We start from the raw sequence: 72,089 nt of genomic DNA on the forward strand, positions 1-72,089 counted from the left end.
AATCAAGTTAGGTAGAAGGTTGAAGAATACTTGGACCCATTTAGATAGATTGCTTCCAAGGAATATCTTGATGTAAATAGGCTGAAAATGTAGACGTACATTAGTGTCCCTATCCATATCAATACTATAATTCTCCTACTAAAGAAGGACATATAGACTGGTTACAAATCAACGTACGTGGATTCCATGGAGGCTAGAGTCTGCTTCCAACCTGATCTCATTGCACAGTTTGGGGACGTCATCATGTAATACAAAGCTTAGCACTGACATGTGACTGAGATTCTACAAGTCGAAGTTGTTGAGTTGGATTTTCCCCAAACTGAAGCTTGACTTTTGTCTTATTAGGTTGTCTAGTTGGTTCTACCCAATTTTGTCTCATATGGGTGTTAGCTACCTATACCAATAGGTTTCATTTTTCATGATTGGCAGGGGAAGTGCCAATATGATCTACTTTGGTGATGCAAAGATCTCATATTTTTGTGGAAAACACCTATCTGCAGTTGGTTGATGCTGTCCTACTTCTGAATGGGTGATCCAACAGTCTAAGCTGGGTCATGCCATGTTTCAATTGTTTGTTGTAGATTAGAGAAAGAAATCTGTCCAAACTGTTCAATCTTGGTAGATAAGTAGCTAGGTATAGAATGAAGGTTCCCAACTGTTTAATCTGGGGCCTTGGAAGTAATAAGGCTAGCCTTAGATAGAAAATCAAAATAAAAAATCCAAAGGAAAAGAAAAGGCACATAAGGGTTTGCAAGTCTAAGTGCACCCTCCTTGGAGTAACAAAAAATGCTAGGCAATAGAGTGGGTAGGTAGATGGGGTTGCAGAAGCATGGTTTATGACATTTCACTGGCCTAAGCAAAGGAAAAACATGGTGTCAGTGCAGATCTTCCTATTCAGCAGTTTTGTAGCAGCAATATGAAGCATGTCTAACTTCCCAATCATCCCCCATCACATTCCTTGCTAACATCCCAATACCACCTCTGTTCATGAGAGAAGTCAAATTCTTTTGTTGATTCTTGTTTCATAAAGAGCCACATTTCTTGTGTAAAATCTTTTCATTTTGATCTACTCCCTAACTAAGTTTGTTTCCTAATAAAACTTAGTCTTTGCTTCCTCTTCTCCATATCTTCCATCCCATACTAACTAACTAACTCTATCTATGCTTAAATCCCTATGTTCCCCTTTCCCTATTACTATAACACTATGGTGTATAAAACCCCAAAAAATATGTATATTTCCTCCCCTTTGGCATTATAGCCCTATGTTTAAATATTGGATAACCATGCAGAAATAAAGTCTTGTTGTATGTGGTTGTGTAATGTCAGGGATTAAACTAACCCCTGGTTGGTCTAATAGCCTAAGCCCTACCCTTTTTCCCCTTACAACCCCTTTGAAATGCTTTATCCACATTATTTGCATAAACCTTGTAAAAACCCACTGCTGCTGCCTATCCAAGGTTTTGTTATAATGCGCATTGAACACAAAAAACATTGAAAAAACCCATATTTTCTTTGATTTCCAAAGGTCCCGCCAGGCGCGCTTTTCCATAAAAACAATAAATTATTGCTCACCCCACTGCCGTATCGTTCTTTCATTTTTATAACCCGTCGACCGTCGGATCTGGGCTTTCCCATCCGACGGCCCATATCAATTTCGGGCCGCCCCCGATGTCCGGACTATAGCACCCGAAAAGTGTCAGAGGGTGACGTCAGGGCAGTGCCACGCGTCGCTCCCAGGTTATATCGGGAGGACGCCTGCCAATACCACCCCCGTACAAATAGTGGTCTGAAATTACCGCTTACCACTTTGGTTTACCGCCCGCCCACGTCACGCCTATGCCATGCCCACGTCATGCCAACTCAGCGTCACGTCAGCGCCCGGCCCGCCATCGCTCCGACCTGTCCGCCAGCTCATCAGTCCCCGTGGACTACTCATAGGCCGCCACGTCACCCTTCCATACCCGACCCCACCCGATGACGTCATGCTGATGTCATCCAAAAAAAGCGCCAATAGCCCAAAATGTCCATATTTTCACCAAAATTCATGTTTTTTCTCACTTTTTGCCAAAAGAACTATTTGTTCTCTCTGCATGCAATTTATGACCATTTCGCTACCAACCTGCAGAAATCGATTTAAAGACCATGGGCGCCCTCAATTTGCCTGCACTTGCTGCCATTGCCAGAGTTCACCAGGTATTTATCCAAGTTTCCCCTCCGCACCTGGTTTTTTGTATAAATTCACCAAAACAAGTGAGAAAAGAGAGAGAAATCACTGTAATTACCAGCAAATCCCCGGTGACCACCATTTATCTTCAGTTATAAGGTCGAAATTCACCTACAGAAGTCCACATTGAGCCAAGTTTCCATCAATTTACAGTCAGTTTGCGCATTCGTGAACTTAAAACCTTTGCTGCACTAATTCACCGGGAAAACAGCTTTGCTAGTCCCAGCATTTGCTCATTAGACTTTCTTGGGAGCATTTCAATTTGTTCTCACCATAATTCACCCTGCTTCCCCTGCAAATTGCCTTACTTCTGCAAAAAATACCGCTCTGTGTTGCTCTTCCTAGTGAAACAAGTTCTAGTACAATTCAGAGTACTAATTAACCATGGAAACACCAGTAGCACTAAACATTCCACCCTTGAATGCCCCACACAGAGAGCTAGAATGGCAGGCCCTGGGTGATAGAGATTACCAGATGACAGAAACACTCTCAATGCACACCAAATATAATATTCATGTACTCAATGAGCTGAAGGCCAAGCACCTCAATGGAACTGATATTCTAGGGATTTGGGACTCCAATTTGCCCATTTATAAGCTCCCTCAAGTCAATGTCCTTCCAGATTTAATTCACAGATGCAGTGCCAACTATGACCCATGTCAAAGAGCTGTCCTCAATACCTCAGGTTTAGTTTTGTTCCATGTCACCCCTGAGGCTATAAATCAGATGCTGAACTTTCACTCTACAAAGCCATTGACTCCTCTTTCCATGATGGACTTGCTAAAGAAAGGAGGCAAGCTGTCTAGTGCCCAAATCATAAAGGTTAATCAACTATTCATTGAATCAGGCTCTCAAACTGTGAGGACCCCTCCTATAGAGAATGTATACTTCAATGAGTTAGGGAAGTTGCTTGTGGATTTGATCAGTTATGTCCTGGGTTACAGATCAGCTGAGGATGCTGATGAAACCATTCTGGCAATGATGTCTATCTTCTCCCCTGGAATGCCTCCTTCTGTTCACTATGATTATGCTGCATACATTGCCAATAAGATTCATGAGCAATTGATGAATCTAGAGAGGGAAAAGGTGTTTAGATACACTTCATACATCTATCACTTGTTCCTATTTTATCAACCTGATGGCTTCCCTATTTCTCTCAAGAAGTTTGATGCTCAGGGAAACCCAAGATCAGTGGTATTTTGGACTTCAGTCTTTCATCACACATCTTATTCACCATACAGCTACTGTGAGTTCATAGACCTCTTTATCCATCCAGCTATGTCCTTGCTATTGGGTACCCCTCCTCCAAGATTAACAGATGAGATGCAAAGGATTCTCCAGCTCTCAAAGGCCTACAGCATTGGGGATTGGTACTTTTACCAAAACCATACAGTGATTAGAATATATGGCTGTGAATTAGCCCCATATAGGCTGCCAAGATATGTCCCTATGAGACTCTTTGCCTTAGAGTATTTCAGGCAGTTTGGGAATGCAGACATGGTCCATTTCCACAGCAAAAACAAGAAGGTGCAACTCAAAATCAGAAACCAGCTAGGCCCATTTCTTTATAATAAAAGGGAAGAAGGATGGAAAGAAGCAGATAAGATCCTAGAGGGCCTCCGATTGCAAACCAGTTTCCTCTGGTCACCCTATGACCCCAATCACTTCATTAGTCTTAGAAGGGTCAAGTTTAAATTGGCTAGCTATGATCATGTCAGGCTGCCCCACATTGAGAAATATGCCAATTTGTTAAGATGGAAAGAGGGCACATTAGAGGAAGCAAGTCCTAGAGAGGAAATACTACATAAAGAAGCAAAGAATCTTGAGAAAGAAGCTGACTTGGAAACTTGTGGGCAGGTTTCCTCTTCTTATCAAAGGCAACTTGGAGCAGCTGCCTCATCCTCTACAGTCCACCAGCAAGTAGCTAAAACTACTCCTCAGGCAGCCAGCAAGGGTAAAGAAAAGGAGATGGAGCAGGAACAACCACCCCCTACAGTAGAACAACAAAAAGAGCAGCCGAAGCAGCAAGAAGAAACAGCTGAGGCCCCAATATCTACAGAGCAACAGGCTCAAGAGAGTGTGCCTCCTAGGCAAGAAACAGTAGTGGAGGCCTCGGTGCTCCAAACTCCACTGAATGAAGAAAGAAGCAGGAAGAGGGATAGAGAGCAGGAAACTCCCCTCACCACATCCACAAATCAAGGGGAGAAAAGGCAGAGACTAAATCCCCTTTCTGAAGAAGAGATGCCTATTGGGCAATCCTTGGGTATGGGCCCCCCCAGCATGGAGGCATCTGCCAGTTCCTTTCAGCAGGAACAAGAAAGAACCCTTGGAGGAGAGGTCAGTTCCTCCAGCCAGCAGAGGAGAGCTGAATCAGGCATAAAGCAACAATTTATTGACATCAAAAAGAGAAATGAGCCAGTCAGGCTCCAACTCTATAATCACCTGCTTAAAATGGCCCCTACAAACCAGTAGAGGCTTATGTCAGCATATGACATAACAGAGGGGAAAATGACCATGAGTCATTTCATGCCTACTATGCTGCAACCACAGTCAGCTGCAGATTATATAAGGACCAACCTTGAGGTTCTTGCAAAAGACATCCACCCTATGGACCAGATAGAGCTTCATAAGCAAACGGGTGAGATGGTCTATTCAACTCTGGCAGACAAGACCTTCCTGGCACACAAGTTGCAAAATAGCCTTCATAATACAACAACCCAACTTGAATTGGAGAAGGTATCCTCCCAGGCCAAAGACAATAGAATCAGGTCTTTGGAGGATATTATTATAGAGCTTGGGCATGACCCAAAGGATCCCAAAGTTGTACAAGCACTGCTAAAGGAAAGAGATGCAGATATAGCAGCTTTGAGAAAAATGGTAAAGATTCCAGCAACCCTTCACCCTCAAACAGAAGAGGTTGCTCAGCAGAGGAAGGACCAGGATGTGGCAGCCATGCTGCTAACACTACACAAACAGCTGGTCCAAACAGAAGGCAAATTAGTAGAAACAGAGGCTGCATTACAGGCAGCCCTGCAGCAGAAAGAAGGAGGCCAAACATCTCAGCCCCCTCAGCCAGTGATCAACCTTGAGGAGCCCCCTCAAAACATCACTCCTCCCACAGGACAGACAGCTGAAACAGGTCCAACAACATCAGCACCAGCAATAACATCAGAACAGGCTCCAAGCCTTGACATGCAGAAGATGATGAAAGAGATTCAGGTTCTAGAGGCCCAGATGGCTGAACTAAATGAGGCCAAGGAAAAATTAGCTACTCTTAATGAAAAATATGATAAATCCAAGCAAAGTGTAGCTGAAAAAGCAAGAGAGGTGAAGGCTCTTAAGGAGAAGATAAAAGAGCTGGAGAAAGAGCTCTCCCTTGACAAGGTGGTAGCTGAGATCAAGAAAGTCTTGTGGGCCAATATTGGCCAATCAATAACAGATCAATGGCAGTACATAGAGACTATTCATGAGCACATGGAGCTCATAGGCAGGGCACACAAGGAAAGCCAAAGAGCAAGGGCATCTCTAGGCACTATGCCTGAGATAGCCAATAGAATGATCAATGTTCTCAATAACCGCACAGGCCCTCAGCTAGCAGCAATAGGAATCACCAATAGAACTGACACCATATTGCTGATAAAGAGGGTCCTCACTTTGAGAAATCTGGTGCAGACTTTGGATAGAAGGTGCCAGGAGATGCAAACAGAGGTAAATAAGTTCACAGATAAATTTACAACATTGCATAGCAGAGGCCTTCCCAGCCTACTAAACAGTGCAGGTAGGTTGCTGTCACATGAGAATTATGCAAAAAGGGTGAATACATTTTCCGCTAATCAGATCACTGCAGGATCAAGTACCCCAGAGGAAGCAGGGCCTACATCTGGGCAGAGCCTTTATGAGAAAATAGAGAATTTATTTTTTATCATGAATGAAATCAGACATTTGTTTGAAGTGCCTCCTAATTACTTCAAATATACAGAGGCAGATGAAACACTAGGTACAATTTTGAGGCATCAGTTGCCTACACAGGAATGGTGGACCAGCATGATACAGACATTGCTGTAAACACACAGGTCTTCACCAAGTTTTTCATCAGAATATGAGTCATCATGTTCAGAAAAATTAATGCATTCAGTATGACTGGAGAAGAGTGGACAGAGCCAACTCAGCAGACAGATTCGGCCACAAAAGCAACACTGACAGGTACAGATGACAGGGCCGAGAAAGCTACAGCACGACAGAGCCATAAAGACATATCATTCAGAATTAATGCAGAGCGCTCAACCGACTCAGCGGCCTCTAAAAGTCAAAAAGGTTTCTGACAGAACCAAAGGGTATTCATTATGTATTTAAAGTAGCAATAACTTTCTTATCTTCTATTCTGAAAGTTGGTGAACGCAGTTATTGAGCAACTGACTCAGCGTTCAGATATTTTGTAAAAACCGATTGTATATATATCCCCTCGCACAAGCTTGCAGGGGTTGTTGATTTTCTTTTGAAAAGAACCTATGCTGTAAATTTCAGAGTTTTAATACAGGGAGCTGATGGAATTTCCAAAGTTCTGAGTTGTTTGATGTGTTGCGGTGTGATGGCTTACTGCTACAGGATTCCTATGTATTTCATGGCACAATAAGTTTTCTTAAACTCTTTTGTTATGTATTTCATCCTTTCATAATCTGTTCATACTCTATATTTCATAGTTTAATAGCACAAAAAAAGAATAGTTTCAGGATTTGTTCATTAAAAGACCCTGAACTCAATCTATGCTATTGTGAATGTTTTCCTCTAAGTATTAGTTATGAAAGTGTAATTTTTAGCTGCTTCACTTTCAGACTAGAACTTCACAGTGACTATTATTCAGGAATTTGAATCTGCTCCTGGGTGATATATATCCTTCCCACATCACCAGCTTAGTGGAAGACTCTTAATTGCCTTTCACTGGCTATTCATATTTCATCATCACAATCTTAAGTTTGTTTCATGACATATCTAAATGGCCCTGCAGTTTTAAACAATCCTACTCAATACCTTAAACAACCCATAATCACAGACTCCATTGCCCAATGGACTAAAACTGTCTGAAGATATCATCCTAGCTACTGGAAGACATCATTCAACCACAATCTAAATCAAAACCCATACCTCATAACTAGCCTAAAATCCTAAAGAACAAAGTTAAACTAGAAGAGAGAGCCCTCTCTGATTACAGGTTGGCTAGAACCTGTAATCCAAAGCTTGGTTAGTGGTTACCCCGGCCGTATTCCCTCAGGAGTCAAAGGGAACAACCTGGGTGTTAACAATGGGTATGAGTATGTTATTATTTTGTAAGTGAAATTCCAAGTGTAAATTATGGAATGTGAAGAGTCATGACGTAATGATGTTGAGGAGTCATTTTGTAAAGAAGTTGAAGAGACATGAGGGAAGTCCAAAGCTCACAAAGGGAAATGAATAGTCACCCCTTTTGTTATAAGTATACCTTCATAACTCATGTAAATGGATATTTGGGAGCCAAGCTTTTGGCTATGATTTTAGCTTAGAACCACGAGCTTGGGAGTTTGTTGAGAGCCTTAGTTTCTCCGTAGCATAGAATAAGTATCTTTCTTTGGAGGAGGAGGTGTAGACTTCATGTTCCACTATTGGGGCTAGTGGTTCATCAATGGTACATGTATGATTGGAACTTTCACTTTAATAAAAGCTCAGAGTCGGCAATTTTTCATGCATATGTTGTGAATATAATAGGAATATTCTTGTTATGTTTGAAATACATGTTATTTCACTTATGCTAACGCTTATGAACTATTTCTTTTGCATTAGTATGAATATTATTGACTACATGTTGTTGTTTATTTTGATCATGGTTAACATGTGAACTATTTCGCAAGCTAACTCGTGATGTCTTTATTCTTGTGTGCTCTTTTCAAGTTTCGTACTATTACAAGATTCTAAGGTTCTCACTCATTTTCGCCTTGTGTCTTAGAACTTTTCATACACTGTAATTGACCTTCCACAAAGTAATACACTTGTTCACCAAACTCACGATTAGAACACTCTATGTGCTATTACAACCAAGGCACATCATTAAAACCGACTTCTTCCGATACCGATTAGAATTTTGGATGGGGCTACTACACCAAATAGTGTGAGGCCTAATTGGGATGTCACATCAGGGAGATCCCCTGAATTTTTGCGCGTCTAGCACTATCAAAATTTGTAGCACTAGAAGGGGGGCTAGATGACAAGCTCAGCCCATGAAGTCTATTTAAAGTCTCCGTATCTTTAATTTATTCTTCCCATATCTTAACCCACGTCATGATTTTCTAGAACCGAAAATATGAAAGTGCTCATGGGAATAATTAATGGCTTATCGAATTTGAATTTTGATGGCAAGGGTGGAATGACCATTCTATAGCACACTGCTTTCTTTCTTAAATTTTTCGCTAAACGTAATATTCACTACAACGATGTTTCTTGCAGGTTATTCATTCTCACATTCAAAGCGCATATCAAGGAAGGTGTTACAAATTTCCAGTCGCTTCCATACACTCTTTATAACATCTTATCAAAGAGCTCTTATATGCCATTGAAAAGTATGATTACAAATATTTTTTCAAGAAAATCATGCTTTTACGAAAAGCAGCCGATGAATCAATTAACGATTTTCACGATCATTTATTTAATTCTCTTTTGAATTTTCTGAAGATGATATTGATTGGAATTTAATGAGAGATAAGTTTGAATTTATGGTTCATATTTCTATGAATACAAAAGAATATGAATCTTTTGAACGTCTCCCAACATACACCAGTTATGGAGCTCCAAAATTTTCAATGAAGTTGCAGTTCCAAGTGATTCTTCATCTTCCATTCATCAAACAACTGCATTTGCGTAGGTTAAGGTTGGAGAACTTGAGAACCCATCCGTTGATATACCACCATCTTCTCCAGCCACACATATTCATAATTTAAATGGAAGTTTTGACAGTGAGTTTGATTTTTTTGGTGATGTTCTTTCTCATCGCCCTCCATCCATTGGTTCTTTTGGTCCTCCTGGTTATGAGTTGTGTTGATTGGTTTCAATCATTTCTAATGTTCATGAGGATCAAACTTAGGATGGACTTAGTGTTGACCAACCAACATGCGATATCAATTAAGATGTGTACATGTGGGATTCTATCTCTGAACAAGAATCTGCGATACAAGTTGATACTTCTCCTTAGTCACCTCTCCCTCATTATCTTGACATTGTTTGTGATTCTATCATTCCTATTGAATCTATCGCAAAGTCATTTTCTAACAGTGTTAATTTTTATTACACTCAAAACCCGTGAAATGTTAGTTTTACATCTAAACATGGAGAGGAAGAATCTTCTCTTGTTGGTCCCCGCAATCTATCATTTAATCATTCTGGAGAAAGATAGGGTGAAATTTCTTATTTTCAATCTTCCCCTCTCTACAATTCATCAGATCAAGAGCATACTTCTATTTTTTATGATGAACTTTTTGATCATGGATATCATGATCTATTAATCACCTCATCTGGTCATGAATCTGACATCTTTGTCATCGATATTTCCAAGCCATTGATTTTTGATGATTAACCTTCCAATTTATTAGAACTTCTGCAAGTTGTTGAGGCACTTCAGCCAGTTATGATGGTTGTGGCAGGTTCTCACAATCTTGAGGCTAGTTCCAGTTTTGATCAGAATAGTCTTGTATCTCTCAAGGATCATCATCACTCAATTGTGCCAATTGAAAATCCATCTATATCTCAATTTTCATGCCCTCCATTTGTTTTGCATGATTCCCTCTCTCAATCATTAAAGGAATCATACCTAGAAATATTTGTTCTGAAATGTAATTTTTTCTCTTTCTTTATTTTTTCCAAGTTTATAAGTTTGAAAGGTCACTCTTGCATGTCTTGTTGTAAGAATGTGAACACACACCATAATGCATCTGCATAGTGTCTTGCATGTGCTTTCCTTTTCTATTTTTCTGCATGTGCTTTCACTAGTCTAATGTCAAGGTATGTATCATTTTATCTTTATTTTGTACTTTTATTTTTGAATATATTTCTTGATATGGATTCCATTGCCAATATAGTTTAGTCTATGTGTCAGTGGTTACACTAGAAGTTTGATTTTACGTAAGCCTGGCCTATTCTTAGTTAGTTTAGGAGTAGCAGTAGTTTTTTTATTTCTTCTTTGTCTTGTTTTTATTTACTTTCCATCCTGCCACTTTCCTTTACATTTTTGTAGGAAATCTTCAAAATGAGACTGTGTTTCGTTTCTAAATCAAGCATGGTGAAGTTCCGGAGGAAATTATGCTACTATCAATTCCTTGTTATCTGTTTACTACCTCTCTTTACGTGGATCTTGTAACCTATAGTCAATGATACCCTGATGGAAAATATGTTCTTTTCAGAGAAAATCATAGTGGAATCACCATGCTTAATCTATAACCAACACCACCTACTCTAATCATTTTTTTGATTGTGTGGTTTTGTCTTGTCGTCTACGTCTAGTAGAGTAAGGAGGCGAGGAAACTTTAACAAGTGAACTGTATTTTAGAGGTATAAATATCCTTCTCTAAAGGAAAACCTATACTATTCTCAATAAGTCGGAATCACTCCTTTGAATCATTAGATAAATATGTCCCTATGCACAATTCTTTGAACAAAAACAAAAACAAAAAAATAATAAATGCGAAAGAAGAGAAAGCCTTCGTGTCCCTTAAGTGACTTAGTTAGGGTGCTTTCTAGGCCTTCTAGTAGGAGAGCAACACCAGAGATGAAAACCAAGGCTCTGACAATCCTACTTCACTTGTGTATTTATATACTCGCATCCCCAATCAAAACAACTCTGTTTTACTTGTCTTTGTAAGTGCACTGCCGATGAAGAGAATGGTAGGGAATATATCTTTTACTTAAGATAAGTAAATAAGTTATGGTGATAAATGAACTAAAAAATAATTCCTAAAGAGTTAGACATGTTTTACATGAGATAAGATCTATATAGAGAGTTGGAGTTATACCAGTGTGTCGCCAAATGTTGTAGCGTCTACAACCACCCTTCTAATTTTTTTTCATGCTTTAATTTTGGAAACTTCCTTTTATCCACAAGAGCCTATATTTCACTATCATAAATTATTCATGCTATGATAAAGAATTATATTTTCATGATTTTCTTGTGATTCTTTGGTTTGATCCCAATATGAACCATTGTAGTCACAGGCAAGCTTATGACTTGACCTTACAACACTGTTGCGCTTGCCTCCAAAAACTCTGTAATCTTGGAAGGGATGGAAACCTTGATGATTGTAATTATGCAATGCATATTGGTATGTCTTCCTTGATCTCATAAAATATGCAATTCTGGATGGAAGCCTAGCCTTGATCCCAGAAATGGCAGAAGCATCTCTTCAACTCAAAAATTACGCAATACACTGAGTCAAGAAGTTTCTCAGTTCTTGGGAATTGCACAATCTTCCTTGGCAGTGTGAATGACTAGTTTTCCTGAAAAAAAAAAAGAAAAAAACCAAAATAAAAATACATCCCTAGAAAATAGGGAGTGGACAATTACTTTCGTGAAGGATGACACAATTTGCTATTTTTGGAATTCCATCGTTTGCCTCTTTTCCCTCAATTTTAGCCATGAGTGTCATAAACCCTAATTGGTCTAAATATATGTAATGTATACCCCTAGAGCTTAGTTTTCCATTCAGTATTGGAGATCTCTCCTTCCCAAGGAGATCAAGGAGCCTTCGGTGGAGTTTGTGACGCTTTTCTAGGTGAGTTTTTCTTTTGTCGTCTTTTATCACTTTTTTTGTCAGTTTTTAATATTTTGCTTCTATGAGTGTTGTTTTTCATCTATATTTCCATGGTTTTTGGTGTTTTAACTTATATTAGCCTATATAAGTGTTGTTTCAATCTATCATTCACATTTTATAAGATTCACATCTTCTTCTTCTTCTTTTCCCATTAGTGGTCATCGTTTTGACAACTCTCCATGCATGTTTGTTTTTCCTTTTGCATGTTGATCTTCTACACTTGATTTTCACTAATCAACCTATCCTTAGTTAGATATGCAATCTAACTTGCACCTCGTCACTTATATTTTCTAGTTTCCCATACTCTTTCTGAGCAGATATGCCCTTCCCTTGGCCATGACTTTCCTTTTCTAGCTGGGACTTGCACAAGTCAAAGGATCAATCTTGATGTTTGGCCTCTAAGAATAAACAATGCATAGTACATGGCTAAAAAAAATACACATTTCACAGTTCTAGGGCTCAAGCCTATCCGTTTGCCACTGAGACTGGGGATTCACAGTTCTAGGGCTCAAGCCTATCCCTTGGCCACTGATACTATGCAATGCACAGTCTCCACCTAAGTCTTCCCAGGATGAGATTACGCATTGCATAGTATATAGCCTTAATTTTCTCCCCTGGCTACTAATACTATGCAATGCATAGTTCAGGCAACCACTCTCCCCCCTTCACTTCAATAATTGCATAATTTTCCTTGTCAGTCTAGTGGTTGCTGCGGTGATTTTTCTTTGTGATTCAATTTTATTAAGCTAATTCATATTTTCCAAGTGTGCATTTTCCTCCTACTGGTATTGTAATTGTTGTGCACTTCTCTTCATCAGTCACTAAAATTGTGGCACCAAAGAGATATGCTTCAAAGGATACTACTAAAAGCAGCATCGGGGAGGCAGTTAAGAGTATGCCAATGAACCTATCGGTTTACTTAGATACTCAAATTTTCATAGAGAAAGAATCAGATATCACATCCAAGAAAGTGAATGAATAATTCTCATCAAGAAGCTTCAAAGCAAACCTTGAATACTTGCAGGTGTATATCAATGTCCAAAGGCCAAGGTTACATAAGTTTGCATGCAGGTATCTAACTTTCCCATGTGAAGATGTTGTCAGCTAGATAGTTTCTCATATAGATCCAAATATTATGACTCTCAACAATGCCAATAAACAAAGGCCTACTTATTTTCTGGCACCAAATTATCATCTCATATATCATTTTCCGGAGCCAGAATTGCTCATGGATTCTTACTTTTATTCTTCCACGAGCTACTTAAGCACCAAGTATTGTCAAAAGTTGGGTTAAACATCTAGCAAAGTTCCATTAGACACCCACCAACACCTACAAGAAAAAATATCTCAGGAGGGCTTATCAACTCTTGATAGTTCTATGTTGTAGAATCTATAGTTAATAGAGCACTAAGACCTTCCCTAAAGGGAGGGTGCTCTCACGGAACCAGGTTGTGAATGAACGATATCCATTCAACTGGTCAATATTTTTGTCTCAAAAGATGAGGATCCATGTATTTAATTCCCTCAGTCCTCCAAAGGGAAATAAGCTAGATTTTAAATATCTTCCTATCTACTCGATGCAATCTGTGCCCACAATGCATTGCTTGGCATGAGTTGGAATTGGACACCACGAGAGCCTATCATGCACATTTATTGCAAACTTTTTTCTAAGTGTAGCTATAGAGGTGTAATGTAAAATATGACTAATGACTTCCTGATTCCATTGTACAAGTTGATATTTGAGCAAGAGCCACATTGCATGTCACATGGGGCGATGGAAGCGGTGTCAGAGATAGCAGATTGTTTTGCCTCACCAAATGGAACTTTCCTCGGAGTGTTTGGTGGACAGAATTCTCTACATCTTATGTCCAGGTATGCCACCGATAAATTAGTCATGCAATAAGTTGTGTGCCATCACTCCAGAAGGTTTTAAGTAGCTTTCCATAGGTAGAAGAAAGCACCTTGGTCTGCTCTTCCTATGCAAATCGGATTGTATAAATAAAGAATCTAGAAGTTGCAAACACTGAAGGGAATAGATAAATTGACATTTGGTTGTTTGGACTTCAATCTGTATGATCCTCAAAATGTTTGTAAATACCACTATGCGAGGATTCATTTCTAGTGGCTAAGTGAGACCTTTCACAAACCTAACGAGGAAGCATGGAAGAATTTTTATAATGCCTCCAAGTCCTACAAACTAGTTAGCTTCATTGGAACATCATAGGTTACTCCATAGAAAGAAGTCACTCTAGAGGGATGTTATCGAGAAAACTAGTGTCTATGTAGAGCTGCTAGTCCCACTAAAGCTGGTAGCTACGTTAGAAACAAACAAACTAAAAACTACTTTATTTTTCCTTTATGAGAAATAGATAAGAGGGGAATGAGGAGACCAACCTCTGTCTTGCGCTTGGTTCCTTGCTCGATTCCTCTCCCTTCTGATAGATCTTTGCTACTCGCTTCCTTGTTTACCCAGCTTCACAGAGCACCTATAGAATAAAAGCAGCATAACACTATCCAAGAACATAGATCTATTATCATAAACAATATAGGACCAGATAGATATTGACCACACAAATGCATAAAACATCAATCATACAAGAATGTGGAGGAAAACTTGAATGACTTTATTTATAATCAAGAAAGAGCAAAGAGGATTACAACCAATTGTTCTGACCCAGCATCATCCTCTCAGAAAGAAAGCCCTTCTTCACCTCATGAAAATCTTAGATCACCCAACACTATGATATTGCACCAAGAAACCAACAGCACTTCCTTACAAGATACAAAATTCCAACCTCTGGATCTCTGGGATGAGGGATCCATATATAGATGTTTGCAAGGGGTGTGAGTCAGCTTTTGAGATTTGATTAGTGTCCTCTCTCTGATAGTTCTTGATTCCACTTGGAGATTGATGATCTCTTACTCATCCCTGGGCGAATGCAGAGAGGCAAGTGTCACAGGAGAAGTTTCTGGAAGATTCCATGCTCCTCCACCTTGCGGATTGACCCTGCCATTTGTCCACTCTCACCCATCACACCCCATAGAAGTGATTTTCAACATGCATCACAGCTACTGTGTGTATTTAGGTGGGATGCAATGCACTTTGACCATGGAGCAGGTGAAATGGTCCAGTTTTGACCAGTTCTGAGTAGTTTTTCATGGAGAACTTCTGGGAGATGCTGTAATCAGTTGACCTTGTTCTTTTAGGGGTTGCAACAACACCTTTAGGGACTTAGGAGCCCTTGGTTTATGGACATTTATGATTGGGGTTGCAGTGCTCAAAAATTTCTATAACATTTGCCCCCTAAAGCATGAGGTCGTTAATCTTTTGATGTCGGGTGAAATGCTTTATCATGAGGATCCGAAGTTTTTTCAAGCTGGAAGGCAACCTGTAATAAGATACAATACAATACATTATCTTCATAATATTTTCATGATCTAGCTGAGGCGGGCATTCCCATGCTCAACTTTATAAATTCATTTTCATGTACATAGGACAGACAATCGTCTGAGTGTAGATTGATGATTCTGGTAGAGCCATCATCCCTTAGATTGGATGATTAACTGTGCAGCAGTGATGTACATTTGATGTTTTTATTTGCCTGAATATATATCGCAGCCCGGATGGATGAAACTAGATCCGGGGTCTTCAATCTCATTCGATCTTCACTCAAAGTATAAGTCGATCCATGTGAGAGATGTTCTGGAGTCGGACATGGAAAGACATCGCCTGATTACCAGCCAGTGATGTAAGCTGTTAACAGGCACGAGAGGAATCACTGATAATGATGATGACCCTCAAGGTACTACAGTAAAATTCACGTGGTGTGAATAAGGGACTTGGCGTCGAACGCCACACAAAATCTTTCGGTCGAAGGCCATTGATGTAAACCTGTCGCCGGAAGTGAGAAACTTGGCATTGAGGCATGAAAGCTTCAAAGTACTGAAAGGGTTGTTCCTAGATTGACTTCTTGGATAATGAGTTGATGTCGACAAGAAGCGATCCGTCATAGGAGGGCCTTAGTGAATCCCACATCAATGACACAGAACGAAGCAAATGATTTTAATGGAGGTGAAAACGATCAGGTGATATAAGGTTCAGGGTGGCGGTCATGAAAGAATGGAGCGTAAATGTATTGCAGTGGGTGAGACACAGGTCAATTCTCTGAGCGACTTCTCTTGAACATATCGGCAACACTGACATGATGGATTGGTAGCATTAACCCCAAATATGGATGGTGTGATGGAACCATGGTGATGTGACCAGTGAATGGAACAACCCAACCTGACTCAGATGCAGAGCGAAAGTGTCATGTTCAAGAGCGACTTGCTACCAACAAAGTTTCTTCAAGTTTTCTTCCCAAATTTTCCCCAGTCATTGTTGACCAGTACCTCTTTATTTTTGTCAAGCTTGAGGAGGATAACATATGCTTGTTCTATAATTTTCCCTTCTGGCAAACCCATCGCTATGTTTTAACGAGCCTAGCGATAGCGAAACTCATTCTTGTCCGTTATGGACAAGTTTGTCGCTATTCAGTTTTAACGAGTTTAACGACAAAGATAACTCTGTCCTTTTCAATTTTAAAGAGTCTTAAAAGGGACGTAAAGGAAACTCCAAAAATCATTTTTCGTCATCTAATCCCTTAAGTCTGAAAAAGTATAAAATAATACAAAAGGGATGAATTTTCGGTAATTTTAACGAGCCGAACAAAACAAGCACTCGATCTTTTTGTGTAATAATCCCTCAGGTCCAAAAAGATTAAAATCTAAAGGAGGGATAGCACTTCCGGTCACTTTAACGAGCTGGAGAGGCCAATGGCTCGGCAATCTTTTCATATTTTACGAGTCAGTTGAGAAGAGCTTAAAGGAGACTCGTTTTTGAGGAACGAGTGATAGATTCAGGTAGTAGCTGATTCCAGGTAAGGTTTGGAATTTTCCAATCACAGCAGTGTCACAAGGATGTCTAACAAGATCACTCTTCGCAGCTGTTCCTCAAAAGGGGTAAACAATAAAATGGAGGTGAATGATCGGCCAATACAGAATGGAGGTGATGATGAGAACACGACCAAGGCTTCAAGGGCTGATGGTAATACATTCACAATGGATGTTTACCGGGGATTGGTTAATTTTTTAATGAGCTTAAATGTTGGGGGAACACTTGCTCATTGCTTATGTTTATTTTTTAACGAGCTTGAATTCCGCGTTAAAATTGCTCGATCCAGTCGTATAATAAGGATGTCTCATCTAAGATGCCATTTTTATGGACCTTGCACCTTACAAAGCATTGCTTCGGATCCTTTCTTTTTGCAAGTTAGGAAACGACCAATCCTACGAGTTTAAAGGGTTAGAGGACCTATAAATTTAAAAAATAAATGGTTGCTCTTCACTTGCATGCCAAAAGGTTTGCATGCCCCCAGGTATAGAGAAAAATTTCCAGGTTACCAAAGATTGTTCTATCTGTATCACAGACAAAACACTTCCTCAACGATGTCTGCCGAAATAGACAAAGGTGAGTAGCGCAGACGCCTCCACTCACATAACTTTGACGAGGGAATATTATTCCAGCCTAATCCCATTTTCCTAAATGGATGGGTGTGTCAGACCAGTCATATATCCTTTGCGGAAACCTATCGTATACCCAAGGTTTGCCTGCCAAAATAGAGCAGGGTGCATGCCCCCTGGGTTTCAGTCATATCCTCCGAATCACTCGCGCTCATCAGGAGGACAGACTGGGGATTGATGAGACATTCCTTGCATGAAAAGACCATTCAGGGTTGGTATATGACTATTTTCTATGTGTGAACCAGGGAATGAAAGCTGGTCTATGAGCTTGACCACTCTTCCTTCATGCAGAAAACAAATTACTCTAAAGAGTGAGGAGACAATGGCTCCCATGCAATAAATATAGTCTCATCCAAGGAGTAGATTATAATCCAGGGGTCCTTGGACTACCATTACATTCATGTGAATGGTTTTCCTTCTCAATGTTATTGGCACATTGGGAAGGATCCCTAACAGTCGACTGGTTCCTTTGTCAAGGCCTATTAGATTTCTCACCTCAAACAAAAGTGATGGCGAACCAAGCGCTTTCCAAGCAGTTGAGCAAAGGATACTCACAGAAGCCCCTTCATCTATGATGGTACCAGACATGACCATTCTATATATTTGAGCAATGATTCGAAATGGTACACTAGCCAGTAAACGGGATCTGCCTAGTAGAATCCAGTCAAAGGAAACAACCAGGTTGCTTGGGGGTGGTGTTATCGCTCAGGTTGTCCTTCTGGTCGGCATCAAAAGGATACGGCTGAGGTAACCACAGACCAGTCTTTGGACTGTAGGTTGTAGCCCACCTGCAATCAGAGAGGGCTCTCTCTTTCTGATTTAGCTTTGTAGAAGATGATTTTAGGCTAGTTATTGAGTTCAAGGGGTTTTGTTTTGATTTCTGGTGGGAAGGATGATACTTTCAGGTAAAGAGGCAGGGATAGCATGAAAGTTTTAGAACCATTGCGTGTGGAGTCAAGGAGTATGACTCTTGGTGCGTTTTCTTGGCCACAAGAAGGAAAATGGAGCAAGCTAGCTATATATGAAACAATTATTTAAGGTAAAAGATATGGATTAAAGGCTAAGGAATGAGGGGCAATTAAGAATCTCTCATTCAGATTAGCAGAAAGAAGACAAATGAGCCCTATCTAGGAGCAGTTAAGAATTCCTAGATAACAGTCATTCATATGTGAAAAAGATCAAACATGAGCCACAAAGGAATTCATGTTTATGCCTAAATCGAGAAGAAAACATTAAAAAGCCACAGAAACTGAGAAAAGAGTGCAGCTAAGAAAATTCTAAACCAATCCTTCGTTCTGCAACTTGAGCATATATGAAATTGAAATAACAGAGGTAAGAAGCAGTTATTGATTCATACTGCAGCACAAGAATTCCACATTCAATTCTTCAGACCATTAGACACAGAGCAGACAGTCATTTCTCCAAAGCTTTTCAGCAATCTTTGATTAAGTAAAACATCTCAGATATCCAGTGCGAGTCTCTCATGAATATTATCAACCAACCCCCCCAAAACAATATAGAGGGTGGTATAAATAGGGAAAAATATACAAAATTGTCTATTACAACTTGATCTAAACAGGTCTGAAAGAAAATGATTACTTTAACCTAATCCTATCCAGAAATAAATGTAAGAAAATATCTTTGAGCTGTGCTGAGGGCAGTCGTATCAAAACTGAGTTAATGTGTTGTCCTCGGTGGCTTGGTGCAGTGTTTCTACAATAACTGTGCTTTGGGCTTTGATCCATTGTTGTTCGACGGCTTTAAATGCTTTAACTATGATTTGAGAGCTTTAATGGGCTTACACCACGTTATTTGACTTTGTTGGAGGCCATACAATGCTAAGCTGCCTTGGGAAATGAAGATTTTGATTAAAACATTCAACTGATACTCTTTGCCGCTCCATCTTTCCTCTGATACTCTTTTGCAGTTGAATCAGGCCGTTTCTCTCTTTTGCTGTGTATGAAATTGTCAAATCAATAGTTAATGGCCGCTGTTCGGCCCTCTGTTTCTTTAAAAACTGCGTTTGCCCCTTTCTAAATGCTTCGCAAAGAAAAACGAGTCATTCTACTCCTTTCGGGCTTTCTGGGGGCTGCGCGATGAGGGGCTTTCCATTTTGGCCCATTTCCCGTAGCCATGTGCGATTAGTGCTAGGCGTTAACCGCGCATGAAAAACTGCCTCAGAATTTGAATCTGGGCTTCCTAAGCACGATTTTCTCCCTTCGCGCCTTTTTGAGTGATGACGTCAGCATGACTTCAGCGGGTGGGACCTAGTACGGCAGTGACGAGGTGGTACGGTAGGGATGACGACTTGGCAGTCTCGCAGCAGCGACGTGGCAGGGTGACTGGGAAATACGGTGGCAAGAGGCCAACGCAGGCAGATGACGCAGCCGGATGACGTCACTGGGCGGAGGACATGGCGCCGACGTCACCAGGGGAGGGCGGTTTGGCAGTTTCGGGCACACCTGGGAAGGCGACGCATGGCGGGAGTATGGTGGGAAAACCGTCGAACTCCCGGACGCTAACCCTCGGCATATCGGGGCGCAAGAGTTACCGCCCACCATAGATCTGGGGCGCCGGGCATCGGACGGCTGGCGGAACAGGTAAGGCGGCGGAGGAATAAGGGACCGGGCCGCGAATATTCGAATATTAATCCAGTGTTGTGGGGGGTTTAAAAACTTAAGAAATGTGGGTTTTTGTGTTAGTTTTAAGCAGGGGGTAAAAACAACTTAATGTTTAATAAAACTTTTAAACATTAACTTTGGAAAATGACTACGGAGGCGTAGAAATGTGAGGCTTTCAGGGTAAAGGGTGGGTATAGGTTATTAACTTAACCAGATGTCGAGTTAATCCCAGGGTTAGGACATGGAAGGTTAATGCTAAGCTCCAGGTGAACTCGACATTTCCCAAACTTGATATTATATGGCTATAGTGCCAGGGATGGGGAATATGTACATAGGGGAATTTTATACATAGTTTTAGTAGGGGAAGGGGAAACAGATAGGAAGCTATATAGTAGAGTTAGGAGTTAATGTGAAAATGACAAGAAAGTGCTAAGGTGAGGGACCTTAGGCTGTTAGGGGGGAAAATGATTCATAGAGGAAGTATGAACATGCCTTGAGTAAAGCAGATCTTCACCAAGGCAAATGATGTGGAAATGATGAAACTAAGAGGCTCAAGCAAATCTTGACCTCTTTGGGGAAGTTAATAAGTGATTTGGGGAATAAGAAGAAGGGGGAGTTAATCATGTCTAGCTTGAGCTCCTCCAAATAAAGACTGCATCCTAACTGTGATTTGAAAAGATATAACACTTTGAAACACAAAATTGATCATACATCAACATTCTGCAACCTAAAAAACTACCTACCCAGCCTACTTACCTAGAATTTTTTCTTCGTTTTGGTGGGTGCACTTAGACTTGCAGACCCAGCTTCACAATTTTTTTTTTTTTTTTTTTTGCTACCCTCCTATCTAAATCTACAGTTATTTCTGCCAAGGGCCCAGATTAAGCAGTTGGGCTCCTTTGATTCTCTACCTATTTATAGATCTGCCAAGATTAAACTGTTTGGACAGATATCAATTCTCTACATTCTAAAACAAGAAATTGAAACCTAGGGAGGCCAAGATTAAGCTGTTTGGTCTTCCCTTAACTGAAACAACTAATCAAAAATGGAATAACTCATCAAAATTGAAATACAGCAGTGGCATTTAGACTAGCACACTTTCATGGCCTATTCTGGAAATATGGAACCTTGCAGCATGAAAGATGACATATTTGGCATGTAAAAAATGTCAATCATGAAATATGAACACCTGTTGCAACAGGAGGCTAACAGTGGCTCCACTTGGGGATGGATTTTCCTTGTAAAAAGCCAGGAACAGCAGGTCAGACTGCCTTGATCTTCTATTGCTGCTGTGGACTGAAAAATTTCTTTGTTGGCTGCTAAAAGTGTGAAACTTTGAAGTATGAACAGCCCTCTCCTCCACTGGATTACTGTGAACTGTGTAGCATCGCCTGCTTTCTTCTGTGTGCTTGATAATTATGTACAATGTTGTTTGAGCACGTGCCTTTGAAAAACATAGATCAAAACTGATGTATTTCCTTTAGCCTTGGTCTAGAAACAGTTGCTGATATGAAACTTAAGACTGCAAGACTGCAAACAACTTCCTTTTACCATGAATTGTTGTGATATGACAGTGCTACTCTTGCTGTTTTGTTGAGATTAGTGCAGAGACAGAGCTTTTAAAATTGGAATACTTGCATTGGCTGTGTCTTCACAAAATTTTACTGCTGCTCCTCTAACAATCGGTCTGCTTATTGAAAATGAAAACAGAGTACTAATATATACAAATATCACTGTACAAAAGATATATACAAAGCTGCATTGTATCCCTTAAAAGGGATCATGGTAATGTTTCAGCATACAACCATTAACAGGGCCTTCTTCAGCAGTGTTTCCCCCTATAGATTTGGAAAAATATGTGTTATTTCCCTGAACAACAGAAACAACGAATGTCCCTTTCCATAAAAAATCAAACTTGGCATGTTTGCCCTTGTCTTCTCTTCGTGAGTCCCACCTTAGAACTTTGTCGCCAATATAGAAATCCTCAGCCTTAACTCTCTTATCAAACATCTTTTTGAGCTTCTCTTGCAAAGTTTGAGCTCTGCCATAGACCTGTTCTCTGGTTTGCTGAAGATGAATGGTCTGATTGATTCTTCTTTGGATGTCATTTGGTTCAGCCTGAATCTCCTGTAATAGTCTGATAGTAGGGAAGCCCAAGGATGAAGGAAATCTGGCCTCCATGACATATACTAGCTCATAAGGGCTCATCCCAAATGATCTCTTCATTGAAAGTCTATCTGCCCATAGGGCATTTACCAGCTTTTTGTGCCAGTTCTTCTTGTTTTCTTCTAGCACTTTCTTTATGATGATGATGAGGCTTTTTTTGGATGACTCGGCCAAGCCATTACCTTGAGGGTAATAGGCTGTAGAGTGGTCGAAGGTAATATGAAATTGGTGGCAAAAATTGATCATCTTTTTCGATTTGAAGGCAGCGGCGTTGTCAGTAATGATTTTCTCAGGGCAGCCAAATCTAGAAAGGATATTACACTCAAGGAATTGGATAATGATGGTGTCATTGGCTTGCCTACATGAGATGGCTTCAGCCCACTTGGTGAAATAGTTAGTGGCTGTTAAGATCCACTTGTGATGGCCTAAAGAGGAGGGATGGATTTCTCCAATGAAGTCAAGACCCCATTGTTGAAAAGGTTTTTCGGTCGAGATGGGTTTAAGGGGCAAGGGCAACAACTTTCTTTTGCCCTCAAAGATTTGGCATTTGTGACATGATATGGCAAACTTCTTTACATCTGCAAAAAGAGAGGGCCAATAGAAACCAGCCCTTAAAATTTTAGCAACACTGGACTTCCAATATAGATGCCCTCCACAGTCACCTGCATGGAATTCTTTCATGACATTGTTAGTTTCATTCATGGTTAAACAGTTAAGCAATATGCCTTCATGATTTCTCCAAAATAATGCACCATCTATAACACAAAACTTTAAAGCCTTCATTTTCAAAAATCTTTTCTTGGTTTTGGACAATCCTGGGGGAGCAAACAGGTTTAACAATACAAAACATATATCAGCATACCATGGAGATTGCAAAAAGGTCTCACTGATCTGTGGAGTCGCCAACTCCTGTTCATTGTCCAGCTGGTTAATGTCTAAGGCTTGAAAGTTTGTTTCAGACATCAGTTTGGCTAAACCTTGTCCCTTTATCAGCTTGGTTGGTTTTATTTCTATGTCATACTCAAGGATGTTTGCAATCCACTTGCCTCTTTTGCCTTCTAATCCCTCTTGGGTTAGTATGTCTTTTACAACAGAATTTGGGACATAGGCAATCACATGTGAATATAAAATGTACACTCTGAAATCCTTGATGGCCTTGACAAGGGAGTAGGCCTGCTTCTCCATGATTGGGTACTTCAAAGGGGCATCTCTTAAGGCTTGGCTGAAAAAAGAAATTGGCTTCTCATTTCCCTGCTCATCCTTTTGCAACAAGACAGCAGCTATAGTGTGATCAGATGCAAAAGAAAAAATAATAAAGTCTTTGTCAAACTGTGGGCTGGTGAGGACAGGGGTTTGGGTTAAGGCAGATTTTGTACTCTCAAAGGCCTGCTTGGTTTCAAGAGACCATTTTACCTTGGCATCCTTTTTTAACATGTTGCTTAACAATCTTATCAGCTCGGCTAGATTTGGGATAAATCTTCTTAGGAAATTGATCTTTCCAAGGAAAGCTTGCAGCTCTTTGAGGTTTCTTGGATATGGGATTTGGAGGATGGCTTGGATTCTTTCAGGATCAATTCTAATCCCATCCTTTGATATGATGCGGCCAAGTAATTTTCCTTCTTCAAGGCCAAAGAGAGACTTCTTGGGATTCAAGGAAATGCCATATTTCCTACATGTCATGAATATTTGCCTCAAATGTTTCAGGTGCTCTTGATCAGATTTAGAGAAAGGGGTTAAATCATCAAGATATACAACTAGGAAATCATGTATTTCTTTGGCAAATGCAATATCCATTGCCCTTTGAAAGGTTGCACCAGAGTTCTTTAGGCCGAATGGCATCTTCACATACTTAAATGTTCCCCATGGTGTGGTAAAGGCTGTTTTGTCTTGGTCATCCGAGTGAACAAGTATTTGATTGAAACCTGAGAAGCCATCTAGCAAAGAGATTCTAGATGACCCCACTACTCTTTGTAAGATGTGATCCATCTTGGGCAAAGGATAGTGGTCTTTTAGGGAGACTTGGTTTAAATTTCTCAGATCTACACAAAGTCTAATCTCAGCTGTCTTTTTTCTTGTGGGAACAAGATTGGATACCCACTCAGAAAATATGATGGGTGCTATTATGCCTGCTTCAAACATTCTCTTTACTTCCTTCTCAATCAGGGGAAGAAGCATAGGGTTGATTCTCCTCAGTTTCTGTTTGAAGGGTTTCTAGTTTGGCTTTAGGGGAATGGTGTGTTGGATTACTGAGGTGTCATAGGACTTCAAGTCCTCATAACTCCAAGAAAATACATCTTGAAATTCTTTGAACAAATCAATATATTTGGGCTTTTGATCAGGTGGCAAATTTTTGGACAGTTTGATCATTTCTGGCTTCTCTGTTGTCCCAATGTTGTGTTCCTCTATATCAAAATTCAATGGTTGCATTTTTGGTTTTTTAGGAACATCATTTGCATCAAACATGTCTTCTAACGGAGTTAGGCCAGTAGGCAAAAAGTTATCCTTTAAGTCAATGATCTCTGCCTCTATTTTGGCAATTTCCTCCAAATGCATATGTTTCAGCTCTTCTATGTTTGTATTGTCAAAAACAGTTGGGTTTAGGATTTTTTTGGCTGTTATAGCTGTTACAGCTTGCTGATTTTCGTTTTTTTGTTGTTGTTCATCGTTCATAGCATCCATGTCAATGTTAATATTTGCAAAGTCATGCTCAAGAGTAAGGAAATTGTTAATCTGGGCATCACTTTCGAATACTTGCCAGTCTTTAATGTTATTTGGGACAGCGGGCCTATGTTTTATTTCAGCAGTAAAGTGATGGTTTGGCTCAAAGAGAAGCTTGCATGTACTAGCAAAAGTGGCTAGGCTGTGCGCATGAATGTTATGATCTCTTGAGATTTTAGCAAGCTTGGATTCAGTGAATGCATTGAGTATATTAGTGGCAGCAGTCCTATAGGCTCTCATTCTATTGTCATTGGTAACAAAGTTACCTTTCATCTGTTGTATGATTAAATCAGAGTCACCTAGAATAGACTCTTTTGCAGCTCCTAGAGCTTTGAGCAGTTTAAGGCCTAGAAGCAGAGCCTCATACTCTGCCATGTTGTTGGTGCATTTAAAGTTCAGTCTGTAGGCATAGCCTTCTGCATGACTGTTATGTGTGTTGTGAATCCAGACACCTGCCCCTGCTCCTAACTTGTTAACAGAGCCATCAAACTCTAAATACCATGTGATTTCTTGCTTGTGGTTAGTATCAAGAGTTTCAGTCATTCTTGCAGTGGACAGATTTGAACCTACTGTTTGGGGAGGTTCTTCTTGTAAGTTGGTTGCCTTGATTGTTTTGACAGTTTTATCAGTATGGGCAACTGATTCTTCATTGATGTGTGTGTCTTGTTCTAGAGCGAGGGGCTCATCATCAGTGGGAGGACCTGTTTCATCATTAAACAAAATAAAAGAATCCATATCAGAATGGATTGAGTAAATGGGAAAATTTTGAGGCTTGCTCTCACTACTTACCACGTATTTCATGAGTGTTTCTCTGTATAGTCTCTTTGGTTGCCCAAAGATTGAAATAGTGGCATAGGAGAGGTCTAATTGAAGGGATCCTTGGAGCTTTGCTCCCCATGATCTTGATAGGAGCATACCGTACTTTGGTGGGATGTCAGCCACCACCACATCCACGAGGATGGTCTTGTTGGGATATTGGACTAAGGAGATGCACAAGTCTTTGATGAGGCCTAAAAATTTGACTTGACTTGAGTCAAATGAGAATAAATCTTTGTAGGGCCTTGTGATATCAAGGTTCAGCTTTTCCATAACTGGTTTAGGCATAAGATTGTGCGATGCTCCTGAGTAATTCATATCATTGTGCAAAACTTTGTCATGTATATGCAAACTGACATAAAAGGGTGAAATAGGTCCATATGTTGACTTTCCATTAACTTCTGGACCAAACAATAGTTCAGGGGTATCATCTAAAACATTTACATCATCCTTGTTCTCTGGGATTTGAAGTGATCTTTGAATTTGTTGCCTATACACATCATGTTTGGCAAGTTCTGAGAGGGGGATGGATATCTTAAGTTTTCCAATCTCTGCCTCTAAATTAAATGGCTTTTCCAATGGAGTCTTGGTGTTGATAATGGCAGTTTTTTCTTCTTCATTTGAATTATCAGCGATTTGCTCTTGTTTATCAGTGTTATGGGAATTGATTGCTTGCGGTTTTTCTGTTTTAGGAGGGCCTTTTGGAATGCTGTTCGGGTTTTGCTCAGAGGAAGAAGGTGGCAGAGGCTGATCAATAGAAGGCTGCATTTGTGTTATGTCTTCTACAGTCACTTGATGCGGGTTTGGGACAGGTATATCAGCTGGTTCTGTTATGACAGCCTTGCCTTTGATCTTGTTGGGTTGTTTGCCATCCTTTGGTTTGTTAGGTTCAGGAATGTCAATGGTCCTAGTTCTCAGCTTATATTGTTTGTGGACCTCATACACGGCAGTATCATATCCTTGTTTAAAATCAAAAGACTCACCAGACTTAGTCTGAAATTGACTAAAGTCATGCTCATCATGGTCTTCTTGGGATAGAAAAGTTTGATGCTCGCCCTTTAGATCCATCAGATTCATGTGAGTGTCTTCTATGGGTTCACTAGAAGTGGATGCGTCAGCATAGTTTTCTTGGAAAGGGGGTCTTATGTCATGGTCTAGGCTTGACCTACCAGCATTTGTGTTCTGTGTTTTCCTAAAATTTGGGTTCCTTATGGTATTGGACTGTTGTCCTTCCCATGATGATTTCCTCTCAACACTCTCTACTCTGTCTCCCAGCCTTTGCATGCCACTAATAATAGCATCAAGCTTTTTCTCTAAGGCTGAGGGTTCTTCCTTAAAGGTGGTTCTTCTTTCCATTCTAGCTCTGTTTCTTTGGCAATTAGGTTGGCCTCTACGCTAACAACAACATTTTGCATGTCTGCAAGGGTTTGAGGGGCTCTTTCCTTTAACTGGTATGCCATATCCGGGTCGAATCCATCAGGGAATTTATACAAGGCAAGGTCAGGGGGCGATCTTAAGTTCTGTGGTATTGCGTTATAGACATTATTGAATCTTGCACAGTACTCCAAAACAGTCTCTTGAGGGCCTCTTTTAATTGTATCGTATTCAGCTAGTATGTGCAAAGGGTCTTTCTTTTTCTCCCATCTATTAATAAAGGATTGGTAAAGCTCATCCGGAGTGGTTATGGAATTTGCAGCAAGTGATCTGAACCAAGTTCTTACATCACCTGTTAAACTCTAAACAAAAATTTTCATTCTCACGCCATCATCATATATTTCGTAGTTCTCAAAATAATCTTGCATCTTCTTGGTATGATGAAGGGCTGTGCAAGAACCAGTACTATCAAAATAGGTGATTTTAGATTGGTATTCTTGAGGCAAAGCCCCAGGATTAGCAGGTAATTACAGGGGTGCATATCTATTGGCCATATTCACAGGGATAAGTGCAACAATAGGGACAACTGGAACAGCTGTAGCAACAATAGTGGTAATAGGAGTATGTGCAGTGAATGGAGGTGTGGAAGGAGTGCTTTGAGATGTGGATGATGAACAAGGGGAAATAGGGGTTGAACGAAATAAAACTTTGACTGGGGTTGGAACACAGCTAGGGTGAACTGTTTCAGGAGTATTATCAGCAAAATCTTCTTGTCTATCTTGCTTCCTAAGGATCTTTGGGATTAGGTTCGGATTTTCAAAAGCAGCCGGGGGATTTGGGTCTGGATTTGACCTTGTGTAATGAGGATTCTTCTTGGGAGCCAGATTCTGAATTTGTTTTGGTATTTTGTGTGAATGTTTTTAGAATTAGCAAGGAACCGATCCGATTTTGAAATAGCTATCTATAGCTTAAAACTAGCATGAAGATTGACTGAAGCAGCTTTTATTTACTTCTGTTAATGCAAAGCAAAAACAGTTTCAAAGGCTTCCTGGCTGCTATTTAGGCTTCATCTGTAGTTTTAAGGAATATACAGCAATTAGAACATCGATTTTTCCCCAGTGGAGTCGCCATTATGTTATCACTCGGGTTGTCCTTCTGGTCGGCATCAAAAGGATACGGCCGAGGTAACCACAGACCAATCTTTGGACTGCAGGTTCTAGCCCACCTACAAAAAGAGAGGGCTCTCTCTTTCTGATTTAGCTTTGTTGAAGATGATTTTAGGCTAGTTATTGAGTTCAAGGGGTTTTGTTTTGATTTCTGGTGGGAAGGATGATACTTTCAGGTAAAGGGGCAGGGATAGCATGAAAGTTTTAGAACCATTGGGCGTGGAGTCAAGGAGTAGGACTACTGGTGCGTTTTCTTGGCCACAAGAAGGAAAATGGAGCAAGCTAGCTATATATCAAACAATTATTTAAGGTAAAAGAGATGGATTAATGGCTAAGGAATGAGGGGCAATTAAGAATCTCTCATTTAGATTAGTAGAAAGAAGACAAATGAGCCCTATCTAGGAGCAGTTAATAATTCCTAGATAACAGTCATTCATATGTGAAAAAGATCAAACATGAGCCACAAAGGAATTCATGTTTATGCCTAAATCGAGAAGAAAACATTAAAAAGCCACAGAAACTGAGCATAGAGTGCAGCTAAGCAAATTCTAAACCAATCCTTCGTTCTGCAACTTGAGCATATATGAAATTGAAATAACAGAGGTAAGAAGCAGTTATTGATTCATACTGTAGCACAAGAATTCCACATTCAATTCTTCAGACCATTAGACACAAAGCAGACAATCATTTCTCCAAAGCTTTTCAGCAACCTTTGATTAAGTAAAACATCTTAGATATCTAGTGCGAGTCTCTCATGAAGATTATCAACCAACCCCCCCTAAAACAATACAGAGGGTGGTATAAATAGGTAAAAATATCCAAAATTGTCTATTACAACTTTACCTAAATAGGTCTGAAAGAAAATGATTACTTTAACCTAATCCTATCCAGAAATAAATGTAAGAAAATATCTTTGAGCTGCGCTGAGGGCAGCCGTATCAAAACTGAGTTAATGTGTTGTCCTCGGTGGCTTGGTGTAGTGTTTCTGCAATAACTGTGCTTTGGGATTTGATCCATTGCTATTCGGCGGCTTTAAATGCTTTAACTATGATTTGAGAGCTTTAATGGGCTTACACCACTTTATCTGACTTTGTTGGAGGCCATACAATGCTAAGCTGCCTTGGGAAATGAAGATTTTGATTAAAACATTCAACTGATACTCTTTGCCACTCCATATTTCCTCTGATACTCTTTCGCAGTTGAATCAGGCCGTGTCTCTCTTTTGCTGTGTATGAAATTGTCAAATCAATAGTTAATGGCCGATGTTCGACCCTCTGTTGCTTTAAAAGCTGCGTTTGCCCCTTTCTAAATGCTTCGTGAAGAAAAACGGGTCATTCTGCGCCTTTCGGGCTTTCTAGAGGCTGCGAAATGAGGGGCTTTCCATTTTGGCCCATTTCCCGTAGCCATGCGCGATTAGCGCTAGGCACTAATCGCGCATGAAAAACTGCCTCAGAATTTGAATCCGGGCTTCCTAAGCATGATTTTCGCCCTTCGCGCCTTTTTGAGTGATGACGTCAGCATGACATCAGTGGGTGGGACCCAGTATGGTGGTGATGTGGCGGTACGGTAGGGATGACGACTTGGCAGTCTGGCAGTAGCGACGTGGCAGGGTGACTGGGCAATACGGTGGCAGGAGGCCAACGCAGGCAGATGATGCAACAGGATGACATCACTGGGCGGAGGACGTGGCACCGACGTCACTAGGGGAGGGCGTTTGGCGGTTTCGGGTGCACTGCCTTTGTACTGGAGTAGTTTGGGAAGAGGGGGCTCTGCCACACCTGGGAAGGCGACGCGTGGCGGGAGTACGGCGGGAAAACCACCGAACTCCCGGACGCTAACCCTCGGCAGATCGGGGCGCAAGAGTTACTGCCCACCGTAGATCTGGGGCGTCGGGCATCGGATGGCTGGCGGAATAGGTAAGGTGGTGGAAGAATAAGGGACCGGGCACGTGAATATTCGAATATTAATTGAGCGTTGCGGGGGGTTTAAAAACTTAGGAAATGTGGGTTTTTGTGTTAGTTTTAAGTAGGGGGTAAAAACAACTTAATGTTTAATAAAACTTTTAAACATTAACTTTGGAAAATGACTATGGAGGGGTAGAAATGTGAGGCTTTCAGGGTAAAGGGTGGGTATAGGTTATTAACTTAACCAGATGTCGAGTTAATCCCAGGGTTAGGACACGGAAGGTTAATGCTAAGCTCCAGGTGAACTCAACATTTCCCAAACTTGATATTATATGGCTATAGTGCCAGGGATGGGGAATATGTACATAGGGGAATCTTATACATAGTTTTAGTAGGGGAAGGGGAAACATATAGGAAGCTATATAGTAGAGTTAGGAGTTAATGTGAAAATGACAAGAAAGTGCTAAGGTGAGGGACCTTAGGATGTTAGGGGGAAAAATGATTCATAGAGGAAGTATGAACATGTCTTGAGTAAAGCAGATCTTCACCTAGGCAAATGATGTGGAAATGATGAAACTAAGAGGCTCAAGCAGACCTTGACCTCTTTGGGGAAGTTAATAAGTGATTTGGGGAATAAGAAGAAGGGGGAGTTAATCATGTCCAGCTTGAGCTCCTCCAAATAAAAACTGCATCCTAACGATGATCTGAAAAGATATAACACTTTGAAACACAAAATTGATCATACATCAACATTCTGCAACCTCAAAAACTACGTACCCAGCATACTTACCTAGCATTTTTTCTTCTTTTTGGTGGGTGCACTTAGACTTGCAGACCCAGCTTCATAATTTTTTTTTTTGGTTGTCCTCCTATCTAAATCTACACTTATTTATGACAAGGGCCCAGATTAAGCAGTTAGGCTCCTTTGATTCTCTACCTATCTATAGATCTGCCAAGATTAAACTGTTTGGATAGATATCAATTCTCTACTTTCTAAAACAAGAAATTGAAACCTAGGGAGGCCAAGATTAAGCTGTTTGGCCTTCCCTTAACTGAAAAAACTAATCAAAAATGGAATAACTCATCAAAATTGAAATACAGTAGTGGCATTTAGACTAGCACACTTTCATGGCCCCTTCTTTGGCCTCTTATGGAAATATGGAACCTTGCAGCATGAAAGATGACATATTTGGCATGTAAAAAATGTCAATCATGAAATAAGAACACCTGTTGCAACAGGAGGCTAACAGGTGGGATCGAATAGACGGTCGAATATGACTCTGACGAACTTCCTTCCTGCGGTAAAGGAACGGGTAGTCTGCCCCCATGTTCATCGGAGTCTGTGCTTACGAAGAGAATTTGGATGGTGTTATTCTTGTTCTCTTCGGTGACTGTATCGTCTGAAGGTTGATCCTTTGAAGGCACGACCGGGTCAACTGCCGCCTCGACCTTTTGAATTTCGTCTGGTGTGGATTCAGATGGTTTATCTTCAATGATAGACGCTTCGGCCGACCACAAGGGCGTGTCAGCCAGATTTTCAACTAGTGACAGACTCGGCAAGAGTTTCTTATATCCAAGAGGAAGCTGTAGCAGTGAAATCGAACGGTCATCCAAAACTCTTTTAGCTTCATCTACGAAGGGACAACGATGGACGGTGTGATTGCCTTCACACAATCTACAAGGAAATTTATATTTTCCTTTTTGTCCAGGACTTCACTTTCACTAGTTGATGGTGTGCTTCCAACATGATCATCAGAGGTTGACGACACCAGATTGTGCAAACAAGGAGACCAGTCGCTTAAGATCTGAGGGATGCAAGGACAATCTCGATGATAGTGGTCTCCTTTGCAAATGACACATGGCGATTTAGGCCTGGTCGGTGCAATGTGTGGATTTTCGCTAGATGATGCTTGGTTGCCCCTCTTCACCTTTGGCTCCTTCTTCTTCTTCTCTTTCTTCTTCTTCTCCTTCTTCTTCTCAGTTACTTGATTTTGGGCTTTACCAGCTTCATCAATCGAAGAGGAAGGAGGAGAGGAAGAATTGGACAAAGTAGAGGGTTGGGGGGTAACTCTGGTATCGTTTAGTTACTGACTTGATTTTTCAGGAATCACAGTGTTCTAAACGATAGAAGTTGAGAAGAGCCATAAGGGCAAGCCAATTGTCAATCCTGGAAGAGACAATGTGGCCATATGGGGTGCACCAACATCTCCCCAAGAGGAGAAGGGACTAGGATTTCCTCCAAAGGGAACTCCTTGGTTGGTGGACTCCATTTTTCTCAACCTAAGACCAATGTAGGAAAGGTGATGTTTATTCCATTTAAAATAAATTTTAGACGCTTTGACACAACTTGTTTTTTCAATTTTTAAGAGTCGAGAGAAAACAAAAGATGACTCTAGTCACCTTCGATTTTTAATGAGCTTGAAGTGACAAACACTCAGATGGACCTTTTCCTTTAAGGAGTCTGAAAAGGAATGAAAGAGACTGCTTTGGAAATCTAGACAGAGGGATTACCAAACCAATCGCAAAACTACAGAATACTTTTTACGGTACGGTAGTCAATCTTCCCGAATGTTGTGTTCAGTGCATTGCGATCGATAGGGCAGCAGACACAGCTTCCTATGGATAAAGGATATAGCCTATTGTGGTGTCCCAAAATATACTCGACGGTACGTGGGAGCACAGGTCCGTATTGGTTCTTATCATCTCAAAGTGGAGGAATCACCCAACCAACAGTGAAAACAATAGTTACCAGGCTTTACGACGCCGGAATACGTCTCTAGCCTAGACTTCTAGATGTTGTGCATTAGGTTCCAAAGCATTTTTAGATTCATTAAATTTATTTTATAGTTGATCTCGCTTAAGAAATTTTCCTTTCAAGTTCACCACGTGATGTAGATGTACAATTCCTAAAATGCAATCGAAGATGATAAACAATCGTTTAATCTTCTTTTTGCAATGAAAATCCTAGCTACTAAGGAAAGAGAGATGATTTTCTTTCAACATAGAGCAGAGAGCACACATTATATGCACTGTCCTAAATCAAACCAACAAACAGTCTGAATGCAAATGCACATGCATATATTTGCTTTCAGCCTTCTTAATGTGTTTATGATAAATAGAAAGCTAAGCACAAATCCGAATTATTTTCAAAGTGACAATTACTAACAAGCTTCTTTTCAAAACAAAAATGAAGACAATGATGACACTTTGTTATTTGGAATTGAAAACTTGCTTTCAACACTTGAAAAACTACCAATTCAAATCAAATACAAGAGTAATAGTGTAATCGACTATCAAGAAAAATTGGATTCTCTTATATGACTGAAAACAACACTTGCGACCCTTTCAAATCAAGAAACTATAGTTTAATTACGCTACTTCTTTGTAAAAGAGAACTGAAAATGACTCAAAATACATAAAAATATTTACAGTTCTTTGCACAACGAAGGCGGAATAATGGTAAGGAAGGGGGTTTCCAATAGAGGTGTACTGACTACAGGCAGCAAAACTCTTGAATAGACCTGAAAAGTATGAACACAGAAGCCAAAATGTAAGAGCAAAAGAGGTCTGATCAATGCACTTGTAGCACAGGGAAACTGAAATGCAACGTACCTACTACACTCGGGATGTGCGATGCATTCAGGTTTCAAAGAAGACATAGTGCGATGGATCAGGGATGAGACTTTAGCTGGGTTCCGGGTCACAGTTTGCAGCTCAGTTCAGGGATTTGGCCGAGTAAGTGGTAATCAGTAAATGAATCATAGGGGTAGATCTAAGGCGGTTACTAGAGCCACCACAAGGGCAATTAGAGAGCTTGTAAATTAGTTGTTTAATTCATAAACAAAACCCAGAGATAGACTGAAACAACATTGGTCTACTTTGCACTTGCATAGCAAATGCAGTTCGAAGGCTAGCTGGCTTGACTTCAGGCTCCGTCTGTAAGTTTATAAAGTAAACAAATGTAGACAAACAAACAATCTATTCTCTCCCCAGTGGAGTCGCCATTTTTTGATCAGGAAAACTAGTGTCTATGTAGAGCTACTAGTCCCACTAAGGCTGGTAGCTACCTTAGAAACAAACAAACTAAAAACTACTTTTGTTTTCCTTTATGAGAAATAGATAAGAGGGGAATGAGGATACCAACCTCTGTCTTGTGGTTGGTTCCTTGCTCAATTCCTCTCCCTTCTGATAGATCTTTGCTACTCGCTTCCTTGTCTACCCAGCTTCACAGAGCACCTGTAGAATCAAAGCAGCATAAAACTATCCAAGAACATAGATCTATTATCATAAACAATATAGGACTAGATATATATTGACCACACAAATGCATAAAACATCAATCATACAAGAATGTGGAGGAAAAATTGAATAGCTTTATTGATAATCAAGAAAGAGCAAAGAGGATTACAACCAATTGTTCTGACCCAGCATCATCCTCTCAGCAAGAAAGCCCTTCTTCACCTCATGAAAAGCTTAGATCACCCAACACTATGATATTGCACCAAGAAACTAGCAACACTTGCTTACAAGATACAAAATTCCAGCCTCTAGATCTCTAGGATGAGGGATCCATATATAGATGTTTGCAAGGGGTGTGAGCTCGCTTTTGAGATTTTATTATTGTCCTCTCTCTGATAGTTCTTGCTTCCACTTGGAGACTGATGATCTCTTACTCATCCCTGGGCGAATGCAGAGAGGCAAGTGTCACAGGAGAAGTTTCTGGAAGATTCCATGCTCCTCCACCTTGCGGATTGACACTGCCATTTGTCCACTCTCACCCATCGTACCCCATAGAAGGTCTTTTCAACATGAATCACACCTATTGTGTGTATTTAGGTGGGATGCAATGCACTTTGACCATGGAGCAGGTGAAATGGTCCAGTTTTGACCAGTTTTGTGTAGTTTTTCATGGAGAACTTCTGGGAGATGCTGTAATCAGTTGACCTTGTTCTTTTAGGGGTTGGAACAACACCTTTAGGGACTTAGGAGCCCTTGGTTTATGGACATTTATGATTGGGGTTGCAGTTCCCAAAAATGTCTATAACAAGGGAGCACTAGTAGAGAGGCGCAACCCAGTGTGCAGAAAGTGTAAGAGGAAGGTTTCATATAGCCCATGGGATGAGTGAAGCCGCAAGATCAAAGAAAATCCAATCATACATTATGTGGCCATAGCATCAGAGAAGAAGATGAAATGGAGGATGCAAGAAGTAGAACAAAAGAAGAGGGAAGAGTAAGAGCAGAGGAGATTGGACGAGTAAAGGAAGAAATAGGAAGAACAATAAAGGTGAAGAGTAGAAGAAGAATTGCACGAAGACAAGTCGAAGAACAAGAGCAGAACTGATAGCTAGAGGAGGATATCAAATAGATGCAGGACAAGGAGCTCACTCAAGAGATTGAAGAGTTAATCCAGATCAAAGACATGGAGGTGGAACTAGAGACACAGAACCAAGATGTTGATATCATGCCAACTATACAACAGGTCACCATTCAGTATCCCCACCCTCTATTAGTAGAGCAAGCTCCAAGAAAGGAAGAGGATATTATTCCTCCTTATGATGGTCCAGTCATGGACATGTACAATCTCACTTATGATAGGCTTAATAAAAATATCGTACAAGCAAGGAAGAAACATTTTACAAATGACCTCTCCTGCATTCATCAAAGAAAGGGTGATTGTGAAAGATGCTAGAAGAAATCCAAGTGCCATCATGATTGTAGAACAACGTGGATTTCATGGTGATATTGCACAATATCCCATCAATTCACTCACTCACTGAAGCCAAACATAGGAACCAAGTTAGGTAGGCAGTTGAATAATACTTGGATTAGTTTAGACAGATCACTACCAAGGAATATCTTGAAGTAAACAAGAACAACATGCAGAAGTCCATTGGTGGACCTATCCAAAATAATACTATGATTCTCCTACTAAAGAAGGAAATCTAGACTGGTTCCAAATCAATTTACTGGGATGCCATGGACGCTACAGTCCACTTTAAAATTGATCCCATTACACATTTTGGGGAAGTCATCACACAGTACAAAGCTTCACACGAGCGTGTGACTGAGAATCTATAAGTCAAAGCTGCGGAGCTAGAGTGTCCAGAAACTCAAGCTTGACTTTTTTATTATTAGGCTTGTTAGGCTCCTATACCAATAGAAGCCATAATTTTTGAATGGCTGAGATTAACACTATAATATGTACATACCTTTTCTTTCCGCAAATGTTTTCCATATTCAAAAAATTAAAAAATGTGAAGAGGGTATGTCCTAAAAGAATAATCAAAGGAAAAAAAGAATAAAAAGGTCAAAAAAGGATGAAAAATATGAACCCCAAGAAAAGAAAAGACCATGAAAGTGTGCAAGTCAAAAGGCCACTACTATTTACTTTTTGTGAAAAATAAATGATTATATGCAGTTTGTAATCTTTGCCACAATACATGATAGTCAAAATGTTTAAACTTGTATATTTCATGTTGATAGTTAGAGAATAAATATATGACCAAACAGTTTAATCTTGGCAGATAAGTAGATAGGTAGAGTAAATAAAAGGAGCTCAATTGTTTAATCTGAGCCCTTCGATGTAATAAGGTTAGATTTAGTTAGTTTACTATTGTAAAGAAAAAGAAAAATGTTTGATAAGGGTTTGCTTGCTCAAATGCACCCTAATAAAGAGAAGTAAAAATGGTAGAATGAGTAGATAGGTAAGTAGTAGAAAGGTTGCAGAATTTTGATGATTGATTAGACAAAGCATGTGCATCATCTTTTTTCATCATAAAAGTTCCAAATGTGAATGGGCACTCAAGCATGCAGATGGATATCAATGTCAATTAATTAATTCCCTTCATTCATTTTCACCTTTTACTTAACTAATTTCCCAAAATAAAGATCAAAGTACTTAAAAACCCTAAGTCAAAAAGGCTCAGAGCATTTCTCTAACTTTTGGAGGGATCGGACCCTCGAATCAATGACTTATAGGCAATAAGTACTGAAATCTCCTCATAAGCATTCATTCCCCCCCTCAGTTCATTCATTTTCCCTAAATAATATTCTTTCCTAAGTTAAATCACTTTTACCTAGGAAAAGTATTTGTTCCCCCACATAACTCTTTTTCACATCAAAAACCCACAAAAACATTATATCCCAAGTCTTTATGTGATTATTGGAAAGCATTAAAAACATGAAAATCATATTCTTACGGTATGGTGCCCCTTCTGCTCATTTGACTAAATTATTAATTTATTTATTAAATACATAATCAAATCTGTTTCTCGTATATACATTATCTCTCGCAATATTAATTAATCCCACCCTAGTTTAATTATATAAACTAAGGTTTTCTACCCAGACCCACTAATTAATCAATCCTCAATTAAGTTAGTTTAAGAACCCAATTAAATCCCACCCGATACTTTAATCCTTTCCTTAATCCATCATTAAACCAAAACCACCGCGCTTAAACGCCCCCCCCGACCATTACCTTTCGTGCAACTCCATCACCCGACCACCACACGATCTCTACCCTCCCCATCTGACAGCCCATTTTGATTTCGAAAGGGCCTGAAATTTGAACGTTACCCACCTGAAATGGGTTGTTTTCCGCTAGGCCACCGAGGCAACATGGCGCTCAATGAATGGAATCAGATGGCCTCCCCCCAATACTGCCAAGGGCCCAAAAGCTGTTCGAAGAAAATAACTTACCACTAGCCCACTACACACCAAAACAATCACTGTTCACCCCACTACGTGACAAATGGCCATTGTTCACTCGTACCCACCAAATTGACTTTTCACGCATAAATCCAAAAACCCCCAAATTATTATTTTTATCGTTTTTTCTAATTGTAAACTTCCATGCACATGTCTGAAAACATCCAAGCTTTCAACCCATGTACAATTGCACCCTGAAGATGCTACAAAGCTCGCAGATTGCCTTCCAGCCTCCTTGAAGCTTTTTCGACCATTCACAGTTGCCATTCACCTGGTTTAGACCCAGTTTTCTTCAAATTCCAAGTATTCAAAAACCTTGTCAATTTCTGAAACAGTCACTAAGTTTTCTTAATTGAAATTAAAGGGAAACTCTAGTAACTAAAACCCACCTAGAATGGAACCACCATTACCTTAAAGACTGACAATTTACCTCGCCCATTCTCAAATCCACAAGAACTGAGAATGGCAGCCCCAATTGCCATGTATGTTAGACTAATTTCACTCCTCACCTGGACTTGGACCACCTTCCCCTTGCTGATAAAGATTTCCAAATCAAGGACACCTTTATCCTTGAATCCCCTATCAAACTATACTACCGACATAGAGATCAATACCTCAACCATGTCGATAAAATTGGTCTTTGGGAGTCTAATTTTCCCAAGTATCAATTTCCTGAGGTACACGTCTTTCCATAAAGTGTCCATTACTGCCATCCAAACCACATTCCCAGTCAAAGAGTAGTGATGTCCCCTGACCAAACCATACTTTTCACCATCACTGCCGAGTCAATCAATAAAATGCTACAACTTCAAGGCAAAAATCTAACCCCTATTTCAATTGGAGACCTACTAGACAGATTCCCTAAGCTTATCACTGCCAAACTTGCTGAGATGTTCCAAACATTCATTAGAGAGGAAAAGAATATCCCAAAATATCCTCCTCCATATGTGGCTACCATATCTTCCCCATTTGGTCAGGACTTATAGCAATGATTTCTTGTGTCTTAGGCTATACCACCAGTTAGTATATAGATGAAATCATCTTAGCCTTCATGTCCATTTTCTCTCCAGGACAACCTCCCGTTATCATGTATGATTATGCCAAGTTCATAGCTAATAAGATGCATGACCAATTTCTTAGGATGAGTAATGAGAGAGTATTCAAGTATTCCTTAGTTTTGTACCACCCCTTTCTATATTACCAAGCTAACAAGTTCCCCTTTACTCTCCAAAAACTTGATACTAAAGGGCACCCTAGGTCAATAATTTTCTGGACTCCTTTGATTCATAAGTATGACTCACCATATCCATACACAAACTTCATAGATTATTTTGTACATCCTATAGTGACAATGCTGTTAGGAAGCCCTCCTCCAAGAATTAGTTCAGATATCAGGAGGATCCTGCAGCTTTCAAAACAACACAAAGTGGGAGATTGGTACTTGTACCAAAATCACACTAAAATTAGGATCTATGGCTGTGATTTGGCCCCATATAAACTACCCAGATACCTCCCAATGAGGTTATTTTATTTGGAGTACTATAGGCAGATCAATTCAAATGAGGTACATTATGTTAAAGCCAAAAAGAAGGCTTAGCTTAGAATCAAAGATGAACTAGGCCCCTTTGTGTGTAATAGCCGAGAAGCTGAAAAGGAAGCAGAGTAAATCCTTCAAAGACTTAAAATAAAATAGAGCTTCATGTGGGGATATGATCCCTTGGACTTCATCTACAATAGAAGACAAAAAAACAAGATGGCTCCCTACATTCACCACCGAATCCCTGAAATAGAAAAATATGCAAATAAATTGGAATGGGTGGAGAATACTCTAGTGGACAGGGATATCACTGAAGCTGTTGTTGAATGATCTAATTCATCTAGAGAAATGGATTGATAAGGGTTCTTTCTTGCAGGTGCCAAGAGAATATCAAGTCCAAGGAGAATCTCAAGTCCAAGAAGAATCACAGGCACAGGGAGAATCTTAGGCACAAAGTGAATCACATACAGAAGAAGAATCCCAGGTGCAAGAAGAGTTAGAAAACCATACCTATTAGAGGAGTTAACTAAAATAGGTATACCAGAGCCCATCATTAGTACTCCCCCAACCTTGAAAACTCCTCTAAATGAGGAGAAAAGCCTCAAAAGAAACAAGGAAGAGGCCACTACTTTAGGAAAAGAAACCACACATGTATATCTAGAGACCAGCCTGGTCAAAAGGAAAAGGATAAATCCTATCTCTGAACAGGAATTCATAGAAGAAACAGTTGAGGCCACTAGCACAGAAAGAGAAGGAAGCAGACATTCCACCCTCTCTGGGGACACACTAGAACCTTCCACATCACACACTCAGATGTTGGAAAGGTAGCAGAGTGTTGAAGTGTCCTCATTCAGGATGCCAGCTGACACAGACCAAGACATCAGAGAAAGGTACAAGGATATGAAAGCTGGGAATGAGAGGCTAAAATCCCAAACTTATGCATAATACCAAAAGATGGCACCTACCAACCAGACAAGGCTTATGTCAACCTATGATGTTAAAGAGGGAAAATTGCAGATGACATTTGTGAAGCCTACTACTCACCAACCAAGAACAGTAGTAGACTTTAAAAAGATAGACTTCGAAGTACTGGCAAAGGATATACATCCTATTGACCAGATTGAGCTACACAAGAAGACAGGAGAGATGATTTACTACACCTTAACAGGTAAAGCCATCACAGCCCACCAATTGCAAAAATCCCTAAATAACATATCAGCTCAGTTCCAATTGGAGAAGGCCTCCTCACAGACCAAAGACACCAGAATCAAGTCCTTAGAGGACTTAATCATTGAGTTGGGACATGATCCCAAAGATGTAAAGGCCACCAAAAAAATGATAAAGAAGAAGAATGATGACATAACTGCTTTAAAGAAGCAACTCAAGATTCCACCATTGCATCACCCACAGACAGCAGAAGTCCTTGAGACAAAAAAAGGACAATAAGAGCTTATGGACTTGGTCCTAAAGCTAAATGACCAACTGAAAGAAACATAGAAAGAGTTAGACACATTAATTCAGTCCAAAAAAGGTGACTTGGCCACCACTTCTAGGACTGTCATTCCCATTGTTTCTACTACAGTTTCTTCAACATTGGCAGCATCATTGGAACCCACAGCTCCACCTGCGATAGCACTGTCAATCACCATTGAATCTACAACAGCAGGTACTTCAACAGAGAAAACAACAGAGCTAGTGAAAGCCATGGAGGAGATGTCAATCTAGGCAACAGAGCTCAAAAGGTTAAAGGAGAAAGTGGCAAGCTTAGAAATTGACTGTAAGCTTGCCCAAATTCAGCAGAGGGAAGAAACACAGAAAGCCCTAAGGATGGGTGAGAAGATCAAGGTCCTAGAAAAAGATTTAACACTGCAAAAGCCACTAGGATAGACCAAAGAGATGCTCTGGGCCAATATCATTGACTCTGTCAATGATATTTGGCCATCAATTCAAGTTATATTTGAGCAGACTGAATTGGTGAAAGTGGCCACTGAGGCTATTAAGAAAGTAAGGGAAGATTTGGGAGATCAACCTGAGGATGCAAATCGACTCATCCAATTCCTGAACAGCAAAAAAAAACATGAGCTTAATGAGCTTGGTGTAGAGGATAGAACTAAAGCCATCATAGAAGTCAAAAAGGTTCTTTCCAAAAGAAACCTTATGGTTAACTTAGAAGAAAAATGCCATAATATGCAGGTGGCCATTGACAAATTCATGGCCAAATTTCAAATTTTGAGGGACAAAGGCCTTCCCAGTCCTATGGTCATCCATGATAAACTTATGACCCAATTGGACTACACTAACAGACTAAGGAAGTTGGCCAAGGAACAATCAAACACTTCAGGTATGAAAGCCTTGCCAACTGGGAAAGTATTGTATGATATTTTGGAGAATATTCTTTTCTAGAGAATGAGGTGAAACATTTGTTTGTCACCAAGCCTAATTTTGCCAAATACACAGAGGCAAATGAAATATACAGAAGAATGCTCAAATTAAAGTTACCTGAGGATGAATGGTGGGAAAAAATGATAGATTTACTATAAGATACCATAGTAAATCTAAAAGTAGCGAGATGAAACAGGTAAGAGACAGATCAACAGGGTCAAAGAGTAGCAGGTTAAAGAGTATCAGTGAAAGATTAAAGATAAAGATGATTCCAGTGTACAAATATTAGCCAGCTTAAAGGGCTCAACTCCAACTGCAACAACAAACACTACCACAATAAAAGGTATAGCATAATGTAGTTTTCCATATGTCTCTATCTTCATTTTTTTCCCTTGGAAAAAGTCGTAATTCGCATTAATTTTGAAAATTACATTTTGTAGATGCCAAAGCATTGCAAAGACAAGGCTATGAAGCCTGACAAAAAATGGTTGACACAAGTGTCAATTACAGTGAAAAAAACTGATAAAATAAACCATGCCTGGAGCACTGAGATGCCAGATAGGGGGAAGATCAAGTTTTCCTCCCCTTTTTCTTCTCTACCTTGTGCCACTCGCCTTGGGCCAGATGCATGGGAATGAGTTGAAGTGGGTTTTCCTCACCGGGTCAAGGATTTTCCTTGTCAGAGTCCGAGGTGTCTGATTTATGCTGCCTTTTGGTTCCACTGAGTTCCATTGTGTCGGATGCCTTTTCCGATTGTGATTCCATGGGCACTTGTGGAGATTGTTCCTGCGGTTCTGCTTGGCTGTTCTCATTTGGGATGGGCAATTCCTCCTCACCTACTTCCTCTTCCTCAGGGTCTGGTGGGGGGAATGTCCACCCTTTTTTTTCCGGATTTCCTCCTTCTTTGGCTATCTTTTTTGAAATATGGGCAGGCATTTTGTAGGTGCCCTGTCTGCCGACATATTCTGCATCGGAATGCTGTATTTTCATAATCTATTGTTTACATCGAGCTACGATCTTTATGCTTCAGTACTATGCGGTCCGGTAATCCTTTACTGAGATCAAATTCCACAAAGATACGTGCGTAAGTGTAGATTCCATCTTCCACTCGCTAAGTATCCATTTTAATATATATGCCAAAAGAGTTTCCGATGCATGCGAGTGTCTTTTGGTCCCAAAAATGTGCAGGGAGGTTATGTAGTCGTACCCACACTGGCATCCTGGAAATGATGAAGGAGTTTGCATCAAACTCTGGGGTCCAAGGTGTAATGAAGAGTCCTGAAGATCCCCAAAACCACGGTCCCTCCTGAATTACTAGGGCCTTGACCTCTTCTGAAGGAAGTTTGACTATAAAAAAGCCTTTGGAACAGAGCATGACATCACAATTAAGAGACCATTTTGTGAAAATCCAGTGAAAAAGGTCCATGGGTTTTGGCCAGAAACCATTGAAGCGACAGATGAGGGCTTTTCTTTCGTAAATGTTATGTACCTCCTTCACTTCTGTTGTATCTATTCTTAGTTTAGGTGTATAGTTCAGTTGCTCCACGATATATGGGCTAGGTTCTGTTCCAGCCTACTGTGGAGCTGCAGAAGAAGATTTTCCCCCTTGTAGAATATGCTTGTAAGATGTTCCTTCGCTTCTGTGCTGCTGGTGTGGTTTTGCGCTATTTTTTGCTTTAGATCCACTTCCCCCTTCTGTTTGTTTTCGTGGGCCACTAGCTACTGCACCTCCACGTAGCCTCATGTTGAGAATAATATTAGATCCTAGATTGATGTTGTAGTCGTCAATTGCTCTGTGATCTTGTAACGATCTTCCCTCAGAGAGCAAATGTTGATATCCTTCCGGGAAGCCAATGTGATTGGCAATGTTTTTCTTCAGATTTGAGACATTGTCTAAAGCTTGAACCCAGATTAGGGTTGATTTCCCAGAGGGGGGCTTTATTATGATTTGGAAGTGTGGATCTGGTAAAGTTGCCACCACAGAGACTGTGGGAGCTGTTCTCCTCTGTTTTGTATTCAGGCTATCCTCGTGCCATATAGCCCCTTCTGAGATCTGGGGAATCAGATCGGTGAAGAGTGCCTGTGCAAGACCCATCACCACTACCGAACAATGCTTCTTGAAAGCACAGTGGATCGAGTGGCTGAAAATTGGCGCATCCCAGTCCCGACGGCCTTTCGCAAACCAGAGTTCTAGAGTTCTTAGATCTTGGTGTTTCCTTTGATTGTTGTCCGGATTGGGTAGATCCAGTCCAGATCTCGGATGTTTGTATCTATTCACAGTGGGAGGGAGCAGATCCCCTTCATGCAGCCAACCTCTGTTGATTTCAGCGTTGGATCCAATGGGAAATCCTACAAATCCAATACCCACAACGCCAAGGACCCCCTTCCTTTTTCCTCCCATGGCATTGTTCTGAGCATCCGGCTTTCCCACACTTTTCTAAGAGTGGCTCATCCAGATCCCTATTGCAGTGGGCATGGGAATTGCATTATCTTTGTTTATTCTCTGTTTCAGAGCCCCACTTCCGCTATGGTCGAGATATGCCGTGGGAGAGGGCATAGAGGGTTCCGGGCATAATCCAGAGTTCCGTGTTTCAATTCCGCATTGCTTGGGATGTCTTTCCCAGCTTCTTGCTATTCATGGTGAAGGGTTGCAGGGGCACCCATGGGGGTAGCAGTCTCTATTTGTTCAGGCTCTATCCCTCCAATTCGTTCAGTTTCCCTGTCTCTATCTTCATGCTTGAAGATATTTTTATTTCCTTAATTAAATCTCATATGGTTATGAGATATTTTGCAATAATTTTTGTATAAATACTTCATATTTCGAAGTATTTAGGGTGGATTCAAAGACATATCTATATACTTTTCTCTCAAATCAAAGCCTTATGGTATCAAAAACTGGATTGGCTTGCTGGATCATGGAATAAAGCTCATACATTTTTCAGGATTCTTGTGTAAAGCGAAAATCAAATAAGTATTATCTCATGTGTATTATTGTTTCTCCTTATGTTTCTTAATAATTGTATGTGTTTCTATGAAATCTAAATGTTAAACTAGGAATGATATTTCAGAACTTGCTTCAATGCACTCTGTCTTGATTGTTTACATTCTTAATGTTTTCTGCTAAACTATCTTAGCTAGGGAATTCTTAGCTGCTCCTTAGCTTACGTGGTTTTCCTTGTGGTCTATGTAGCAAAGGATTCTTAATTGCCCTCTGTTGATGATCACCCTCTCTTCCTCATTCTAATCCCAGTCCAAGGATTCTTAAGTGCCCTTCACCGTAGTTAGAATCATTCCATCCATTAGCCCTTTGAAGATTTACCTTTTGCTTTGCTAGCCTGCCCTGTGAACACTCCCTTTAATGATCTGATCTAGTTATGCTTTCCTTTTATTGACTCCATAGCCCAATTGCTTGAACAAACCAGCTCTATCCATCTGTTCTTAGAATTCCACCACCCAACCAAAATCAAAACCTTATGAACACTAAGAACTAGCCTAAAATCCTGCCCAAACAAAGTTAAACTATAAAGAGAGAGCCCTCTTTAGACTTAGGCTGGCTAGAACCTGAGTCTGAAGATTGTTTTGTGGTTACCTCGGATTAGCCCTTCTTTTAATAACTTCTACGGAAGACTTCTGAGTGATAACAAGGCTCTCTAGTTAGTTGTAACCACTTTTGTCTCATATGGGTACAAGTACATTATTCTTTTGTAATTAATTTGTAAGTGAAATTCCAAGCATAAATTGTGGAATGTGAAGAGTAATAATGTAATGAAGTAATGAAGATGAAGAGTCATTTTGTAAAGAAGTTGAAGAGACATGAGGTACGTCCAAGACTCACAAGGGGAAATGAATAGTCAATCCTTTCATTATAATTATACCCTCATAACTCATGTAAAGGGATTTTGGCTAGGCTTTTAGCTTAGAATCGGGAGCTTGGGAGTTTGTTGAGAGGCTTGGCTTCTCCGTAGCATAGAGGGAGTATATTTATTTGGAGGAGTAGGCGTAGACTTCATGTTCCACTATTGGGGCTAGTGCCCTTTTAATGGTACATGTATTCTTGGAGATTTCACTTTAATAAAATCTCAGAACCGACACGTTTTCATGCATATGTTGGGAATTTGGTAGGACTATTCATGTTATGTTTGTAATATATTTTATTCCACTTATGATAATTCTTATGAACTATTTCATTTGCATTACTATGAATCTTGTTGACCGCATTACTCTTTTTAGTTCCATCATGGTTAACATGTGAACTATTTTGTAGGCTAACTTGTGAAGTCTTTATGCTCGTGTGTTCCTTTCAAGATGCGTACTATTACAGGATTCTAAGGGGCTTACTCATTTTCCCCTTGTGTGTTAGAACCTTTCAAACATTGCACTTGACCATGTGAAGAGTCGTACACTTGTTCACCAAAGTCATGACTACACCACTCTATGCGTTATTGTAGCCAAGGCACATCATTAAAACCCACTTCTTTGGCAACCGTGGCAGATTCTGGATGGGGCTCATACACCAGATGGTGTGAGGTCTAATTGGGACTTCATATTGGGGAGACCCCTTTTCAACAGGTTTTTATGCATTCATTGTCATGGTTATGGTTGTCATGCATGAGTTCATGGTATTCAGTTGGTATTGTAATGTATGATGTTGATATATTGATATGATTATGTATACATAAGTATCATGCTAATCTGGATTGATTTTGTAGAAGAGATAGCCCCCCTTGAACATCACTAAGGTATGTTGATTGTGTTTATATTTGGTTATCTGACATGGTATTCTTGTAGGAAGAAGAGGATTAGAGATGACTTACAAAATGGTGGATAACATTTCAAGGAAATCCCCTCACAGATCATATGATCAACCAAGATATGATTACTCTCCAAACATAGAAGACACCTTAAGAACTTTAAAGGCATAGATCAGAATTTGCAAGTAAAATAAGGGAAGCATCATCCAGTGATAGGAGAGACTTGCTATGGAACAAGAGAAATAGGTAGAAGTCAATGCAGTTATCCTTCATAGTTATTCAGATTTGTAGAGACATTGACAACCATGGATTAGTTATGGATAGGAGGACAGGACTAATGGGGCATCTGCTAGTAGGTATCATGGTGGGAATAGGTAAGATAGAGATTAAATAGTCAGAGAAAACATGTTCTTGGACACACTTGATAGGAGAGGCAGTGGATATGGGCTCTATTCTAGTTTAGGTTCAGACATTTATCATGGTCATGATCGCTATCATCCTTATAGGAGGAGTGCAAGGGATATTTGTCTTATGAGTTAAATAAAGCCAAGCCACCTTCATTTAGTGGAGAGTTGAAGAAATTAGGAGATGGAGAGGCTTGGTTGCTTGGGATGAAGAAGTTCTTTGAGCTGCAAGAATATATAGAGACCATGAAATCCAAGATCATAGTTATTTTCACTCTCAAAGGGAAAGTGAAGATCTAGTGGGAAGATGTGAAGTGTGTCAAAGACATGAGGCCAAAAGAGTTTAGTATGCATGAATTTGTGAGTCTCTTCAGGAAGAAATAATTATCAGAGAGGTACTATGATGAAAAATCCTAGGAATTATATGAGCTAAATATGGGATCAGTGAAAGATGAGGAGTACACGACTAAGTTTCTAGAGTTGTTGAGTTATGTGTCGTATATTAAGGATGAGAAGAAAAAAGTTCCAAGACTTGTCAGTGGATTTCCATTCACATTTAAGGATCGAATTGAGTATGATGAGCCTTGGTTGCTGGAAGAAGTCATTGGAAAGTTGAAACACTATTATGATAAATTAAAGCTTAAGACTGAGTCTAAGCAGGGTTGGAAAGGGAATGACAAGACTAAAGGTAAATGGCCATCGAAGCGAAGAAGACCTCAAGATGTAGGTGACAAAGAGAATGTTGTTCCTTGCAACAAGTTTAATGTAGTTGAGAAGGGACATGGTTTGCATCCTGGAGAGTAGCAACATAGAGATGATAGTACGAAACAATTGCAATGTTGGATATATGGCAAGGAGCATCTCAAGAAGGATTTTCTATCATATCAAGGTGGTAGGAATCAAATCTATAGTGATGAGGAGGTACAGACAGTTGGGGATGTTGGGAAAAGCATTCCTTGGATCTATGTGGCATTAGATAACAGACAGGTGTATCACTAGGAATCCATCATTGAGATGGAAGGTAAGCTCTATGATCGAGTTGTTTCTATTTTGATTTACCTTGGAGCTAATTATAGTTATCTTAATCCTGACATGGTGGATAAGTATGGTTTGAGAGAATAAGCATATGCAGAGTCTTGGTTGGTACAGTTGGCTACAGGTACAAAGAAAAGAGTTCATCATGGGGTAATATCTTATGCATTTGAGTTGACCGGTATGCCTACATCAACACATCTAAACGTTCTTATGTTGGGATCATACAATATGCTTCTCGGTATGGATTGGTTGTACCTTCACATGACTAAGGTGGATTGTTATGAGAAGGTTATTGAGTCCTTGGATGAAAATGGAGAACAAAGAATCTTGCAAGGTAAGAAGAAGGAAATTTTAGTTAGAATGGTTACAACTATTCAGGCAAAGCACAGTCAGAGGAAAGGGGGTGTATTGTTTGCAGTGTATGTTTCAAGTGATAATGGTAAGGATGTTAAGGATGTATAAGTCTTGAAGAAGTACTCAGTTTTGCAACAGTTTCTGGATGTGTTTCCAGCATATATTTTATAGTTGCTACCTCATAGGAATGTGTACTTTTCTATTGTGTTGGTACCAGGAGAAGCACTGACATTGAAGGAACCTTACATGATGAGAAATATAGAGCTAGTGGAAATGAAATTATAGTTGAAGGAAATGCTTGACAAGGGATACGTTAGGCCAATTGTGTCACCTTGGGGTGCACCAGTATTGTTCATGAAGAAGAAGGATGTCACTCTTAGGCTATCCATTTATTACAGATAGTTGAACAAGGTGACATTTAAGAATATGTATCCATTGTCTAGGATTGATGAATTGTTTGATCAGTTGAAGGGAGTAGCGGTGTTATCGAATATTGATTTGATATCAGGATACCATCAAGTACACATAAAAGAAGAGGACATCTACAAGAGTGATTTCTAGATCAAGTATGGGAATTATGAGTTTGTTGTGTTCCCTTTTTGCTTGAGTAATTCCCCAACTACTTTCATGTGTTTCATGAATAATGTGTTGCATCCTTATCTTGACAAGTTTGTGATAGTATTCATTAATGATATATTTATATATTCTAATAATAATGAAGAGCATACCAAAACATAGCATGAGTGTTAGTGTGAAAATTCATGGAAGGTGTACTAAAAATACTTCGCTTACATCACTAGGTGATGAGTGACCCTAACAATAAGTTGATGGTTGTTGTCGCCTTAGATCTGCAATAAAAATGAAAAACCTACAGTAAAAGAATATATAATCGAAAATAGAAAGAAATAATATAATGTATCCAATATAATAACCCAATTGTAAAGACTATTTTAAACGAATAAATCTTTTATTGATAACACCTAGTGAAGGACATCTACAAATTGGTCTGTAAGTCCCCCTCCTTGGGATGGGTCCTTCGATATCCTTGATACTTTAGAAACTGATTCTCTCTCTCAATATGTGAAAAACCCATAAAAAAGTAGAGAACTCAAAATGGTAGCTCAAAGAAAAAATATGATAATATTGATGATGATTATGATTACGGTGAAGAATGAATGAAAAACCCTCCTTTTTAGAGCAAAGTATGGAGTTAATCTCAAAAATGGAGAATAATAAAATATTATTAACCAAATTTAGATCTAACCACTTGGAATACTTTACTATATTTAATGAGAGGGAAAAGGTATCTAAAATGGTTAAATACCTTTGTTTAGAAATAATTAACAAATAAAATGATTTATTAATTATTTCATGACAAATAAGAAAGGTGTGAAATATTTTATTATTATTAAATAATGATTTAATAATGATTCTAATAACATAAATAAGGAAATTTAAATAAATAGTGATTTATTTAAATATTCCTAAGGGACTTAGTCAAATGTGACAAGGAATAATTATTAAATAATTATTTAATAATCTTTCCGAGAGAAAATTATAAATAATGATTTATCTAATTATTTTCATGGTTTTTTTTTTTTATTTAAATGAGAAAATAATTTAACAAAAGTGGTTTACTAATTTTTTTTCCACAGTGAAAGCGATTTTACTATGACAAAATTAAATCTACATGGTGTATTTCGATCCACCTATTTAGAAATGGCTAGGTGATCATTTTTGGTGATAACAATCAATGTTCATATTACTAAGAGAGAATGAGTTGTATGCAAAGCTTAGTAAATACAGTTTTTTTGAGACATAGGTACATTACTTGGGACATGTTGTTTCCAAGGAAGGCATAACAGTGGATCTGAAAAAGATCAGAGCTAACATAGAATGGGAAGCTCCTAGGAATGTGGATGATGTAAAATCATTCACGGGGTTAGCAGGTTATTACATGAGGTTAATCAGGAACTTATCACAAATTTCCTATCATATCACATATTTGTAGTGAAAGGTAAATAAAGTTGAATGGGCAGAGGAATGTGCAGCTAATTTTGAGTAGTTGAAGAAGTTTCTTACAAATGCTTGAGTTCTAAATATTACAGATCCAGTTAAAGAATTTATGGTGTGTACAAATTCTTGCAAGAGAGGACTTGGAGTCTTGATGCAGGAGGGACATGTGGTATGCTATGATTCAAGGAAACTAAATGAGCATGAGTAGAATTATGTGACTCTTGATCTGGAGTTGGCAGTGATCATTCATGTGTTGAATATGTGTAAGCACTATATTATTGACATGAGGTTCATTTTGATGAGTTATCATAGTGGGTTGAGATACTTGTTTGACCAACCTAATCTAAATGCTAGGTAAGTTAGGTGGTTGGTCAGGCTCAACAAGTTTGACTTCAAGATGAGGTACATTAAGGGTAAAGAGAACAAGATTGTAGATGCTCTTAGTAGAAGGGTGCAGGAAAATCACATACCATCTATGAATTCATATGGGATTGATTTACAAGATCAAATATTATAGGAATGAAAATAGGATGATAGGTAAGAGGAGCTTAAGCACAGGTTATAGTAGCAAGGTACATGTGATCGGGATGTGGATTATCATTTCATAGTAGATGGTTTGGTTAGATTTAGGGATATGATATATGTGCTAGACAACAACGAGCTCAGAAATGTCATCTTGAGGGAATTTCATGTTAATTTGTATTCAAGTAATCCAGGATATAAGAAGACTCTAACATATATGAAGAAGTTATAATATTCACTGAATCTGAAGAAAGAGGTAGCTAAGTTTGTTGTGAGATGTTTGGATTGTCAGTAGGTAAAAGCATAGTGTAAGCATCTAGGCAGTTGATTCTGATTCTGAAATGGAAATGAGAAGTCATTTCTATGGATTCCATTATAGGTTTTCGGAAGACATATAGAGAACATTATTCTACTATGGTTGTGGTTGATAGGTTGTCCAAGGTAGCTCACTTTATTCCAGTGAAGTCTACTTATTTAGCTATTGAGGTAGCATAGGTACTCATTAGAGAGATAGTGAGGTTACATGGTATTCTTAAGAATTTTGTGTCATATAGAGATGCCAAGTTCACTTCGAAGTTTTGGAAGGAGTTATTTGCAGGTTGGGTAAAAAGTTGGCCTTGAATACAACTTATCATTCGAAAAAATATAAAAATAGAGAGGGTCAACAAGATTTTGGAGGACATGTTGAGGATGTACGTTATGCTCCAGCAGAGGAGGTGGCAGGAGTATGTTTCACTGGTTAAGTTTTCTTACAATAATGGGTATCAAGAGTCATTGATGATGAGTATGTTTGAGGAACTTTATGGGAAAACTTGTAATACTCCCATCAATAGGATTGATCAAATGAACCAGGTACTAATAGGACTAGACATGTTGGAAAATATGGAACAGTAAATGCAACTTATCAAGAAGAATATAAAGGAAAAAAAGGATAGACATAAGAGTTATCCATATTAGCATAGTGAATTTAAGGAGTTTCAGGTTGGGGAATATGTGTACTTGTGCATCAAGCCCAAGAATATCTCCTTAAGGATTGGATCATGTGCCAAGTTGGCACCTTGGTATTCTGGGCCTTTCGAGATCCTTGAGAGGATTGGACCAGTGCCCTGCAAACTCGCACTACCTCCGATAGTGAAAGTCCATAATTTTTTCCATGTTTTATTGCTTAAAAGATATGTGAATGATGTTAATCATGTGATTAACTGGTCTATATTTCAAGTGGAGCTAGAAGGAGAATTCCACCCATAACCTTAATGCATTTTGCAGCGAAAACAACTCATTCTCCAAAACCAAGCAATTGAGTAATTTAAAGTGTAGTAGAAGAACTTTGGTCTCGATGAAGCTACATGGGAGATGACTAATCAAATGTGGGCTATGTATCCTTCATTGTTTTTTGGTTGATGCAAAAATAGTTTTGGTATATGTACATATTTACGTATGATTGTTATTGTAAATACCACAACAAGTTATGTATATAAAGCTCCAATAAGCACTACGGTTATCATGTTTTTATGTTTGCCATGTTGGTTTTTGTATTCAACAGGTGGTCCATTGTAAATACTACATTCAGATGGGTTATAAAGCTCCGTGGGGAATATGTTTTGGTTTTAGTGGTCTTGCTAGTCATAGGTGTCATTGAACATAGAGGACGGTCTTCCCTAAGGGGGAGGGGTCTTTAACAAACCCAAATTGAAAGTTCATGTAATAAAAGCCAGTACAGGAAAACTAAGTCTAAGGTCATGAGACACGTAATCCATGATGAATTTTCGCCAAAACATCCTAGCGGGTGTTCATTTGGTTTATTATGGCTAAGGAAATCAGTAAAGGCATCGCAAAAGGCATTAACAAAGGAAAATATGCATTCCTTGGAGTTTTATTTATGAAAATATAGAAAAATAGGGGAAAAGGGAGATGAATGATCACAAATTTGCATGAGAGAAAATTGAATAAAAAGGAGGCCTCAATAATAAAAAGGATTATGAGGATCAATTTGTAGTTTTTTTCAATTTAACATTTTTTCATTTCAGCTTGGAGCTCTCTTTATTCTATCATACTATTTCACTCTAGCATTAAAGAAATGAAAGCAAGGGAAGTATAAGAAATCAAAGGAAAGAAAGGGAAAAGCAAGGAAATGTTGGATCAAGTAGTTGTAGGAGGAATAGTCGTAGGTAATAGGTTGCATGAGAAATTTCCTAGTTGTTTTTTGAATGCATGGTACATGCACATGTGTATTTGGTTCTCTTGTTGTCATGGGCATGGGTTTTTCTAGGTGTGATCATGGTTTCATCCTTTCCTTTCCATTTCTAGATAACCATGGTGTGATGGGGTTCTTTCATTTGGTTGAGATTTGGATTGTCGTAAGCTTTTGGAACTAGGTTAGGTGGTTTGAGGAAAATTCCCAAGGGCCTAGGAATCCCTTGATTGGTTTTGGCAGGATTCAGGTAAACCCTAAGGGTGGAGACGTGAAAATTCCTCAAGGTATTAGTGAAGAAATTTTGAGGCATCCAAGCTTCGTTTGGGCCTTGTGATCCCTTGACCAGTATTGGAGGAATTGCGGTAAAGCCTATTTGTTTATGTTCTTTTTTTGGACCTAGTCATCTACTGTGCTATTCAACAACCCCCCCATTTGTTAACATAATAGATAATATTCTATTAATAAAATGGGACCCTTTAAAATTCCTTCCAAAAAAAAAATTTAGTATTTAGGTATTTTCTTGTTATTTTTTGGAATAAAGCAAGATATCAAGATGAAACCCTTAGAAAAGCCAGCAAATTCTTGCCTTTTCGCATGTCACATGATCGAGCATGTCAAAATCCTTGTTAACGAACAAAACTCATGTAAACATGATCAAAAGGAATTACCACACTTAACCTTGAAACTATTAGACTTTTCATTTGAACTAAGTCCTAAAATGTTTCTTATTAAAGTAAGGCCTGCATTGCATATCGCCACTTGCAAAGAGCCAACCCTCACAAAGTATATTTAACCATGCGATATGAAAAATTGCGATGACACGTTCACCCTTATCGCATCGCACTGGAAACCCTTAAAAAAAATCTGAAAACTTATCAACCCTGCAATATTGTGAAATGTAATGGGACCCCGGACCCAATTGCCAACTATGTTATAAAAACACTCAAGTCCATTATGCAACGAAAAAATGATTTACAAATAAAATCCTATTAAATAAGATATGCTTTGAAAACTAATAAAGAACTCCTCGCATATCGTATTTTGTAGAAACCAAAGGAATGGGAAAGAAAGTGCACACATGAAATGCAATAATGCGATCTGCGATATTGCATCACAAATCACAAAATCAACATTTTCACAAATAAAAAGCTTGCCACCGTAATGAGTTTCTTTCTCGACTTACGATGAAAAACATTAAAGAGCAATAAAGCTAGGGATAAGGAACCATTAGTGGGAATTTAGTACGAGTTAATCGAATTTACATTTGAAAAGTTGTTTGAGGTGATACAATATCTTCTCACTTGAATTTAATAAAAAATCCATTCTTGTCGCCTTTTCAAAATCATCTATATCATTCATTTTTATGTTCATTTTTACTTTTGTCTATCTGATAGCTTTTTCTTCGCTGCATTTTCAGGAACAATCCACAACAAGAGTTGTTGGGAGCAATGGCAAAGAGGGGAAAGTTAGCCATATCTGAAAAATAAAAAATGATCCCTTTGTTCTCCGACACTACATGCAACAAATATGGAGGAACCTCAACATGAGAGACCATGTATGATTTATTAGAAGAAGAAAAACCAAGACCTCTGGTAACAAAGGCCACAGCCAATGGTCATATTTCCTTTGACACCTCCTTCTTTGAGACAACATGATCATTTTTGCACTGCATAGTCGCAAGCCCGAAGATAATTCCATATAGAAATATGGTTAAGTGGATAATCGATCAGGTGGATGTCTCAAACAGAGAATTCAAGAATAGCAGGCAGGAGGTTATGGGATCCTTTTCACCAGACAGTCTGTGGCTTATGTACAATCTACCAAAGCCACAGAATCTCTACAATAAATAGTTCCTTGAGAAATTTGCTAAGGAGAATGAAGACCTAGCAGATGTCACACGGACCTGGACTGAAAACGAAGGCAAGATCAAAAAGGATAATATAGATATGTATTCTACAACATCTATCTCTCCCCCTCATAGTTTTGCAGTAGACATGCTATGTAGAATGTTCGACAAGCCTGATAGTACTAAATTTTCCCCAGAATGGCTGTCATTAATAGATGCAGCTATAAATGCAACAATAATGAATTGGGCCCAAAATTTTTCTGATAATTTGGTGAAATCCATAATGGAGTATAGGAGAAAGAGGAGTATCTCTTCTAGGGTTTACCCTCCATTTTTCATGAGTGCCTATGTAATGGACGCTATCTGTTTTGGTTCCAAATTTCCTATCATGGGATGGAAGTGGACTATCCAAGACCCACTTCCTATCCATATATATCATAAGAGTATGTGGGAATCTCAGTTTCGCCCCCATTTTTACAAAATTTTTCAAGGAGTTATGCTGCCTATTCATAAACATGTCTACAACAGGAATGCCCCTAGATTTTCTAGAGAAGCTGAAGTAGATATCCTACCTATAGCCAGATGGTTTGGGGAGTAGAAATTTACATATACTAGAGTATTTGGGAGAATTGCCTCACCACATGTCCTCCCATACTATGTCCCTGATAAGTTCATGGCTAGGGAGATAGCCTACCAAACAACAAGGGAAGGTGGGCTGAGCAAAGGATTGAAGGAACAGAAAAAGGCCATTTGTTGTACGTTTCCGTTTCAATGTGGTGTGTTTGCACTACACAATTTTGGACATGCATTCAAGGAAGCAGAGATTATGAAATCTCTGAAATTGACTACATTCCCAGGAATACAGTGTGACCCAAATAACACCACCAAAGACTTCACTACTATGGTGAAAGTGAAACCATTCACCCATGAGGAAGATGCCTTCAATGACCTCCTCTTACAAAAAGAGATGTTTTCAGAAGTGACGCATATGGAATCACTCCTTTTTTCCCTAGATGATCTTGAAGCCTTCGGTGAATATAGGGAAAGGAGATTATTACAAGTTTCATTGGACCTTTTGTAGATTGAATGAATAAGGGATCCAACTCACAATGTGAGCTTAGACAAAAGCTCCAAAGAAAATTCCAAAGGAAATTTTGAAGCAGAGTCGCAGGAAAAATCTACTCGTGACTCAGAGCACTCACAGCTATAGTATCAAAATGTGGGCAATAAAAAAGGAGTCCGAAAAAAACACAGTCAAAACTACCAAAAAAGCAGCCAAACAAACCTCGGCAAAGAAATAGGTTGAACCTCCCTCTACTTCCACTCAGTTAATGAAACCCCCAGTTGTTGATTTAGGAAAGGAATGGAAGCATTTTAAAAAGAAGCTCCATATAGAGAAACAAACGTCTAAGATATAGACTCCACAACACAAATCAACTCAAGAAATTACAATGGAGAAAATTGTAAGAACTCAGGATGTGGAGTTCATTCCTACCACCCACACTTCTGAAATTATTTTTAGAATTGAGGAAATTCCTCCCTTAGATGTGTTTTATATCCCTAACCATAAAGATATCATCAAAAGTTATAGGAAGAAAAGAAAGTTAGATGATGCAGCTATTACCACTCTCAACAAAGAACCAATGGATATTGTCTGGAAATATTCACCAATGGACCCATCTGAGAACCTTATGAGACTATCGCAATTTGCGGGAGACTATGCTACGAAAAATATTGATAAATAAATAGAGGTCCAAATGCTGCTAAGAGAAAAGGAACAAAAGATCTTGTTGTTAGAACAACAATTAGAGCAAGAAAAGTCTAACCAGCAAGCAGAGTTACAAATAGCCAAACTACAGCGGGAGTTTGAACATATGAAAATACAACATCAAGCCAGCTTAGCATAAAAGGATGCATGGATTCAAGCTGTGATAGAGAAGTATAAATATAGTCTGCAAATCGATCAGTTTGTAAAATAAGGAGTCATCCTTAATGCCCAACTAATGCAACAAAAGGAAGTTCTATGCTAGAAAATATCGCAAATAAGTCCTTATTGTGAGATCAGTGATAAGCTAATAAGCCAAGTCGTCGACATGAGACTTGAGTATGACGAAGTCCATAAAAGGATTTCTGACTTTATTACTTGGTAAGAATCAGAAGATGGTAGAAATGCTGATTTTCCAAACTAGAGGAATCGAACAGAGAAATTCTATTTGTAGACTAGAATTCTCGGCTCAAGAAAGAATATGGGGCAACAACAGCCATAGCAGCAGCAACAAACAACATCATTGAAGACATTAATGAAAATCTACATGGTTCCAACCTGGTTGTATAACCTATAGCAGAATTTCTTCCAAACACAAATCAACTAGAGCAACAATGGGGACAAGCAACAAAGGAAAGGGAGGAGGTGATAAGACAAACAAGGAAGCTAAACTAGGAAGCATACTAGCAATTCTTAGTCAAACCATATAGCCAGTGGATGACCTTGTGATGCCTAACTACCTCCACACAAAAAATGGTTCCAGCACTGACGGACGTTATATTTACTGGACAGTTGAAATCTGCGATCGACCAACCGACACAACTCAAACCAATGACAGATATTTGTGATCTTAAGGATCAAATGCAAAGGAGCTAGTCACTTTATTTTATTTTTATTTTAGTTTTATTTAACATAATTTGAGGAATGTTGTTTAAACCTTCTCAACTATTTTTGTAATAATCTATTTTAGGACCTATAGTTTTAGTATTTAAACTCCTCTCATGAATTTAGAGAGGGGTCCAGAAATTTTATCAGAAACATTCTTCAAAACATGCACTTCTGTACCATTGAGGAGGTTCTGGTGGAATGAATGGAACACGATCTATTTTCTTTTGAATATTTGTCATGTTCTACTGAAATTGCACTTTTTCACTCTTAGATGATGCTGGATTGATTCGAATTAGTTCGATATTGCTGAAACACATGAGCAGATCTTATCATATATGGTACTTTTATCATGTGATTCTGTTTTATTTATGTATCAGGCAATAGCTTTTCTTCAATTGTTTTATGTATGAAAGATTGAATTTCGGTTAGCATTATTACACTTTTCTATGGTGTTGGATTTAATTTTCTACTAAATATATGAGCGATTCTATATGAGATATGTATTTCACAATTGTTTTGGCTAAGTATTTATCCAAAATGATTATTGTTAAGTGATTTCACTTCTTATTGTAGTTGAATGATCTTTATTACCAATTCCTATAGGACATTATTGTAGATTGCATACATTACTTTATTCCCGGGCATAGTTATGGTTTAATAGTGTTTATACTAGGATATATGCATCTATTTAAATAGTTTAGATTAGATTACACTTATCTTAATCATCCCCTGATTACATCATATATCACCCCATCAACACTATCAAAATATCTTTTTGGGAAACTGATCCCACTATCCCCAGTCAGAGCCACTACACCAAATGGAAAAGGAGCTGCCAACCAAGGTCCAAACCGAGTGGTTTCCCCCCGTGTTGTAGCAATGATTTTTGAGGCTTCAACATGATCCCTCGATAGGTTTTGGTGGGATTGTGTTAAATCATAGTTGTTTATGTTCTTGTTTTGGCCCTAGTCATTCCTTGACCAATTTTGGCAGGATTACAATAATTCCTGTTGGTAGAGGTGGTTTAATTTCCAATAATCCCTAGTTGTTTTTTTCTTGAATCCCACATTCATGCATAGAATATGGCATAGAAGTGATTGGATAAAAGAAATATTTGGTTTAGCTCAATCTATGGTCAAGTGGTACGTTGAAGTCCCTATTTTGGTTGGATTTTCACATGTTAATAAGAACTAATTTTTTTTTGTATTTCATGGGTAATTGTACTTGTTATTATGTGGCTTTAATGGTTTTTTTTCGTGGTTATTATTCTGGTTATATGATAGTTATAAGCATGGTTCTATAATAGGTTCTAGTTATGGCTCTTGACATGTTTTAATTAGCTGATGAATGGTTATGAAATGCATAAGATAATAAATGTTATTGCAACTATTATGAGAGGAAATTAGACCTTATTGATGACTCTCAGATAAGTATCAAAACCCTATTTTTAGATATGCATTCATGAACTATAGATTACATGTTCTCAATATGTTTGATGAAATGACTATCATGGTTCGACCTGGTTAGGTCAAGTCTCTAACTCAAGTTTGAATGTTTAGATTTTTTTTCATGTCATTTATATATCTAAGAAGTTATAGGAAGTTTTGGGAAGCGGTTTGAAGGCTAACCTGGAATTTTGGCTCAGAATCTAGGATTGCATGCTCCTAAGTAGAATGTTTGGGTTACAACTACATGCATGTAAGATTGTGCATATCGTTGGAGGATTCCAACCACATGGAGGCCTTTCTATGGGTGGGGTTGGGGCCCAGGGCAGAGAAGAAGGGGCCCATTTTAGGGTTTGGCCACTTGGGATGGTTTCTCAGCCCCTGAGTGTCTTATAGGATGTTGTGAAACAATAGTTTATCATCAAAATTTGTCCATGCTTCCTTAATGGGACCTAGGAGGTCGAGTCATGTCATAGTAGCTTTTTGTCTCATGCTTACCCTTGTAAGCCAGTGAAAGTGGGTAAAGGTGGGAGGGGGTGGTTGCATTATCCATCTCTTAGGAATCCATCAAACATGGGAAGTATGGTGAAAGCAGCTCCACATCAGATATTCAATGTAATCGAAGGAAAGGAGGAATACTCAATTTGAAATAATTTTATATCACAACATTTGTGATGGCATAAGTCCCATATCATGGTGTTTTTAAATTCTTGTGGGGGTTTGCGAGGTTCCCTTTCTACAAATCCTTACAACACAAATCTTGTGAAAATCTCATAATTGATCATGTCATGACTTGTACCTGGAATTGGACTTTTATAAGATATCATGAACCTAATATGGTGACAGATATATCCAATAGAATTAACTACTTAAACTACCTTAGTTTATAAAAGGAAGGATATTTTTGGTGAACATGAAATGGGTTGAGCTACATCAATGTTGATTAATATATATAAGCCAAAGCACACCTAAAAAGAGCTATGACTAATTGAACTATGGAGAGATATGTTATATCTATGATGAACATATGGGAGATTCTCACCCCATTTACATGGATACTTAGAGTTGTACATGTGCAGGATATGCACAACCATCCTTATGACCAATTTTGTTTGCCCATTTGTTTGCGGGTGGAAGGAAACTGATTTTATCAACTTGGTGTCCAATAGAGACCATAGGTTGAACCAAAATATACAATGGAACCTTCTATCCATATCTGAAATAATGGTTGATGGTTGCCCAAAATGAACCCATACATTCTCAAGGAAGAGCTTAGTAATGGCCTTGGCTCTTTACACATGCTACCAAAATGGCCATCCTATAGAAAACTCGACAACTACAAAGACATAATCATGACTATTTGATGAATAATTTCCTTCAGTGGACAGAAGAAAACTACCTACTAGTGGCTTGATCTAAAAACAATAGAGACAAAAGGAATATGCTTTCCTTAGAGAAGTTTAGAATATGGAAGAAAAATTTACCTACATTCCAACGCAAGCTCCCCTCTTCTCCTTTCTTGTGTGCTTCTCCTCCAACTCCAAATGCTAAAAGTGGGACCAACAAAACAATTAAAACAAGAAAGAGAGCCAAAATATAAAAATAGAATATACTAACATCTATAAAAAATGAGTAGAGAAGGAATTATTCTATATATGCATTAAATGAGACATAAGTATAATATAATAAAGCACTTTTGTATTAATGAATGTAGGTTAAGATACAACCCTTTTAAATCTTGACCTTGTAGATGCCTCCCAACTATATTGTCCTTCCTTTGCCACAAACAAAGCCTTCAATGGCAACTCAAGTGCATGGATGGATAATGGATCCCTAGGCATAAACCAACAACATGAGGGCATAACTAAGAGTGTCCAAAAGCCAACCAAGGCCATGAATTTATAGGGTAAAAGAGGTGGTTTGGGATTTACCGTTCTAGGAATTAGATCCACATTAGAGGGAGGATAAGTTCTAGGGATAAGAGATAAGTCCTCAAGAGAATGATTTCAAGATCTATTCTAACAATAAATGGTTTAAACCACTTGAGAATCTTGTAGGAAGAGAAGATTAGCAATTATTTTTTATTTTTACCGAATTCTAGGGGCCATCACACTTGCAATGAAGGCAACATGAGATTTTCTATGCAGTTCCTTTATGTGCAACTTGCAATAACGTAGATTTCATGAATGCTAAGCATGATGGGGATAAAAATTAGGGTTTTGAGTTGTTTAATTAATAATTCGTGTAAATTTTGAAGAGATTATTTTCTTGTCTTTGTAGGGTATGAATGCTAAGTGTTAATGGATGTTTATTAATCCAGTTTCAAGGACATTTTATTATGTGAAAAAATCACCTGTAACAAATTACCCCCCTAAAGTACAAATTCGGAAGTAGTTGCTGAGGACTGAAGTGATTTACCATGTGATAATCCCGGATCAAGAATAGATTGGTCAAGGTCGTCAACTATCTGTTATAACGCATAATTGTCATGATACCATGGCTGATGTAGGCATACCCATACTCAACATATAAGCATATTTACATGTCCATTTATGATAATTATAATCACGTCCACTAATGATAGATTGTGGAGCTATTCTTGAATATCTTTCTGAATGATCATAGCCATCATACTTTTAATATTTTATGAATCCTCAAATCACAACCCAGATGGATGAGTCTAACAATGTGAATTAATGTGTTGAAGTCGAACATGGTAGACACCATATGATTATCGAGCAATGATGTAAGTCGTTAATAGATGTGACAAGAACCACCAATAATGATAACAAATCTAAAGGTACTAAAACACAATTTATGTGGTGTGAATAAATGAGTTGGAGTTAAAAACGACAATAAATCTTCTGTCGAAGGCCAATGACGAGTACCTATCACCGAAAGAAAGGAAAATTTCGATTAAGGGATGCAGTCTCCAAGGAACTTAAGGGATTTTCAAATTCAACTTCCTTGATAATGTGTTAATGTCGAGAGAAATTAGCCCATTGCAGGAGGGCTTTAATGTATCCCCTGTCGACGACACGAAACAGTTATCGAGTTTTGAGACAAAATGTGATGATGCAGAGTTGGTTTAGGAGCAGAAGACATGAAGTAAGGCTTAAGGGAATTATAGAATTTGTCATCTAAGGGTAGAATTTCTCTTGAAAATATCGGTGACACTCATACGAAGTTGGAAGCATTGACTCAAAAACGCTTCAAGAAGGCTTTCAATGAGGTGTCATCAGTAGAGAGGCAAGTAGATTCCCCAACTTATAGTAGTTAGGAGATGAAGTGAAAGAGTGTCATGTTGAAGTGAAACTTCCAACCATTAATAGGTTTGATGCCTAGCTTTCCCAATTTCCCAACCATTTCTGGCTAATACCTCTTCATTTTTGACAAGCTTGAGGATGATAGCATATGCTTGATTTATAAGTTCATCCTTTAGATGAATCCTTTTGAGTATTTTTAATGAACCCTGATAAGGGGTGGTTCGATATCGTCATGCTTAATGAGTACAATTTTTTTCAATAGTTTTATGAGCCCAACGAAGGGATAACTTGACTTCTTTTTCATGTTTAGAGAGCTTTAAAAAGAGGAGAAAAAGAAAACTCTAAGATGTTCCTTTTCATAAATTTGTCCCTCTGGCTCGAAAAGGCATAAAACAATACCTAAGAGAACCTTTTATCCATGTTCCCTTTTTCATAAATAGTCCATCTAGTCCTGAAAAGGGTTAAACTTATTCTAGGAAGACGTATTCTCATTTACTTTAATGAGTTCAGAAACACAAGTGCTTGACAATGTTTTCCTATTTTGGGAGTGTGAAAAGAGCTTAAAGAGGACTCCAAGGGGTTCATTTTTTCGTAAGTATAACAAGCATCAAAAAATGATAAAAGTGTACTCATTTAGAAAAAATTCATTCACTTTAAATGTAATCTGCATTACATCCTTGAATTTTCATTTAACCTACTTAGAGCACCATGAAAAACATCAAAAATACATGATATATAATAAAATTAGGTCAAAACCATTAAATATTATTAAAATAATGATTTAGTTTGACCATAAAAGTGAAAAAAGTAATTTTATTTCTTAACACTATCATTTTACCAATTTGATAAAGTTCTAAGTGGTTTTTTACCTTGAATATTTAGTAGTGGATTGCAACGAATCAGGTGGACCATTTCCAATACTGTCAATTCCAGGTAGGGGGTCTATTCTTTCTCGTCATTTTTAGGATTTAGATTCCTTATTTGATGTATGTTTTGGGAATATATTTGAGTTTTTAGAAATTAGAATTGACCCTAGGTCATTGCACTTTTCTTATACCAGGAGGTGTGATAGGTCAGTTAAGGTTACACTAGTCAGTGCAAACTAACACACTTACTATGGAGGGTAAGTGCAATGGGTCACTCTGTCTAGCTATGAAAAGTTCGAATGGCACAAAAAGAGTTCCAAAAATTGAGTTTTGAGTAATTTTTTCCCCAAATTTTTCTCATTGCTAACTTCATGTGTTTTTTCATGTGATTTTGTAGATATCTACCAGAGTAAAAATGGTTTTAAGTTGCAGATAAAAGGAGCATCAAGCTCAAGACATGATTTCTGCAAATGATCCAACAACACTAGAAGCTATAATAAATTGTGGGTTAGTAAATTTATTTATGATTCCAGGCATGGGGGCCCAGTTAGATTTTCTAAAGTATTTTATAAGTGCTTTGGATGTACCGGGATAATGCTTGAGGATTGGAGAACACATTTTCACTATATATGTTGAAGGCATATATTTCTCGATAGGGCTCTCATGTAGAGGGGCTCCCATTTCATTATCTGGGTACATGACAAGTGGAGAGATGATGCGAGATTACATAGCCATCCATTTTCAACCTCACTTTGAAGAAACTAAGGATGGGAAGATTGAGATAAAGGATGTTATTCAACTTCCCCTCTGGACAATCCTATTTACCATTACTCGGTTGGCTAGTAGTGCTACTGTACACTTAGCTATAGGGACCCAAATGTAGTATGCCTTATAATTCTTGGAACCTACACTATTTGACTGGTGTGAATGGGTCTTGGTCAATCTGAAGGAACAACTGAATAGAGTAAAGACCAGATGATTAAGGAACTTTTTGTATGGTTCTTCCATAGTTTCATTTGCGTTATAGAATGTACCCTTGCTATGACCTCAGCAGATGTCCCATGAGTCACCTAGGCCTAGAGAGCCTCCGATGAGGTAGTGGGTAGACTTAATGGCTCAACATGGAGGAGGGCCTATGAATACATTCACTCCTAGTTTCTTTAGATGGTTGCAAGAGAAGTTGATTATGATTGAGGACTGCACATATGCTGGAGCTAATTTCTGTGGAGACCCAGAGCTTGTTTTTCCCAAACACGAACAATGGAGCAACATCAGTAAAAGCAATGTCATTTTGGATATTTTGGTTTTTTAAGTTTTACAATTTTTTTAATGTATCAAAGACTAACTATTGGTTTTACATGTAAATATTGGATGAGCGAGACTAGTGGGCATGTCCCCACTCTAAAAACGAGAACAACTATAACTGGGATGAGCTAGAGTCAATGAGGTAGAGATAGAAGAGTTAGTAGGTATAGACTTGGTATAGAGATTAACCACGTTTGAGCACCATGTGGAGGGATTGACCCACCCTCTTCTAGATACTAGGGTTGATGATATCCCAAGATGTTTACAGAGATATACTATAGGGGTGCCAACTCGGATCAACCGACTAATTTGCACAATTTCCCACACGATTGTGTGTTACTGTGATCACCACTGGGTTTAGTCACTTATGGGAGTTTAAGCCATATTTTTGTTTACATATATTTTGATATTATAGGTAATGGTTCATATGTGTCTCACACACAATTTTGTGAAAATGAAAACACTATTTACAAATCTATGGATGTTTTCTAATTTATTCTTCTACCCTATACAATATGTGATGATGGTTGTAAATTCACAAATTTTGGAAATGTCTATCTAAAAAATGATTATCCAATTCATTTGTTAATGTATTTAGACTTCTAGGGACATGTTGATACGAAATGTAGTCAAAATGTCTCTCTAAAATGCAAACTATTAAAAACATATGTAACATAGTTCAACTTATTACTGAATAAAAATATAATTTAGATGTAGCACCACGAGTTATGAATCAAGTCTGACAACCAAATGATGAATACCACACGAAATGGAATTAAACAATATTTTGAACAGTACACTATAATCAATGATATTATTAGTGGAGAGACCAATGCAAATTCCTTGGAAACTCAAAAACTCCTCATTAGGAGCATTGATTTCCCACACTTTGGAGGAAAGATTTCAGGTACTACGAGTAGCACTATCAGCATAACCAACATATGGTTGAGGGAACACTAACATCTACAAATCAATTGTAATCGAAGATAAGCAGCGAAACACACAAGAAAACCTATGCAGTATGTACATAGTCACTATATAGAAAAACTTCTAAGCATAGTCTCTTTTGAGGTACAACCCAATTTGAGGTACATGAAGGAAATTTCTTCAAAGTCTACAAGATTGTAGGTCACTTTCACAAGTACACATTTAAATATATATGGACCTGACCACTGTGGTTCAAGTTTCCTAGCTTCTAGTTTATCTACTTCTTTGTCATACAAGAGGACCAAATCACCCTGTGAGAAGGAATGAAGTTTAACATTTTTGTCATATTGTTATTTGACACCTTTTATTTTAGATTCAATGGCCATTATGGCATTTTGTCAAATCACATCTAGACAAGATAGGTGCAAAAAACATTCTTCTTTAGTGCAAGCTACAAGAAGAAGTTTGATGACAAATTTGAACGATATAATTTCACATGCAATTGAAAGAACGACTTCCAGACTATACACCATCTGAAAGGGTGTCTATCTAGTTGTGGTTTAGACAGAGGTTCATTATGCCGAAAAAATAGAAAAAATAATAGTAGCCCATTTCATTTTATGAATCCCTACCATGCATTGAAGCATTAGTTTCAAAACCTTATTAATGGCCTCAACTTGGTCATTGGCCCATGGCTAATAGGCAGTTGAGCTATCATGCTATAAGTCCAACTTGGTAGTTAGTTCAAACATCATATAATTGCGAAACATTTTACCATGGTCTATAACTGTACATTGTGGCATACCAAATATTGTGATAAATTGATTAAAGAGGAACAATGCAACAATTTTTCATTGTTATCATACGTAGGCATCACTTTGTCCCATTTAGTTAAATAATCTACTGCAATGATTATGTAGTCATGCCCCTAGCTGAAAAAGGGTTACAGGTCATGAAGTCGATACCCCATTTGGAAAAGGGTCCAACAATGACAACTTGGTGGAAAGGAACAAGTGGAGCACAGGATTTTGGGTTATGTATTTGGCATGTGTGACACTTTTGGACAACTATAATGTAATCTCTAAACATAATAGGCTATAAGTAACTAGAACATAAATTTTTTTGGGTGGTAGCATAACCAAACAAATGTCTACTACATTCTCTAGCATGAAAATCATTCAAATTTTTCTCAGCCTCCTCATGAGTGAGGCATCGTCAGAATATTGTATCGATACCACATCGATAAAGGGTGTCACCAATTATGATATAATGATGATCCTGATATCGAATGTGATGTGAAAATGAGTGGTTTTAGGATAGAAAGTTTGGGTATGGAGATAAATGATGATATATCCATACCAAGGATTATAAGATTCAATCATAAATAATTTTTCATCAGGGATAAATCATTAGTGGTTGATTTTGATGAAAAAGAGAGAAGGTCACAAATTAGTCCATGAAATACTAGAGACATCTTATACTTGGATTTGATGAATTCCAAATCAAACTCTTGGAGGATAAGGATCCACTTTGAGTATTTCCCCCCTAGAAATTGACGTGACAAGATATAATTCGTAGGGATACAATAAAAAACCTCAAGAGTCTTGCAAAGTAGAATAGAGTGGAAAAATATATGAACGACTTGGAAAGCTACCAAAGCTAACTTTTCAACATGGGAATACTTGGATTTAGTATCGGTTAGATTATGACTTGAGTAGTAGATAGGGTGTTTCTCTCCTAAATCATCTTCTTGTACCAATACCATAGAGATAGTAGTAATAATCGCAACAAGATACAAGAAATAGTTGTGATGATAATCAAGGGGATACAATAATGATGCTTGGGCTAGTACAAATTTTAAGGCATCAAAAGCCTTTTGATCAGTATCATCCCAATAAAAGGGAAACCCCTTTTTCAATAAAAAAATAAATCCTTTGGTAATTTCTGCATAATTATGAAATAAATGTCATATAAAGTTAGCCATCCCTTGTAGGCATTGTAATTGAATGAGAGAAGAAGGAGCTAGAAAGTTGAGGATTTCCTAGACTTTCATGGGATCAATGTGGATTCCTTGTTTGGACATAACAAATCCTAGAAGTCGACTAGATTGAAATCAGAAGGCACATTGATGTTGATTTAATAAGATAGTATAGTGTCGGCATTGCACGAAGATTGCTATGAGATGCATTGGATCATCTTAATGACTCTTACAATGGGCAAGCAAATCATCAAGGTATGATTGAACGATATGCTTAATATCGTGAAAAGTATAATTTGTTGCTCATTGGAAAGTTTCTCCAACATCTTTAAGACCAACAACAATTTTGCAATAAGAAAACATACGTATAAGACTCTTACAATGGGAAAGCAAATCATCAAGGTATGATTGAACGATATGCTTAATATCGTGAAAAGTATAATTTTTTGCTCATTGGAAAGTTTCTCCTACATCTTTAAGATAGAAAACAATTTTGCAATAAGAAAACATACCCTCTAAACAAATGCATGCAGTCCTATGCTAGTCAGATGGGAATATTTTGGTTTGATTTTAGCCAGAGAAACCATCCATAAATGAGAAAATTTCACTTCAGGTGCAATCATCAACAATTTGGTCAATGAAAGGGGTTGGGTAGTTTTCTTTGTGACAATCTTTATTAATATCTTAATAATCGACACATACTCAGATCATAACATTTTTCTTCATCATGAGAATAATGTTTGAGACCCGATCGATTAAAGGAGCAGGATAAATGAAACCAACTAGCAAAATATTTTTAATTTCTTCCTTAATCACAGTAGCTTTCTTAGGGTGAACTATATGCAAATTTTTTCTAATTGGCTTGACATCCAAATATGTTTTAATTTCATGCACCACACCGTTTGGATCAATTCCTGACATCTATTCGTATGTCCAAGCAAACACATCACAAAAATCTTGAAAAAGGTCCTTGTAAATCTTAATCTCGTATGGAGAGAAAGAGGTGCCTCTATGGATGTTTTCAACAATCCCGGGGTTAACTAAAATTTCAAGGGGAATATTATCCTCAATATTTGCCATGTTTTTCTCAAAATTCATCTCATAAATGGAGATGGGGTTTTGAGGTTCCTCGATCAACTTGGGGGAGACAAAGACTTCAAAATTACTCTCAAGAGTGTTAGGTTGATGCAAGAAAGATGAGTGATGATGACTATCATTCCAGGGTTTCTCATATGACATTGTGGTCTCCATGATTCTTTCGTTAGTGGGAAAGGTATCATTGAAAGGATAATGTAATAAGTAAATTGTCCTTAGTTAATAAATAAAGTGGTTAACCCACATTATATAAGAGACCACAAGTAGTTAGGAAATAATGTGGTAAGCCCATTGTATTGGATGTATGGTATTGAAAGGCCCATGGTAATTGCCCATGGTATTGTATGTATGAAGCCTATATAGAGGGTAGAGACTATTCATTGACAGATGTCAAGTATTGTTTTGTATTGAGAGACATTAGCTTGTGGAGTGATCTCCTTCCTGAAGGAGAAATTGTATGGTTTTTACCCTACCTCAAAGGTTTGGTTAATAAGGACATGAAGAATTTATATTTCTATTTATATTCATGTATTGGATATGGAATTTCATTTTGGAGTTATATTACAAGTGTTATCAAAGCTCTTTCTTGGACAAAGTGGGAAGATTTTTTTTTTCTTTCTTTGAGGAGTTTTTTGGGAAAATAGTGGGCAACGATTTTGCAAAATAGATATGAAAATTTTAGTGTATAATTTTAAAAATAACACTTCATATCTAAATTCCTTGTGAAAAAATACCTCAATAAAAAAAACATCTGAATCAGAGCTCGGACGGGAGAGATATTGCTGATTTAAAATTAGTTGTTTTGCAAAAAAAATTATGATGGAAATTCATGGATGCCATCCCTCCAATCAATTTTTACATATTTTTATGTATAATTTCACAAAACTAATTGCATATCTAAACACCTATTTAAAAATCACCCAATTTAAAAAAAACAAATGGTCGAATCAGAGTTTGGATGACAGAGATATCACTGATTTAAAATCAACTAATTTTCCATAAATGTTTGTGACGGCCGAACAGTGGCAGCACAGATCTAAGTTTTGAGACTGCCCAGATTATGATTTAAATCATGTGGTAAGATGCAAAATGGTAATTCCATTTCCAAAAACAGGTTATAATAAGGATTCTAAGGTATGTTGAATGAGTTGTGCCCATTTTAAATTTTTCCCGAAAGTAAGCGATTTGTTTTTAATACTCACTCTATTTTATGGGTTCTATAAGGCTATTTTTGATAGGAAAAGAGGATGGCCATAAAATTGAAGAATACCTAACATATAATAAGTCACAATTACCAATAACTTGGTGCTATGGATCATGGAATGATTTCAAGGATGAGGCTGCCCTATGGAGGAAATCATTTAATCATGATCAAATAGGAACACTTTCTAATGAAGAGGTTCAACAGATCCTTTTGAAGAAGTGGTATCATGCTAGGAAGAATGGAAATAAGAGCCATAAATGATTATTTTCTACTAATATTTCCATAATATAGGTTCATAGAAGTATTCAATAAGAGAACATCATTGTGTTTATCAATCCTACTTGCAAGCACAATTTCATCAATGTTAATTTGGCTAAAAAATTGCAAGTTCCAACAAAACACATTGAAAATGCACAGGTTGATAATGAGGATGCTCAAATTTAAAAAGATTTGAACATTTCTATCAATAAGTATGTGTTTCATTCTAATTTTTATGTTTCAAATACGGCTAATGTGGATGTTTTTTGGGATATCCTTGGATGGAATTCGTTGGTACTATCAATTTTAATGCGGAGAAAAATTCTTGAAGCTCTAGTATAAAAGGAAGAAAATTACATTATAGGATATTCCCATTAGTAAACTGGTAGAGTTCAAATAGGCCCAAGAAAAAAAATCTATACGTACTGACACATCAAATGATGAGGGTGGAAGTAATCATGGAAGACAAGCAACAAAAGAAAGTACCACAAAAGGATCCCAATACCACTCATGCTCCATCATGTGTGGAATTGAAGAATGATAAACAATCACTTAAAACTTTAGCATATCACCACCCACAACACCCATAAAGATAACAACCAACAAGGTGGCAAAGAATTAGCAATAAGGACGACTACCCCTGGAAGACACACAGAGAGGTGCGATGATCCACCCACATCACATCAACACAGAGGAACCATAAGAACTGGGTTCCATCTCAACCGAGTGAGGCACTGAAAAGATCGAGTGCTCACCTTTCTCTTGGATGACTAGATGCATGTGCATGGTACCAGTGGACTACTCTTTTGAGTAGATCTTATTATTTATGTTTTCTTCATGTTTCAGGGATGAAACATGCTTAAGAAGGGTGGAATGTAGTATAAGGGGGATAATATGTGGTATAGAGGGAGGTACCCAAGGAAATAATGTGATGTAATAATTTAATAAATAAATGGGTCATAGTTAATAAATAAAGTGGTTAACTATTAGGTCCCTATAATACTAGTGATTACCCCATTACTATTGTAGTTGTATCCCTTATTAATATTGTTGTGCCCCTATTGTCCCCATATTGTTATTACTGTGCCCCAAAGAATCCCTCTATTGTTATTTTTGTGCCTTTATATTAACATTGTTAGGTCGGCTGGGTTATGTTGTGACTCCTTAGACTCATATATATAGAAGGGAGGTTTTATCATTTGAATCATCAAAGAATCATTCATTTATGTAATGTAAAGGAGGTTGCCCCTTCGAAGAGGCTGAATTCTAAGGCATTGATCTATCTTTTCTATCTTTTTGTGAGCTAGTTTCATAACATTTGGTATCAGAGCATCAACAACAAGTCCTCCAACTCTTAAAGGATAACCTCGTGTTGGCGCATAATAGAATGAAACAACAAGTAGATCAACATCGCAACAAAAGAAGTTTTGATGTAGGTGACTGGGTATTCCTAGGGCTACAACCATATAAACAAATGTCCCTCAAGCAAGCTAAGAAGGATAATAAATTATCACTAAAGTATTATGGTCCGTACAAGGTGTTGCAAAAGATTGGTACTATGGCATACAAATTGGAGCTTCCTGCAGCTTCTTGAGTGCACCCAGTTTTCCATGTTTCATGTTTAAAGAAGGTTATAGGATACAGGATCCTAGTTCAAAAAATATTGCCAGAACTTGATGAGGAAGGAAAAATTATATTGGATCCAGAAGCAGTCACAGAAATAAGAACTCGACAACTACGAAATCGATGAAGTGGAAGAACTTATCTGCTGAAGATTCGACATGGAAGAATGAGAATTTTATACAGAAGCATCTAGAACTACTCAAGCATTAAGGACAACACTTTTTTGAAGGAGAGGGGCATGTTAGGTCCCTATAATACTAGCGATTACCCCATTACTATTGTAGTTGTATCCCTTATTAATATTTTTGTGCCCCTATTGTCCCCATATTGTTATTACTGTGCC

This window comes from Pinus tabuliformis, chromosome 9 (assembly GCF_031772625.1).
Source record: "Pinus tabuliformis cultivar Carrire ecotype Pingquan chromosome 9, CPIR1, whole genome shotgun sequence".
In the NCBI taxonomy this organism is placed as follows: Eukaryota; Viridiplantae; Streptophyta; class Pinopsida; order Pinales; family Pinaceae; genus Pinus; species Pinus tabuliformis.